The 71368-nt window shown below is 45.1% G+C and overlaps 3 protein-coding genes across 3 annotated transcripts; all 3 read right to left on the reverse strand.

The window, feature by feature from the left end:
• Positions 1-34142: 34142 nt before the first annotated feature.
• LOC309341260 (vitelline membrane outer layer protein 1-like) lies at positions 34143-42860 on the reverse strand. The gene is made up of 3 exons (XM_081860843.1): positions 42577-42860; positions 36600-36700; positions 34143-36221 (listed from the first exon to the last, which is right to left on the reverse strand). Exons 1-3 carry the CDS (start codon positions 42745-42747, stop codon positions 35930-35932), a joined length of 564 nt encoding a protein of 187 aa, XP_081716969.1. The 5' UTR covers positions 42748-42860; the 3' UTR covers positions 34143-35929.
• A 10379-nt stretch (positions 42861-53239) lies between these two features.
• LOC309341259 (vitelline membrane outer layer protein 1-like) lies at positions 53240-57672 on the reverse strand. The gene is made up of 3 exons (XM_081860842.1): positions 57006-57672; positions 55414-55508; positions 53240-53623 (listed from the first exon to the last, which is right to left on the reverse strand). The coding sequence occupies exons 1-3, from the start codon at positions 57177-57179 to the stop codon at positions 53329-53331; spliced, it is 564 nt and encodes a 187-aa protein (XP_081716968.1). The 5' UTR covers positions 57180-57672; the 3' UTR covers positions 53240-53328.
• Positions 57673-67008: 9336 nt separating this feature from the next.
• LOC309341257 (vitelline membrane outer layer protein 1-like) lies at positions 67009-70585 on the reverse strand. Its single transcript, XM_081860840.1, has 3 exons — positions 70412-70585; positions 68348-68451; positions 67009-67530 (listed from the first exon to the last, which is right to left on the reverse strand). The coding sequence occupies exons 1-3, from the start codon at positions 70580-70582 to the stop codon at positions 67236-67238; spliced, it is 570 nt and encodes a 189-aa protein (XP_081716966.1). The 5' UTR covers positions 70583-70585; the 3' UTR covers positions 67009-67235.
• Between the last annotated feature and the right edge of the window lie 783 nt (positions 70586-71368).

Here is a 71368-nt window from a genome sequence, read left to right on the forward strand (position 1 = left end):
GGCCACCAAAAGTCCCTGGCCACCAGTTCTATTGTCTTCTCCTTGCCGAAGTGTCCCGCACTGGGGGCGTCGTGCAACTGCTGCAGAACCCTCGCACGGAGCTCTTCGCCCGGTACGTAGAGGGCACCCTTGTGAGTTAACAGCCCGTCGCGTAATTGGAACTCATCGTCCCTCTGCGAACCCCTGCGCAGCGCCTCCATCTTGGATTGTGCAAATCGATCCACTTGCAACGCACGTCGCACCGCGTCCAGGTCGACTGCGATGGTAGCGCACGTCCACGCCTGCGGTGCGAAAATGTGCTTGGCTGCCACTGGCGTTGCTTCCTCGAGATATTGCGGTTTCCTGGAGAGCGCGTCGGCTATAACGTTGGAATCTCCCGGGATGTATTCTATCCTGAAGTCGAAATCCGCGAAGAATTCAGCCCAGCGCATGTGTCTTTGGCTCTGGAGCTTCGCCGTGCGCCAATACTCTAAGTTCTTGTGATCCGTACGGACCTGCACCGTGTGCTTGGCTCCTATGAGGAAGTGTCGCCACGCTTTGAAGGCAGCGTGAATGGCCAACAGCTCCCTGTCCCATATGGTGTAGTTTTGCTCTGCCTTGCTGAGCTTTCGGGAGTAAAAGGCACCGGGTCTCCAATTTCCTTGCGAATCTTCTTGCAGGAGCACGGCTCCCACCGCTCTGTCTGAGGCGTCGGTCTCTACTCGCATGGGTCTGCCCGGATTCACGTGCAGCAGCTGCTCCTCGGAAGCGAAGAGGCTTTTAAGCTTCCTAAAAGAGCGCTCCGCCTGTTCCGTCCAAGCGAACTTCTTCTTCTTGGAACTGAGAGTGTCCGTGATTGCTGCCGTCTCCTTTGCAAAACCCCTGATGAATTTGCGGTAGAAATTGGCGAACCCGACAAATCTCTGGACCTCCTTCCGATTGCGTGGGCTCTTCCAGTCCAACACGGCGCGGACCTTGACGCTGTCCATGGCCAGCCCCTTGTCAGACAGCTTGTAGCCGAGGAAATCCACCTCCGTCACATCAAACTGGCATTTCTCTAACTTGGCGTAGAGCCTGTGTTCTCGCAGTCTCTGCAGGACCTGCTTCACGTCCCTTTCATGAGCTTCCTGCGATTCCGAAAAGATCAGGATGTCGTCGAGGAAACACACACACTTCTTGTAGAGGAGCCCCGCCAGCACGTGATGCATAAAGGCTTGGAAGACGTGAGATCCATTTTGGAGACCAAACGGCATAACTCTGTATTCATACGTGCCCAGAGGCGTGAACATGGCCGTCTTTCACTCATCGCCCTCCCGGATACGGATGAGGTTATACGCTCCACGCAGATCCAACTTGGTGAAGATCTTCCCCTTCCGCACGGTCGCTAGGAGGTCATCAATCTTGGGCATGGGGAAGGCCTTGGGCTTGGTCATGGAATTTACGGCCCTGTAATCCACAATGAGTCTTTTCTGGGGCGTGTCCTTCTTCTTTACAAAAAACACAGGACTGCCCCCCACTGCTTTGGACTCCCGGATGAATCCACGCTTCAAATTAGGCTCTATGAACTCCCTGAGTTCTTGCATCTCGTCCTCAAACATGGAATACAGCTTCGCAGTCGGCAGCTGCGCCCCCGGCAACAGGTCGATCACGCAATCGTAAGGTCTGTGGGGCGGCAGCTGGTCAGCTTCCTTCTCGCAGAAAACCTCCAGAAAACTCTCGTACTTGCAAGGAACTGCCTGCGCCATGCCAAGTTGCAGCTGCTGCTCTGCCCCCTCCTCCTGGCTGGACTGGATACAATGTTGAGCACAGTACGATGAGCAAAAGGTGATCTGCCGTTGGTACCACGCTATCGCAGGACTGTGTCTCTCCAACCAACTCATGCCTAGTACTATAGGCGTGTCCGATAGGCGGGTGACATTGAAGCTGATGACTTCTCTATGATGTCCAATCCGCATCTCCATGGGAGGCGTCTGTTGCACAACTTGTCCTCCCAGCAATTTCCTGCCATCAACCGTGACTACGTTTAGAGGCGTTGTCGCGGGCAGAAGCGCTATGTGATGCTGCTTGACGAAATGCACCCCCACAAAGTCCGCGTTGCTCCCAGAATCGATCGTGATGGGGACTTCCAGGGTGGTTCCGTTCGGCAACTGGAGTGTTGCAGTGAGCTGCACCGTTGGCTTGGGTGGTAAAGGGTCTGTACGTTGCAAAGGCACTGGGGACTGCTCTACAGATTCACCTGGCTGAGCCCCAGCAGCTCTGCTTCCAGCCAGGCACTGTCGTTTCCCTGCAGTTGCTCTTCTTGCATCACTTCTGCTGCCACTGTTGCTAAGGCTGCAGTGTGCTTCTGGGGCCTCTGGGGGCACTCTTTCACCATGTGCTGTGCACTGTCACAGATGTAACATTTCCTGTTCCCTCTAGGAGGCTTCGCCTTTACTGCACCGGATGCTGGGACTCTGGCTGTTGCTTGAGCCTTAGCACCACCAATTTCCATCGGTTCCTCCCCCTGCCGCACCAGAGGCGAGGGATGTGCCTGACTGAAGTCTCTGGGGAGAAAAGGAGGCGTCCTTGCCGGTGCACGCGCCTGACGTCCCTCCTCATTGTGCCAAGGACGTTCTTCGTGCCGTACCTCAATCGCAAGAGCCCTCTGCACGACGTCCTCCAGGGTCTGAGGTCTGTCTCCCCTGGCAAGTTCATCTTTTATGGGGCCGCTGAGACCCTCCCAGAACAAATCTCTCACTGGTATGCAGTCCTTCTCCCAGCCTAATACAGTCAGTAAGGCGAAAAATCGTGAATGATACTGACGCACAGTGGCTCTGCCTTGCCGCAGCCCGTGCATTTCCCTGCGCGCAAGATCAAGATCCACGGTTGACTGGAAACAAGCATCCATCGCTTTAATAAATTCATCAGAATCGCGGCGGGCAGGGCCGTCTTCGCGCCACAAATTGCGCAACCAAGCTCTTGCCTCCCCATGCAAATGAGACACAATAAACCCCACTTTCTCCTCTTCATCTTTAAAGTCATTACGAAGCAAATGCAGTGCATACAAGACGTCTGCTCTGAAACTTGGGTAGTGCTTTAGGTTCCCATCGAAGTGGGTGACTAGACTGCCCCCCCGCCTTCCAAGTCCAATTCCCTCCGATCTGGACCCTGGGAACCCTTCCTTGCTTGCACACTCCCACCTTATTTGCAGGTCCTGGCAGCGCTTCTCCGCTTCATCACTCTTCTTCTGAGATGCAATGACTGCAGCGGTGAGTTCTGTAACTGCGTTGCGCAGCGTTGTTAGCTGCTCCTCCGCACTCATGGCCGCTACCGTTCGTGAGCTTTGCAAAAAAAAATTTTGCGTTCTGTGGGAGGGGACTTACTGTCAGAGTCACCCGTGGTCCCAGCTCACAAGAGACCAAAGTCCAGTCCGGCTTATGTACAAAAGTTTTTATTGAAGAACATTCTTAGCTTCACAGCCTAGCTCCGTGACTCTACGTCTGTTACGCTTAGACCGCTGAAGTCCCCTCTGAGTCAGTCCCGCCTCTACACCAGTTTAAGAGGCTTGTACTGGTCCACCTCTTCCTCTCTTTCCTTTTCCGCAGGGTCTTTCTGCCCCCCTGTGTTCTCTCCCTTCGGGACTCCCCAGAGGCTGAATCCTCTGGCGCCTCCTCCCCCCTCCTTCGGGCTTTGGGACCAGGCTCCTCCCCAGGACTCTCTTCATTTCCGCGCGCCTCCCATTCTGAACTTGGCGCGCGTACGTTGCTCCTGACCTTCCCTTCGACAGTTACACTGCCCTCGATACTACTTTCCTCCCCTTCCGGCAGGACGTTTTGCCCTGATCTCCTTCCCCTCTCTGCTTCCTGTTCTGCTCCTTCTGACACACTGGTCACTCCTCCCCCCTCACTCCGTTCCAGCGGAGCAGCCGGTCCCGATCTCCAACTCCCACTGGGGGTTCCCCCTTCGTTTCCCTGCTCCTGACTGCTTCCCCCTCTAGCTCCCCTTGGCTTGACCAGAGGGGCTCCCTTTTGGGAGTCCTCCGATTCACTGGACGGACTCATGGACAATCTTGGGTCATTGTCATCCTCTTCCTCGTCACTCTGGAATCCTTCCCCCTCACTCTCTGTCTCCTCCCTCATCTGCGCCTCTCTCCCTGAACCCCTGACACTAACCAATCTGAGGCTTGCGCCTGATGGAGATGTTCAAGCGCACCTGACGGAAATGAAATATCTGTGCCAACAGATGGTGGAACGCAATTTCCGTCTGCAGGAGGAAGTGTTTTGCTTCATGGTGATAAACAGCCTAAATCGGACTTACAAAACGGTTGCCAGTCAGCTTGGGTCCCTACCGGCGGCCCAGTTAACCGCGGAGAGGGTGTATGCCATAGTGCTGAATGAACATGACAGACTTGCTGCACTGGAGGTAAAGGACAGGGGGAGAGAGGAACGGAGTTCTAACACCCCCACTGCTGTTGCTACTGGAGAAAATGCTGTAGCTTTGAACGTTGTCCGATGTTACAATTGTGGACAGACTGGGCATCTTCAGCAGAACTGTAAGAAGCCACGTCAGCAGAAAGGAGCCAAGGGAAGCTCTACGAAGTCTGAGGCATCAGGCAAAAGTCATACCAAGTCACAGGCGAAGCCTGCAAAGGCTTTGATGTCACTAAAAGCCACACCAGAAGCAGGGAACTCTTTCGTTCTGAACACTAGAGCCACAGTCCATATGTGTCCACACAGACAGCTATTTTCGATGTTTAAGAAGCAAAGCGTCACTGTGCAACAGGCCAACGGTCAGGAGCTGGAAGCGACCGGGATTGGGACTGTGTATCTTGAATTCTGAACTTGACTATAAACAATGTTTACCTGGTTCCAGAGTTGAAGTACAATCTGCTAAGCGTTTCGCAGATTGCTAAGAAGGGACTAAAACTGTCCTATGATGTTGAGAGCTGCGAGATCTACAAAGATGGAGAGCTGTATCTTTCTGCCAAAGAGAAAGATGGACTGTATTTGTTGACTTTTGATCAATATGATTACATGAAATGTAATTCTAACATGATCTCTCTTACAGGTGTAACCAAGCAGGACGCCAAGCAGGTGACCTCGAGGGTCGACAAGGCATTTCAGCGGGTGTATGCTGATGTGATTGGTCCTCTAGCACCATCTAGAGGCAATGCAAAATATTACCTTGTGTGTGTGGATTCTTTTACAAATTTTGTCTGGATTTATGTTTTGGAGAAACCAAAAGAAGCCTTAGAAAGGTTTAAAGAGTTTTGTGACAAGGTTAAAAATATGCATGATGCTAACATTGCTTGTCTTTTCACAGATGAGAAGCCAATATTTCTTTTACAGGATTTCCAGGAGTTCCTGCAGAAGAAAGGGATAAGACACAAGATTGCTGCTTGCACAGAAGCATGGAAGAGATGTGTCTGTGTTAGGGTGAACAAAGAATTGCAAAAGGGAATGCAGGCGCAATTGCTTAGTTCACATCTGCCACATGAGTACTGGGCAGAGTCGCTATTGTCGTATACTTATACGTGGTTGAGAAAGTTTTCAAAAGAGTTGGGAAGTTCTCCTTTTGAGAAACTGTTCCATAGAAAACCTTCTGTTGCCCACTTCAAGGTTTTTGGGTCTCATGTGAGGACAGAAGCTCCAGGTGGAGTAAAGAATGCCAGAGGCATTTTTGTGGGTTATGAAAAGGGTCTCTACAGAGTAATTTTGTCTGAATCTGGTCAGGTGATTCTAACAAAGTTTCTAGAGATTGCTCCTGAACAGGAGAGAGTGATTGTTCACACATTTCCCACAGGGGATGATTCAGATGATGATGATGATTTTACTGATTACAGTGGTACTGATGGAGACAGTGATAGCTCAGACAGCTCTGTTGTCACAGTCATTGAGAGGAAATCTCACATAATGGCTAGACCCTCAGAGGTGGAGGATGAACCACTGATTACCCTTAGTACTGGTTTTCCAGAGAGTTCAGAGGCTGAACCAGAAAGCAGAGAAGATCAGCACCTCATACGTAGGTCTGAGAGAGCAACGAAGGGTGTACCACCCAAGAGGTATTCAAAAGAGTTTGCCAACTTGGCTATTGCATGTGTTGCTGTTGTAAACAACCGAGGACAGATTGAAGCCGTGTCTAAGTCAGAGACAAAGGCACAACAGAGAGTTGCTAACCAAGGTAATGCAGATGCACTCATTCCTTGGAAGTCACACAACCAGAGAGGTACATTGGTGAAACCAGTGGCGGGTAGTTCCAAGGGTGGAACTGAAACAACAGGGGAATGTTATATGTATAACAACTGTTTGTTTTCTTCTCTGGATCACACTTTGCTCGCAGCACGCACTGATTCTTTTGGGGGAGGATGTTACCAAAAAGGACCAATGCAGCAGCGAGCAGCAGCTTCGTCAGCTGCAGGTGGCTGGAAAGCCAGACAGGATGTTGATGTTTGTGACTGTTGCCATGGCAAGAAAGGGGCAGGCCATTCACCGTACTGAGCACCGGATGTTAGCTCAGTGTGTGTCATCTGTCCTGTACAGGATGTACATGGGTGGAGTTTTATTCTCTCTGCTGTTGATGTAAAGAGTGCAGACATGTTTAACTGTACGGCTGCAAAAGACAGAAATAAAAGCATGTAGATACATTTCTGTCTGTCTGTTTCCCCTCCCTGGGGATAGCAGGGAGGAGAGTGAAGCAGTGGTGTATTCTTCTCACATCTGGGAAGGTTCTGCGATTACAGACCTCGCCTGTTTGCCTGCCGGGAGTCGCAGAGGGAGGTCAACAAGGAATTCAGCCGGTGCCTGGAGCGTGGCACATTCCTCTGACCGAGGCAGGATTCCAACACAAAGTACAATAGAAATATTGCAACAAAGGACAGAGATTGAGGTGGTGGAAAAAGTTAAATACTTGGGATATGGTTAACTCCTAAGAATATTGACTTGTTTCAAAATAATTATATACCGGTTTGGAACGGAATAAAGAGGGACTTGGAAGTGTGGGGAAGAATGAAATTATCGTTTTGGGGTAGAATATCTATGATAAAAATGAGTGTCCTTCCAAAGATGTTATTCCTATTTCAAACTATCCCCATATTAAAGGGGGTAGCAATTTTTAGAGAGTGGCAAAGAGTGCTTTCAAGATATATCTGGCAGGGCAAGAAGCCGAGAATTAAATATAAATTATTAACAGACGCAAAGGAAAGAGGAGGCTTCACCCTGCCAGATTTGAAACTATACTATGAGGCTGCATGTCTTTGCTGGTTGAGAGACTGGATAAAATTAGAGAACAAAGAACTATTAGACTTGGAGGGTTTTGATAATAGATTTGGATGGCACGCGTACCTATGGGCCGAAAAGAGGAAAGTCCATAAAGGCTTTGGGGACCACATGTTCCGGAGTTCATTGATTGAAATATGGGATAGGTATTAAAAACCTACTAGAACCGAAAGTTCCACACTGGTTATCACCATTAGAGGTTATGAGTGTAAAGAGAGTAAATATGAGAGGTAAATGGATTACTTATGGTGAAATGATAATTAAAGGAGGAAAATGGAAACTAAAACCATACGAACAAGTTAACGAACACGTATATGATTGGTTCCACTACTTCCAGGCTAACGAAATGTTTAAAAAAGATATAAAAGAAAGGGGTTATATTGAAAAAGACTCAAAGTTCCAGACAGAGGTGATAAATAATAATTGTAAAATTTTGTCAAAAATGTATAAAATATTGTTGGAATGGAATACCAAAGATGAGGAAGTCAAATCGGTAATGATACAATGGGCCAGAGATTTTGGTTATAATATTCAGTTTGAGGACTGGGAAAAACTGTGGAAAGAGAATTTAAGATTTACTGCATGTACAGTACTTAAAGAAGACGTCATGAAAATGTTGTACAGATGGTATATTACACCGGTAAAATTATCAAAAATGTATAAGACGTGCAACAAATGTTGGAAATGTAAGGAAAAAGAAGGTACATTTTATCATATGTGGTGGGAATGTAAGAAAGTGAATGGTTTCTGGGAGATGATTTATAACGAAATGAAAAGGATGTTAAAATATACATTTGTAAAGAAACCAGAGATCTTTCTTTTAGGAATCACAGGGAATAAAATTAGAAGAAAAGACTGTAAATTTTTTCAATATGCAGCCACAGCAGCAAGACTTTTACTGGCCCAGAAATGGAAACAAGAGGAGATACCGACAATAGAAGATTGGAGACTGAAGCTGACTGACTATGCAGAGTTGGACAGATTAACTGGAAAAATTAGATATCTTCAAGACCAAAAGTTCATCGAGGACTGGGGGAAATTTGTTGAATATCTGAAAAGAACATGTGATGTGTACGTTTCCGAGCACAATTCAAAGTGTTGGTGCTGACCTTTAAAGCCCTAAATGGCCTCGGTCCAGTATATCTGAAGGAGCGTCTCCTCCCCCATCGTTCTGCCCGGACATTGAGGTCCAGCTCCGAGGGCCTTCTGGCGGTTCCCTCACTGCGAGAGGCTAAGTTACAGGGAACCAGGCAGAGGGCCTTCTCGGTAGTGGCGCCCGCCCTGTGGAATGCCCTCCCATCAGATGTCAAAGCGATAAACAACTACCTGACATTCAGAAGACATCTGAAGGTTCAGGGAAGTTTTTAATATGTGACATTTTAGTGTATTTTTCATCTCTGTTGGAAGCCGCCCAGAGTGGCTGGGGAAACCCAGCCAGATGGGCGGGGTACAAATAATAAATTATTATTATTATTATTATTATTATTATTATTATTATTATGTGCAAACAACACTGGTGGGATTTCAAGGTGCACTGTAAAAGTAGAGATATATTGTTAAAAACAAATAGGAGTGGCAGGGAGGTTTAATGGCAATATAAACAGAGGAATGTGTAAACTGAGAAGTAACTATGGATGATTGTCAGAGAAGTCGAAGGAAGTCTAAAAAGAATTTGTGAAAATTTGTGAAAATTTGACATAATTGTATATTTGTGTTGGAAAATAAAAATTATTTTAAAAAAAATCAAAGAGAGATTGATAGCAGAAATCGCACAGTGGCCGGAGTTATCAGTAGAGGAAGTTGGAAAAACAGTACAAAATTCATTCAGGATGAGAGTAAGATCAACAAAGGCAAGGAAATTTCCAGGTGATTGTTTAATTACGTTTAAAGATCGAGAGATGAGAAATTTGATATTACAAAAGATTAGAGAGAAAAGATTATACATAGATGGAAATTACATAATCATCTTTAAAGATATACTGATAAGGCTGCTGAAATGAAGAGACCCTTATAAGCCACTGGTACAGATTTTGAAGAAAAACAAGATTGACTTTAGATGGGAATATCCAGAAGGAATTTTCAAAGATGAAGAAGGAAGAATTATAGCAGTTCAGATCAAATGGCAAGGCAAAAATCTAATCTATGCAGGATCTGTGCACCTAATCGAAATAAGACTGATTTTTACAAAGTTTTGGAAGAAAAACTATTTGAACATATGGATCAGAAAATCATCATAATGTCTCAAGAAAATAAGACAATACTGAACTATAAAATAACAGAACAGGAGATTGAAGGTGCCATTCAGAACATGCAATTGGGCAAGTCTCCAGGAACGGCTTAACCTCCAAGTATTATAAGACTTTGAAAGACTATTTAATTCAACCATTAAAGGAGGTGTGCAATGAGATTTTGGAGGGGAAGAAGGCGCCGGAGTCGTGGAAAGAAGCTTTCATCACACTTATACCAAAATCTGAATCTGAAAAGACAAAACTCAAGAACTATCGTCCCATATCCCTTTTAAATGTGGATTACAAAAATTTTGCAGATATCTTAGCTAACAGATTAAAAAGAGTGTTAAATGAAGTGATACACAAAGATCAGGCAGGCTTTCTCCCAGGCAGACATTTGTCTGATAATACAAGGAACATTATTGACATTTTGGAGTTACTGCAAATGAACATTAATACAAAAGCAGTTTTAATTTTTATTGATGCGGAGAAGGCCTTTGATAATATTTCTTGGAATTTTATGAAGAAAAATCTTAAGGGAATGGGAGTGGGACGGGGGTTTGAAAATTGTATAGATGCAATTTATTCAGAACAAAAAGCAAAATTGATAGTCAATAATGTGGTGACAGAAGAGTTTAGAATAGAAAAAGGAACACAACAGGGCTGCCCTATCTCTCCATTGTTATTTATTTCGGTCCTGGAGGTGCTTTGGAATATGATCAGAAGGGACCGGCTGATCAAAGGAATTCAGGTCGGAGCTAAACAATATAAACTTAAGGCTTTTGCAGATGACTTGGTTTTGACATTACAGGAGCCAGAATCTAGTACGAAAAGGGTGTTAGAACTGATTCAAGAATTTGGTCATGTGGCAGGATTTAAATTAAACAAGCAAAAAACTAAGGTTTTAGAGAAAAATTTGACAACAATGGAAAAAGAAAGGTTTCAGAAGGAGACAGAGTTAATTGTGGTTAAGAAAGTGAAATACCTAGGGATTAATATGACGGCTAAAAATTTGAATTTATTTAAAGATAATTATGAGAAATGTTGGTCAGAAGTTAAGAAAGATTTAGAAATTTGGTCAAAATTGAAGCTTTCCTTGTTGGGTCAAATCGCTGTTATAAAGATGAATGTATTGCCAAAAATGTTGTTTTTGTTTCGAACTTTGTAGATTGTGGACAAGATGGACTGTTTCAAGAGGTGGCAAAGAGATATTTCTAAATTTGTCTGGCAGGGCAAAAAGCCCAGAATAAAATTTAAAATATTGACTGATGCTAAAGAAAGAGGGGGGTTTGCCCTGCCAGACATGAAGTTGTACTATGAATCAGCAGCATTCTGCTGGTTGAAAGACTGGCTACTTCTTGAGAACACTGACATTTTGGATTTGGAAGGGTTCAACAATGCTTTTGGGTGGCCTGCATATCTGTGGTACGACAAGGTTAAAGCTCATAGAGCATTCAAAAATCATATTGTCAGGAAAGCTGTGTTTAATGTCTGGACAAGATATAAAGACTTATTGGAAAGCAAGACCCCAAGGTGGTTACCACCTATGGAAGCTAAGGCTCTGAAAAAACTCAATATGGAGGCCAAGTGGCTGAAATATTGGGAGATATTAGAACAAGATGGAGACACATTGAGATTGCAGGGTTTTGAGAAACTAAAAGATAAAGTGTGAGATTGGTTACATTATCATCAAACTAGAGAGGCCTTTAATTTGGATAAAAAAATAGGCTTCCAGGTGGAAAAATCGAAATTAGAAACAGAATTGTTAGAAGCTAAAACTAAGATACTTTCGAGAATGTATAACTTGCTGTTAAAATGGAACACTCAGGATGAAACGGTCAAATCAGCTATGATTAAGTGGGCGCAAGATATTGGTCATAACATTATGTTTGCTGACTGGGAACAGTTATGGACCACTGGTGTGAAATTTACGGCATGTAATGCCTTAAAAGAAAATATTATGAAAATGATGTACAGGTGGTACATGACCCCAGTCAAGCTTGCAAAAGTATATCACTTGCCTGACAACAAATGCTGGAAATGTAAAGAAACTGACGGAACATTCTTTCACCTTTGGTGGACGTGCCCAAAGGTCAAGTCTTTCTGGGAAATGATCTATAATGAACTAAAATGTATTTAAATATACCTTTCCTAAGAAACCAGAGGCCTTCCTCCTGGGCATTGTCGGCCAATTGGTGCTAAAGAAAGACAGAACACTCTTTATGTATGCAACAACTGCAGCAAGAATACTCATCGCAAAGTATTGGAAGACACAAGATTTGCCCACTCTGGAAGAATGGTAGATGCAAGTGATAGACTATATGGAATTGGCAGAAATGACTGGCAGAATCCGAGACCTGGGAGAAGAGTTGGTGGAAGAGGACTGGAAAAAGTTCAAAGAATATCTCCAAAAACATTGTAAAATGTTTGAATGTTAAAATGATGTTGGATATAAAGATAATATGGCATCAGTGACATAGTTAAAAGGAATATGCAAAAATGTTTTAAAAGAAAAGGGTGAAAAGACCAGAGTAAAATTATGTCGAAATTAAACAAAATGATATAAGGGATTAAGTTATAAAGAACATGTAAAAATGGATTTAAAAGGAAAGGAAAAACCGAAGACATAATAGGTTGAAATGTATAATATTGAATAAGATTTGGAAGAGGGTAAGGAATTGCTGAATTTGATTGTGTAAAGGGGAACACAGAAAAGGGAGATGTGAGGAAGTCAGGAAAGAGGGTTATAAAGATAATAAGCAAAAAACTAGATTTTCTTTGCTTTTTGTTTTTTCTTATTTTTTTCTTATGTTTTTTATTGTGCTTTTTTGTCTTGTTGGATTGTGCTGTTTTTTTATTGTCTTTCTCTTTTGTTTTGTTTGATTGTGATACTTGTTTTATTATATAAAATCTTAATAAATATCTTTTTAAAAAGGGGGGGAGAAAATCATAATAATGGGAGATATGAATGGAGTGGTGTCATTGGAGATGGATAGACTAAGAGAAGGATCAAATAAAGAAGGGAAATTAGGACTTCCGGGTTAGCACCATTGGTAATGGCAGAATTCCTCTGATCAGGAGGAATTTGCTCTGTGGGAACCGGGTCTGGCCGCCACGGCGAAGTCGGAGACCCCATAAAAATCACAGGCGGGTGAAGCCTGTGAACGTGGGATTCGGTGGGCACCTTTTGCGCCTCCCCTACTCGCAGGGAAACCCAATTTTGGGGCTCCGGAGCGAAGTGGGGTGAGCAGCGTGGTGCTGTGAATCGACTGCTTTTTCCACGGAGTGAAGCCACACAGCCGTTGCCGGAGAGCGCTGACTTTTTCCTGAGGACAATTTGATTCTAAAAGTAACTACCCATGAGTAGAACAAATTGGAAACTTTTAAAGAAGAAAAAAGATTTAATTAGGTACTGTAGCGGGGAGGTATAAACAGGAAGTCTGCCTTCCGCTTTTGTAAATAGATCAAAGCAAAGAGGCTGCAAGCTAAAGCCTTGGAAAACCGATCGGAAAGGACTAATTTCTCAGCACCAAAAAATAGTAAATCCCCCCCCTTGGAAGCAGGAGAAGAGGGGGGGAGTTTTTGGACTATATATACCTGCAAGAGAGAGGGAAGAGAGCTAAAATTCCACTGCTCAGAACCTGGGAACGGGCTACCAATAGAACAACAGAACAATAAGACTGCTGTACTTTGAAATGCGCATCGTTTGTGATTAGATCATCTGCTGACAGCTAGCTGAGTAAGAGAGATACATTGTTATTAGCTGTCCCCTTCTGATCTTAAAAAGGAGGGAAAGTATCTGAAAATTGAAATTAACTTTCCTGTTTGAGCTGTGTTTTAAAAGGCGTTATTTTGGATTGATACAAGCACGGATTGTAACTGTTTCCCCCTAGAGGAAGTCTCTGAAACTGTTATAAGAGCAGGGGAATTTTCCACTTGTAAGATAAAATTGTGGGACTGTGGGACTGACCTTGTACTTTTTAAGTGTTATGGCAGATGGGAAAGAAAAAGTAGATTCGTCACTCCCAGATAAAACAACAAGATCTGGGAAGACTTGGCAGCGAAGAGCGTCAGCATCTGGTCTTTCTGCTTTGCCTGCAGCGGTACCAACACAATCCAAACCAAGAGGAATGACATCAGAAGAAGCGTTAGCGATTGCATTAGCTAAGATTAATGAATCTTTGGAGCAACTTAATAAGAAGGTTGATGTGACAACTGCGAAAGTGGACGCGACAAATGTGAAAGTGGATGTGACAAATGCGAAGGTGGATGCTTTAAATACTAAAATCAATTTAAATACAGAAAGTATAAATAATCTGGGACAAAAGGTGAATACCAACATAGAATCTATTCAGAAACTGATACAGGAATCTACTTTGACCCGACAGACCGCAGAGGAAGCCAGGGAAAAAGTTGCTGCCGTGGAAGACAAGGTAACACAATTGGAAACAAAGAGAGTCCCAGATCTACAGAGGCAACTTGAGGACCACAAGTTGATGCTCTCTATGTTTGAGCTTAAGGGAAAACAGACAAATTTGAGGATTAGAGCTGTACTGGAATTGGAGAAGGATAGTTTGATAGACTTTCTCACGCAGGAATTTGCAGAGTTTTGGAAGTTGGATTTGGAACAAGAAGAATTTAAAATCGTGAGTGCCTTTAGACTTGGAAAAGGAGGGAAGAAGAATAGAGTGAGAGATTGTTTGATTACACTCCGATCTAAAGAAGAGAGAGATAAAATTTTGGGTTGGCACTATCAGAAGACCCTGGTAATACTGCAGTCAAGAGTGGAAATATTCAAAGATATCCCGAAACATCTTTTGGACCTTAGGTCCAATTATGGAGATTTGGTTGCCCTGCTGAGAAGGAATAGAATGTTCTTTAGGTGGGAATTCCCCCAAGGCCTATCCTTCAGCTTCAAAGGAAGGAAAATAAAAATAAGATCAGTTGACCATAAAGAAAAGTTTTTGAGTAACCACAAAGAAAATCTGCAGAAGGAACTTGGAAAAGAGCCAGGAGCATTGGACAGAAAATCACCAGATAGAGGGCTAGAGCAAAAAGTATTGGATAGAAGATCACCAATAGTGGACATAGCAACACTATCCTATGGACTGGATTCCCCAGTGAAAGTGATACCAACACCACCGACAGAACAAGAGCAAGCATTGGGTGCAGTTGGAGCAAAATCAAAGTAACTACATCATGGCACTGCAAGCATTAAGCTGGAATGTGAATGGACTCAACTCCCTGGAAAAGAGGCGGAGAGTCTTTCATTTATTAAAAAAAGAACAATTGGACTTGATTTGTCTACAAGAAACACATGTGATAAGGCTACACAGGAAGGTATTGAGCAATAAAAGACTGGGACATGAATTTATTTCATCAGATAAAGTTAAGAAAAGAGGAGTAGTACTTTATGCAAAGGAGAGCCTATCACTACCAAAAACTTTTTTTGATATGACTCACAATATGGATTTAGTTGACATCTGGAGAATGAAGAACCCCTTGGGAAGAGAGGGAACTTTCTTCTCTGAGGCCAAAATGACATGGACAAGAATTGACCAAATTTGGGTAACTAAAGGGCTGGCTCCGAAGACTAGAAAGGTGGAAATTTGCCCTAAAACTTGCTCCGACCACAATGCTGTGAAGATGGAAATGAAACTAACACCAATTGGCTCCTTCAGATGGAGAATGAATGACACTTTGTTTAGGAACGAGGAAGTGACTAAAAAGGCCCAAAAAACCTTGAGAGACTATTTTGAGATAAATATGAATACCACTGTTGAAAAAAGAGTAATTTGGGACTCAAGCAAAGCGGTTATGAGAGGATTTTTGATAAAACAGAATGCAATTAAGAAGAGAGCTCAAAATGAGAAAAAAGACAAGATTTTGGAGAAAATAAAGGAAGGAGAGAAGAAATTGAGAGTGAATCCAAAGTTGCAGGAGATTCTGAAAGAGATAAAGTTATATCAAGTACAATATATGAAAATGATGAATCAGGAAATAGAATGGAAAATTAAACAGATGAGACAAAAGACGTTTGAATCAGCAAATAAATGCGGAAAACTGCTGGCTTGGCAAATGAAAAAAAGACAAAAACTTAATACTATTACAAACTTGGAAGTGGAAGGAAAGAATATACAGAATCTAGTGGAGATCAGAAAGTGCTTCCAGAGGTATTTTAAACAACTATATACACAGGAGACGCAGAAAGAATTGGACATTGATCGATTTTTGAAATTAAATGGATTACAAAAAAATTCTCAAGAAAATAAGCTAATGTTGAATTACAAAATAACGGAGCAGGAGGTAGAAGGGGCCATCCAGAACATGCAACTGGGCAAATCTCCAGGACCGGATGGTTTGACTTCAAGATATTATAGATCCTTGAAAGAATGGTTAGTACAACCCTTAAAGGAAGTCTGTAATGAAATATTGGAAGGGGAAAAGGCACCAGAGTCGTGGAAGGAAGCTTATATTACACTTATACCGAAAACAGAGTCTGAGAAGACACAGCTTAAGAACTACCCCCCCCCCATATCTTTGCTTAATGTGGATTTTAATTTTTTTGCAGATATTTTGGCTAAAAGACTAAAAAAGGTACTAGTAGAAGAAATCCATAAAGATCAAGCGGGCTTTCTCCCGGGGAGACACTTGTCTGACAATACGAGGAATATAATTAACATTTTAGAAAAACTACAAGTGAACATTAACACCAAAGCAGTTTTGATATTTGTGGACACGGAGAAAGCCTTTGACAATATTTCCAGGAGTTTCATGAAGAAGAATCTACAAGGGATGGGGGTTCGTCAAGGTTTTGGGAACGGTATAGGTGCAATTTACTCAGAACAAAAGGCTAAATTAATTGTGAATAATGTAGTGACGGAAGAATTTAAGATAGAGAAAGGAACACGACAAGGTTGCCCAATCTCTCCATTGCTTTTTATATCGGTTCTGGGGGTTCTTTTAAATATGATTAGAAGGGACCAATTGGTTAAAGGTATACAAGTCGGAGCTAAATATACCTTTCTGAAGAAACCAGAGGCCTTTCTCCTGGGCATGGTCGGCCAATTGGTGTCAAAGAAGGATAGAACTTTCTTTATGTATGCCACAACATCAGCAAGAATACTTATTGCAAAGTACTGGAAGACCCAAGATTTGGCAGATGAAGGTGATGGACTACATGGAACTGGCGGAAATGACTGGCAGAATCCGAGACCAGGGAGAAGAGTCGGTGGAGGAAGATTGGAAATAATTTAAAGACTATCTACAGAAACATTGTAAAATTAATGAATGTTAGAAGGATGTTGGAATGAAGTTATGTGGTTTTGGCAGAAATGTTATAAGGGTTTAGGAAAAAATAGACTGTTAATTGGTGAAAGGAGGGAAAGTAAAGTTACACTATATTAAGATAAATTACAGAACAAAAATTGGAAAAGATGGAAAGGATTTGCTGAAATAGTCAACCGAACTAGAATACAAAAAAGGGAGGTGTGAGGAGGTCAAGGAAACAAGCAAATGAAAGATAAGTTATGGGAAGATTTTTTCTTTCTTTCTTCTTCCTTATTGTGATGTGTTGCTTTGATTTTGTTCAATGTGGTGGGTTTTGTGTGTGTGTGTGTGTGTGTGTGTGTGTGTGTGTGTGTGTTTAATAGATATTAAATCTAATTTAATCATAGGTGATTTGACCGTTTCATCCTGTGTATTCCATTTTAACAGCAAGTTATACATCCTTGACAGTATCTTAGTTTTCGGTTCTAACAGTTCTGTTTCCAATTTTGATTTTTCCACCTGGAAGTGTAGGAATGAAAATCACGGGAGACGAGTAGTGGGTGTCACGAGAGGCGTCTGCCGGGGAAGCCCCGGGAACTCTCTTTTATTGAATATTACAAACATTGCCACAGGTGTGCTTGTGGCTGATTGGTTGATACAAACACAAAGAAACTTAATGCTGATTGGTTAACATACATACAAGGCGGGAATTACATGTGAGGGGTGGGAATTACATGTGAACATTAATCACCGGTAGATTAAAGGATGGGAAACTATAAATCCAATTTATAGGCCTCTCTAATTTGATAATAATGCAACCAATCTCGCACTTTATCTTTTAGTTTCTCAAAACTCTGCAATTTCAATGTATCTCCTTCTTGTTCTAATATCTCCCAATATTTCGGCCACTTGGCCTCCATATTGAGTCTTTTCAGAGCCTTAGCTTCCAAAGGTGACAACCACCTTGGGGTCTTGCTTTCCAATAAGTCTTTGTATCTTGTCCAGACATTAAACACCACTTTCCTGACAATATGATTTTTGAATGCTCTATGAGCTTTAACCTTGTCGTACCATAGATATGCATGACACCCAAAAGCGTTATTAAAACCTTCTAGATCCAAAATGTCAGTGTTCTCAAGAAGCAGCCAATCTTTCAACCAGCAGAATGCTGCTGATTCATAGTAAAGCTTAATGTCTGGCAGGGCAAACCCACCTCTTTCCTTTGCATCAGTTAATATTTTAAATTTTATTCTGGGCTTTTTGCCCTGCTAGACAAATTTAGAGATGTCTTTCTGCCACTTCTTGAAACAATCCATCTTGTCCACAATCTGCAAATTTTGAAACAAAAATAACATTTTTGGCAATACATTCATCTTTATAGCTGCAATTCGACCCAACAAGGAAAGCTTCAATTTTGACCAAATTTCTAAATCCTTTTTAACTTCTGACCAACATTTCTCATAGTTATCTTTAAATAAATTCAAGTTTTTTGCAGTCATATTAATCCCTAGGTATTTCACTTTCTTAGCCACAATTAAACCTGTCTCATTCTGAAACCCTTCTTTTTCCATTGATGTTAAGTTTTTCTCTAAAACCTTAGTTTTTACTTGTTTAATTTAAATCCTGCCACATGACCAAATTCTTGAATCAATTCTAAAACCCTTTTCGTACTAGATTCTGGCTCCTGTAATGTCAAAACCAGGTCATCTGCAAAGGCCTTCAATTTATATTGTTTGGCTCCGACCTGAATTCCTTTAATCAACCGATCCCTTCTAATCATGTTCAACAGCACCTCCAGGACCAAAATAAATAGTAATGGAGAGATAGGGGAGCCATGACATGTTCCTTTTTCTATCTTAAATTCTTCTGTCACCACATTATTGACTATCAATTTTGCTTTTTGTTCTGAATAGATTGCATCTATACCATTTTCAAACCCCTGTCCCACTCCCATTCCCTTAAGATTTTTCTTCATAAAGTTCCAAGAAATATTATCAAAGGCCTTCTCCACATCAATGAGAATCAATACTGCTTTTGTATTAATATTCATTTGCAGCAGCTCCAAAATATCAATTATGTTCCTTGTGTTATCAGACAAATGTCTACCTGGTAGAAAGCCTACCTGATCCTTATGTATCACTTCTGTTAACACTCTTTTTAATCTATTAGCTAGAATGTCTGCGAAAATTTTGTAATCCACATTTAAAAGGGATATGGGACGGTAGTTCTTGAGTTGTGTCTTTTCAGATTCTATTTTCGGTATAAGTGTGACGAAAGCTTCTTTCCACGACTCCAGCGCCTTCTTCCCCTCCAAAATCTCGTTGCACACCTCCTTTAATGGTTGAATTAAATAGTCTTTCAAAGTCCTATAGTACTTGGAGGTTAGCCCTTCTGGCCCTGGAGACTTGCCCAGTTGCATATTCTGAATGGCACCTTCAATCTCCTGTTCTGTAATTTTATAGTTCAACATTATCTTATTTTCTTGAGATATTTTTTGTAATCCATTAGTTCTTAAAAATTTGTCTATATCAGTCTCTTTCTGTGGCCCTTGAGTATAAAGTTGTTTGAAGTATCTCTGGAAGCACTTTCTAATCTCCACCGGATTCTGAATATTTTCCCCTTCGATCTCAAGATTTGTAATCGTATTTAACTTCTGTCTTTTTTTCAACTGCCACGCTAATAATTTTCCACATTTATTAGCTGACTCAAAAGTCTTTTGTCTCATTTGTTTAATTTTCCACTCTACTTCCTGATTTATCAGTTTCATATATTGTACTCGATATAACTTAATTTCTCTCAGAATCTCTTGTGACTTTGGTTTCGATCTTAATTTCTTCTCTCCTTCTTTTATTTTCTCCAAAATTTTGTCTTTTTTCTCATTTTGAGATCTCTTTTTTGTTGCATTCTGTTGTATCAAGAACCCTCTTTATTTTTTATTTTTGTAACCTCTAAAACTTTAATAAATATTATGGGGGGGGAAGAAGGGAAGAAGGGAAATTACCAAAGACTTTTTTTTTTTGCCGATGACTAAGAATTGTAATTTGGTTGATATCTGGAGACTTAGACACCCATTAGAGAAGCAATTTACTTATTACTCAGATCCGAATCAGTCAATGTCAAGAATTGATCAAATATGGGTCTCAAATGAACTGACTCCAAGAATCCAGCAAGTAGAAATACAGCCTAAAATAATTTCAGATCACGACAGAAAAACTTCGAGTTTGCTAACAAATCAGGAAAACTACTTGCATGGCAAATTAAAAAGAGAAAAGAACAGAACACGATTGTCAGGGAACTGACATCAGAGCGAGAGGTGGAGGCAGGGCTCCAGAGCAATGCCGGAGAGGGGACCAGCAGGGGGGAAGGAATTCAGCGTAACACCAGTAGAGAAGAGAGGGAGATGGAGAAATTGGTGACAGGGCTCCGAGACCCTTCACCAGAAACTAGTGGAGAGAGCACTGGCACGCCCCAGCCTTCCCTTACTTGCGCAGACGAGTTCCCCGCAGGGAACATAGGCGGAGACTTGGCGTCAAACAGCTTTTATGCTGGAAGAGGTTCAAGAAACGCCCACTGACGGATTCTGCAAGTGACTAACAGGTCACGGAGGGCAAGCTGTGAGCCTAAGCATGGTTGGGCAAGCAATCAAACTAAACCGAAGGCAATTTACGCACAAGTAACCCCCTTACAACCATTACAACGATCAACAAAATTATTGTAAATGGTGAAGAGATAGTTAATTCAAAAGAAATAAGAAAAGGAATCTTGGACTTCTATAGGCAATTATATAAAAATAAAGAGAGAAACAACTTAAAGAAAATAGAAAAATTTCTAAAACATAAAAAGGTGCAGATGATCCCGACAGAACAAAAAGACCAGCTGAATACTCCAATAGAAGTGGAAGAGATCAAAGAGGTGATAAAAGAATTGAAGAGGGGTAAAGTCCCAGGACCAGATGGATTTACTGCAGGATATTACAAAGAAATGAGAAATATTTTGCTATTTCCATTGAAAGAAGTTATGAACAATATTTTAAAAACAAGAGAAATCCCAGCAACGTGGAAGGAAGCATTTATTACTCTGATCCCGAAACAAGATTCTGATTTGACTCAAGTTAAAAATTACAGGCCTATCTCTTTATTGAATACGGATTACAAAATATTTGCAGGAATTTTGGTGAAGAGATTGAAAAAGATTCTGACAAATATTATCCACAAAGATCAGGCAGGGTTTTTGCCAGGCAGACAAATGAAAAATAATGTAAGGAATATAATTAATATTTTGGAATATTTGACTGCCAGAAATGAGAAACAAGCGATAATGATGATTGTGGATGCTGAAAAGGCCTTTGATAATATTGTATGGGATTTTATGTTGAAAAATTTAGAGTATATGGAAGTGGGGAAAGAGTTTTTCAATGGAATTAAGGCAATATATACAGAGCAGAAAGCTAAACTGATAGTTAACAATGTTGTTACAGAAGATATAAAAATATCTAAAGGAACAAGGCAGGGCTGTCCGCTCTCGCCATTGTTATTTATAATGGTCCTGGAGGTCTTGTTAAATACGATTAGACAAAATAAATTAAAGGGGTGACAGTAGGTCTGAATGAATATAAAGTAAAAGCCTTTGCTGATGATCTGGTTATAACAATGGAAGAACCAGGGGAGAGTGTCAAAAAAGTATTGGAGGAGATTGAACAATTTGGAAAAGTGGCCGGTTTTAGATTGAATAAGAAAAAAACTAAAATAATGGTGAAAAATATGGAGTATGATAAGATAGAAACAATGCAACAACAGACAGAGATAGAAGTGGTAAAGAAAGTAAAATATTTAGGAATTTGGTTAACGCCTAAAAATATTGACCTGTTCCAGAATAACTACGTTCAGGTGTGGAAAGGAATTAAGAATGACCTGGAGGTGTGGGGTAGAATGAAACTGTCCTTTTGGGGCAGAATATCTACGATAAAGATGAATGTGCTTCCAAAGATGTTATTTTTATTTCAGACTATCCCCATTGTTAAGGGGGTAGGGATTTTTAAAGATTGTTAAAGATTTTTAAAAATTTAAAATTTACTGCATGCATGGGGTTGAAGGAAAATGTAATGAAAATGTTTTATAGATGTTACATTACACCAGCAAAATTGGCAAAAATGTATAAAACATGTAATAAGTGTTGGAAATGTAAAGAAAAAGAGGGAATGTTTTACCATATGTGGTGGGAATGTAAGAAAGTAAAGAGTTTCTGGGAAGCAATATATAATGAATTGAAAAAGATGTTAAAATACACTTTTGTTAAGAAACCAGAAGCTTTTCTTTTAGGGATTACAGGAAAAGAAATAAGAAGAAAAGACTGTAAATTATTCCAGTATGCAGTTACGGCAGCAATAATTTTATTGGCCCAGAAATGGAAACAAGAGGAAATACCAACGATTCAAAAATGGAGAATGAAATTGACTGACTATGCAGAACTGGACAAATTGGGAAAATAAGATATGCCCGAAACCAAAAGTTCATCGAGGATTGGGGAAAATTTGTAGATTATCTGAAAAATATATGTGAGGTGCAAACAACGCTAGTGGGGTTTCAAGAAGCACTGTAAAATTTAAAGAGATATTGTTAAAAAGAAATAGAAAAGGGAGGGAAGACAAATGGCAATGCAATTAAAGGAATGTGTATTAATGGGTAAATATGGATGATTACCAGAAAATCTGAAGGAAGACCAAAAAGAGTATTTTGTTAAAATTTGTTAAAATTTGGATAAAATTGTATGATTATATTGGAAAATTAATAAAAATTTATTATATAAAAAAAAATCTTGTTTAAGTTATTTTTGAGTCCCTTTTTAATGCATGGTCTCCCCAGCAAGCTCTCTGCAGCGCTACCATACTGCAAATAGCCAACAATAGTACCCATGTAGAAAACAAAATGGAAAATAGATATTGTGTGTTTTACAAAAGGGGGGGTTGCTATTGTAGTTAACCAAACTGGGACTCTGACAACACTCACATTCAGACTGCATCTGCAGTCTGAATTTTCCAAAGTACTACCTTGCAACATGAATAAGCAGTTATCTGTTCATAATTACATGTCCCTAATTGTGTACAAGTATTACTGGTTCTGGATTGAGATTTACATTCTGAGCTGCATCAAAAGACAGTAGCTTTTTGGTGCAACCAGTCCAATGGGCCCCAAGTAAGCAAACTTAATAGGGAAAAATTGATCTTGCTAATGGCTGCCTAAGGCATCCTCAATCCCTCTCTTATGTCTTCATGTGCTACAGCAGGTTTCCTCCAGTTTGTGAAGTTAGGGTTGCCATATTATTTCAAGAAGCAAGAATCCAGACACAAAAAGTTGTTAAGCTGTCGGGGGGGGGGGAGTTGTTGAAATCCTGGACATGTCAGGGAAAATCTGGACGTATGGCAACCCACCTAGAAAACACCAGAACTTACCTGGGTTACTTCCACACTAACAGTGTAGTCTGTATTTTCCAGTTGGACGCTCACTTTTCAGGAAGATAAACCTGACCACAATATTGCCAGCTCACTGCACTCCAAACTTTTCTGTATCCTTGTCCCTTTTTTCCTCCACACCAGATTCATGGTTGTTTTCTTTTACGTAAAATGCAATTCACTCTAAGCCTCTCCAGGGTGGATTGACAAAGTGGCATGGAGACTTTTTAGAGCTATTAAATCTTTAAGCATGGCAGTCAACACTTCAAAGCACCTTGCAGACAGTAATATGCAGGCAATGGGTTCAGAAAGAAAGATGGAAAGCAACTTAAAATATATACAGTGGTGCCTCGCAAGACGAAATTAATCCGTTCCGTGATTTTCTTCGTCTAGCGGTTTTTTCGTCTTGCGATGCACGGTTTTCCATAGGAATGCATTGAAAATCAATTAATGCGTTCCTATGGAAACCGCCTTCCCCCGACCTCTTCTGGCGGGCATTTTAAAATCGCCCGGGACAGCGGAGGACTTCTCCGCTGTCCGGGGCGATTTAAAAGCCCCTGGGAAGGCAAGCAGGGGGGACAAAGACTTTTGCCCCCCCCGCCTGCCTTCAGAAGAGGTCCAGGACAGGCTTCGCGGACCTCTCCGCAAGCAGCGGGAGCGCTCCTTGCGGAGAGTTGCCAGCGCGCCCAGGCTTCGCGGCCCGCCGCCCGGCTTCGGGACATCGTTCCGATGCCGGGCGGCGGGGGGAGGCGTTCCCGCCTCGCTGCCCGGCATCGGGGCATCCTTCCGAAGCCCGGCGGCGGGGGGAGACTTTCCCGCCTCGCCGCCCGGCATCGGGGCATCCTTCCGAAGCCCGGCGGCGGGGGGAGACTTTCCCGCCTCGCCGCCCGGCATCGGGGCATCCTTCCGAAGCCCGGCGGCGGGGAAGGCGTTCCCGCCTCGCCGCCCGGCATCGGGGCATCCTTCCGAAGCCCGGCGGCGGGGGGAGACTTTCCCGCCTCGCCGCCCGGCATCGGGGCATCCTTCCGAAGCCCGGCGGCGGGGGGAGACTTTCCCGCCTCGCCGCCCGGCATCGGGGCATCCTTCCGAAGCCCGGCGGCGGGGGGAGACTTTCCCGCCTCGCCGCCCGGCATCGGGGCATCCTTCCGAAGCCCGGCGGCGGGGGGAGACTTTCCCGCCTCGCCGCCCGGCATCGGGGCATCCTTCCGAAGCCCGGCGGCGGGGGGAGACTTTCCCGCCTCGCCGCCCGGCATCGGGGCATCCTTCCGAAGCCCGGCGGCGGGGGGAGACTTTCCCGCCTCGCCGCCCGGCATCGGGGCATCCTTCCGAAGCCCGGCGGCGGGGGGAGACTTTCCCGCCTCGCCGCCGGGCATCGGGGCATCGTTCCGATGCCGGGCGGCGGGGGGAGACTTTCCCGCCTCGCCGCCGGGCATCGGGGCATCGTTCCGATGCCGGGCGGCGGGGGGAGGCGTTCCCGCCTCGCCGCCGGGCATCGGGGCATCGTTCCGATGCCGGGCGGCGGGGGGAGGCTTTCCCGCCTCGCCGCCGGGCATCGGGGCATCGTTCCGATGCCGGGCGGCGGGGGGAGGCGTTCCCGCCTCGCCGCCGGGCATCGGGGCATCGTTCCGATGCCGGGCGGCGGGGGGAGGCGTTCCCGCCTCGCCGCCGGGCATCGGGGCATCGTTCCGATGCCGGGCGGCGGGGGGAGACTTTCCCGCCTCGCCGCCGGACATCGGGGCATCGTTCCGATGCCGGGCGGCGGGGGGAGACTTTCCCGCCTTGCCGCCGGGCATCGGGGCATCGTTCCGATGCCGGGCGCCGGGGGGAGACTTTCCCGCCTCGCTGCCCGGCATCGGGGCATCCTTCCGAAGCCCGGCGGCGGGAGGAGGTGTCCCCGCCCCGCCGCCAGGCTTCGGAGGAGGTCCGAGGACAGCGGGGAAGACGCGCTGCGCTTCCCCACTGTCCCGGAGATTTCCCTATGGGCTGTCGTCTTGCGAAGCAAGCCCATAGGGAAATTCGTCTTGCGAAGCGCCTCCAAAACGGAAAACCCTTTCGTCTAGCGGGTTTCCGTCTTGCGAGGCGTTCGTCTTGCGGGGCACCACTGTATATTATATTATTGTGACTACTCGATTGGGATCAGGGTATCAAAAAGAAGATATAGATAAGCCTTTACCTTCAGTGAGAATCTGTATGCATGCCCTGAGGGACAGAATTCAATTTTTCCCCATTCTCCCCACTTCCCGCCATTGGCCACTGTGAGGACTGAATTATAGCTTCGATCTCCGGCCTCACAGAGATGGTAGGTGAGGAACAAGAAGACCACAGCACTGGTAGAGAGATCCATGGCAGGTGGACTGCACCAGATCAAGCTGCAAAAACTGAATGGAAGAATGACAGCCTTGAGAATTTATTCCCCAGAAAATGTGGTTCTCCCTCCTCTGCTCAAAATCTTCCTGAATCTTGTGTTTCCCCTGGGAGAGAAGTGTGATTACTTCAGCTTGGACTAAGTGCCTCCAACATCAGAGATACACAATTTAGCAGGGAATTCGCTCTAGGAACACAGGAAATTGCCTTATTCTAAGTCAGGCTTAGTTCTGTCCACACTAGAGCTACTCTCCAAAGTTTCAGACAGGGGACTTCCCAGCCCTACTAGGAGATGCTGGGGGATGCCTGGGACCTCCTGCAACACTGATCTACAAATTTTTACATGGAAAGGGCATAGCCTTGCAGCGCCCCTTAGGCCAACCTTCCCCACCCTGGTAAATTCCATATGCTCCAGACTGCAACTCCCATCATCCCCAGCCAGCAAACACGGTGGTGGTTCCAGCTGATGGGAATTGTAGTCCAGAACATCTAGAGATCACAAGGTCGGGGGATGCTGCCATAGATTTGCAACACTTCCAAAGGAATGCATGGTTAAATACCCTGAAATCTTTTGTGAAAAGCGGGGTACACTTTTCACAAAAAGTAGGGCCTAATACCACTAACAAGAATGCTTGACTGGATCCCCACTGGTTACTGGCTACTGATCAGGCTTCTGTAATTCTGGCCATGTTGCAACCTTGTCTTCCCTTACCAAACTTCTCAGAGCAGAGCAAGGTAACTTACTGTCTCTCAGCTGCCAGGCAGAATGAAAGCGTCCTGAAGCCGAGTGAGGAAATATGAATGTGAGCAGGGGATTTAAAGGGGGCAGGACCTTTAGGAAATGCCTCCACAACCAGAACCCATTTGCCTGTGGGAGTGGGGAGGGCTGTCAGAAGGGTGAGGACATCATGTCAGTGCCAAAGACCAGTACTGTGCACTGTGCTTTAGAACAGGATTCGGCAACTTGCTGCTCCATGATCCATTATCAAAAACAGGGAGTGATCTACCACCCAGGGATGGGTGCAGGGTGGGCCGGCACCTAGCTGTCTTCCCCCCCCCCAAGCCAGCCCTTTCTCTCTCTCCCTCCCTCCCCCAGCAGCTCTCTCTCTCCCCCCCTCAAACCAGTTGGGCTGCGGAGCTGTCCTGTGCGAAACCGCTCTGTTATGTACTGAGTTGAATAGGATCCAAACTGCATCAGTCCGATTGGTCCTAGAACAATAGGATCCAAAAGGCAGCAGTCTGATTGGTCCTAGAACAATAGGATTCAGAATGCAGCAGTCTGATTGGTCCTAGAACAATGCAGCAGTATGATTGGTTGGCAGGAACTACCCAATCATGCTCCAGATTGAAGTGAATCCACAACCTGATTGGCTTACAGTAGAATTCCGGAATTAGCCAATCATGTGCAGCCCATTGTGTAAATAATGTATATAAAGCAGATACTTTGAGGGGACTTTCATTCATTCCTCCTCACCACTATGAGCTGAATAAAGAGCATGAAATCACTTTGCGACTCTGAGTATATTTCACTGGCGACGAAGGTGGGATCCCGCTGAGCTGACTGCCACACACAGCACCGCAGCACCGCCACCTGCCGCACCGCTGCCTCGCACCGTGTATCCAGGCTTCAGCTCCGGGACACAAGGAACTCAGAATGGCAACCGACAGCAGCTTCTCGCCGTTCAACCCAGCATCTGGAGACTGGGAAGCATACGCCTCCTGTTTCACCTTCCTCCTAGAAGCCAAAGGGGTCACCGATGAAGAAGACGCCAAGAAGAGGGCAATATTCTTCAGCGTCTGCGGAGAGGAGACGTTTGAAATCGCCCGGGCTCTCCTTGCGCCTGAAGACGTCGCTACTGTTCCATACAAAACAATAATGCAACAGCTGAAGGGGCACTTTTCGCCACAGCCCTCAGTGGTGGCTCGTCGAAATGCCTTCTACGCAAAGCGGCAAGCCCCTGGGGAAACCATAACTAGGTTTGTGACCTCTCTCCGCCAAGCCGCCCGGTTCTGCAACTTCTCAGAGCTGAAGAACATGCTTCGTGACCGCCTCGTCGGTGGCCTGAAGGATGAGAAGCTGCAACGACGCCTCTACGCTAAGAAGGACCTAATGTTCCAGGTCGCTCTGGAGGAGGCCCTGGCAACGGAAGCTGCCGAGAGGTCGACGCAAGAGGCACGGCCGAGCCAGCCATCCCAACCGAGGGTCCACCACGAAGACCTCACCGACGACTCAGGATCCAACAGGGAGGAGGTGCACTGAGTACAGCAGCGCACTCAAGCAGCCCACACACCACAGCTGCCTCGACGAGAAGGAGGGCACTGCGCAAGCTGTGGAGAAAGTAACGAGAGGAGGACCTGCCGTTTCCGCAACGCAGCGTGCAGGCAGTGCAGAAAATCGGGACACATCACCTGGGTGTGTCGGGCTCGGCCCACCCGATGCCAGGCATCAGATGACCAATCCAAGAGCCCCAGGTCCCGGGTCCCAACGCACCAAGGCAACTCGACAGAGCTCACGGACTTCCAGGTATACCAGTTGCCCCACCCCAACGTAGAGAAAATTTATGTTGACGTACAGATAGAGGGGGCCCCATGCCGCATGGAGCTTGACACGGGTTCAACTCTATCCATAATCTCGGCAAGGACCTTAAGAAAACTGTGTCCTACTGGGGGTCCCAAACTCAGGCCGGCCCCATTCACCCTCCGGGACTTCCAGAAACGTAAGGTCCCCACCCCCATTGTGGGGTGGAATACCGAGGTGCAATACCGAGGGCGGACGCGGCAACTGGAATTGCTGGTGGTCAAGGGCCCTTACATTAGCTTACTGGGATTGGCATGGTTTGGACCACTGGGGCTAGCCGTCACCGGGGTGAACCACACTAGCTTACAAGTGGACGTGGACGCCATATGCAAGGAATTTCCGGGGGTTTTCGATGGGAAATTGGGATAGTATACGGGCCCCCCATTGACCCCGCAGTACGACCGGTCAGGCTCAAGGCCCGCCGGGTCCCGTTCGCCCTGAAACCCCGTATAGACGAGGAATTGGACCGGCTCGTGGAGCAAGGAGTGCTGGAGCCGGTGCCTAATGCCCCCTGGGAAACCCCAATCGTCACACCCGTCAAGCCTAATGGTTCGGTCCGCATCTGCGCAGACTACAAATGTACCATAAACAAGGCCCTCACGGCCCATGCATACCCAGTGCCAGTGGTCAGCCATGTTCTTGCCACCCTGGCTGGGTCAAAAATTTTTGGAAAGCTGGACTTGGCCCAAGCATATCAACAGCTGCCAGTAGATGAGGCCACAGCAGAGGCACAGACAATTGTGACGCACAAAGGAGCATTCAGGGTAAAGCGGCTGCAATTCGGTGTCAGCGTGGCACCAGGCATATTCCAGAATCTAATGGACTCTCTACTTAAAGGGATTCCTGGCGTCACCCCCTTCTTCGATGATGTGTTGATTGCCGGGCCCACACCAGAGGAGTTTGAGGACCGCCTCCGCACCGTTCTGCACCGTTTCCAGACGGCGGGTCTCAAGGTGAAGCGGGAAAAATGTCTACTAGGAGTGCCTCAGGTGGACTTTCTGGGATTTATGGTGGACGCAGAAGGGGTCCACCCGACTGGGGACAAGGTATGGGCCATTTGTGATGCCCCAGCGCCCAAGAACAAGACTGAACTTCAGGCCTTCTTGGGACTATTGAACTTTTACCATTCCTTCCTTCCCCACAAGGCGGAAGGCCCTACACAGCGGAGCCCCTACACAGACTCCTGGACAAGCGGGCCCCTTGGGTGTGGGGCCAGCGCCAGGAGGCCGCATTCCAGGCAGTCAAGGACTTGCTTGTCTCAAACTAGGTCTTGGCACACTTCGACGAGAGGCTGCCGGTGGTGCTAGCATGCGATGCCTCGCCCTATGGAATTGGCGCTGTCCTGGGACACCAACTACCGGATGGAAGAGAGGTACCAGTGGCATACTTTTCCCAGACACTCAACGCAACCAAGCGGAACTACTCGCAAATCGACAAGGAGGCTCTGGCAATCGTGAAGGGAGTAAAAAAATTCCATGATTTCTTGTACGGGCGGCCCTTCACCGTGGTGACTGACCACAAGCCGTTGCTTGGCTTGTTTGAACCTGAAAAGCAGACCCCCCAAGTGCTGTCTCCTCGCGTCCTCAGGTGGTCAATTTTCCTTGCCAGCTACCAGTATGCACTGATTCACCGTCCGGGGAAGGCGATGGGCCATGCGGACGCCCTCAGCAGGCTACCACTACCGGAAACAGGCCCCAACCCAGCACCTGCACAAGAGGTTATGAGCCTGGAGCTGCTTCCCGACCGCCCCATTCAGGCACAAGAAGTTGCACACCATTCCAAGAAAGATAGGGTCATCTCCCGGGTCCTGGACTGGGTGTGGAGGGGATGGCCCAGCAGCAGCCCCGGGCCAGAATTCGCCGGCTACACAACCCGCAAACATGAACTGTCGGCCCACAAGGGGTGCCTGTTATGGGGAAGCAGGGTCGTTGTTCCCCAGCCCCTCTGCAAAAGGGTCCTCACAGCCCTACACGAGACACACCCAGGGGTAGTAAGAATGAAGGCCCTTGCCAGGAGTTATGTGTGGTGGCCGGGGATCGACGGAGAGATAGAGGCCTGGGTCAAACACTGCCAGGCCTGCCAAGAATCCCGCCCAGATCCCCCAAGGGCCCCAGTCCAGTCCTGGGAGTCCGCCCGAGCACCATGGTCACGCCTGCATGTGGACTTCGCTGGCCCCTTTCAGGGGAAAACATTCTTCATAGTGGTGGACTCCTACACCAAATGGCTGGAAGTCGCACTGGTACCATCCACTTCTACGTCCGCAGCCATCCGGGTACTACGCAGGCTGTTTGCAACCCACGGGCTCCCTGACACTCTCATCTCAGACAACGGGACTGCATTTACGTCAGGAGAATTCCAAACCTTCACAGCGCAGAACGCCATCCGCCACATCCGTTCGGCGCCATTCCACCCTGCCACCAATGGCCAAGCAGAACGCATGGTGCGGACCACCAAGGACACCCTTCGCCGCATGACGCAAGGGGATTGGGAGTACCGCCTTGCTACATTCCTTCTAGCACAGCACAGCACCCCCAGCTCAACGACTGGTCGGAGCCCCGCTGAACTACTAATGGGTCGGCGCCTTGCAATCAGATTGGACCGCCTTCACCCTGATAGAGCTCAGGATGAGGCAGTGGTGGGGGAAGGCAAGAACCCCCGGACCTTCGAGGCTCAGGACCCAGTGTATGCAAAGAATTTTGGGGCAGGCCCAGCATGGGTACCCGCCACAGTCACCAGGGTCACTGGCCCCGTGTCGTATGAGGTGCTAACGGATGGGGGGCAATGCTGGCACCGCCACTGCGACCAGATACGGCGACGATTCCCGGGAGAAAACCAGGAGGAGGAAAGGGCAGAGGAGTCCTAAGGGAACAGAGGGGCAGTGAGGCCCATAGAGCACGAGGGGCCAGCAGGAGAGGCAGAATCAGTAAATACAGAGAGGACCTGTGAGGCCGAAAGGACACCGGAACCAGAACCACGACTGAGTGAGCCGGTTGTGCCAGACCAAACAGCCCCATCGCAGCCAGCATCCTTGGAACACGAGCCAGAACCTGAACCCCGGACCAGGGAACACCCCAGGCCGCAACGCACACGTAGGCCGCCGGCGTACCTCGAGGACTATGAATGCGACCTCCCGGGAGGACTGGAACTTAGAGGGGAGGGGTGTTATGTACTGAGTTGAATAGGATCCAAACTGCAACAGTCTGATTGGTCCTAGAACAATAGGATCCAAAAGGCAGCAGTCTGATTGGTCCTAGAACAATAGGATTCAGAATGCAGCAGTCTGATTGGTCCTAGAACAATGCAGCAGTATGATTGGTTGGCAGGAACTACCCAATCATGCTCCAGATTGAAGTGAATCCACAACCTGATTGGCTTACAGTAGAATTCCGGAATTAGCCAATCATGTGCAGCCCATTGTGTAAATAATGTATATAAAGCAGATACTTTGAGGGGACTTTCATTCATTCCTCCTCACCACTATGAGCTGAATAAAGATCATGAAATCACTTTGCGACTCTGAGTATATTTCATGCTCCTACCCTGAAATATACTTGGAGTCCTGCAGTGATTTTGTGCTCTTTATTGCTGCTTGTAAAGCAGTGATTGAATCCCCCCACCCAAAAAAAAACCTCGGGCCTTTATATACATTATTTAGACAATGAGTCCCGTCTGATTGGCTGATTCTGCTTCCCTCCTGGAGCCTGATGGGTCTTCTCCTGCAGGCCAATCAGTTGTTGCATTCTAGGATCCTACCTGCCTATTTTTCTATGATCCAAGCTTAGTACATAACATACCCCCACCCCCCAAACAGCATGCGATCTCTCTTCCCCCTTGTCAACAGGAGCCACGCAGCTGATGTGGATCCCGATAGCTCCTGCCCTCTCCCTCCCTCCTTCCCTCCCTGTCAAAGGGAGCTTTCCCACGTGGCTCCTCCTCGTGCCTCCCTCTGTCTCCAGCAGCCACCCCCTTCCCCATTTGGAAAACCACGCTAAGCCTGCCTCCTGCGCCTGCACTTCTGCATCTGATGTTGGGTTGTGGGTTTGAATCAGGGTTGTGGGTTTGAACCCTACATCATGCATTGCAGGGGATGGGACTAGATGACTCTTAGTCCTTTCCAACTCTATTACTCTATGATTCTATTATTATTTTCACTATTCCTAAATAACTTATTTTTTTTAAGGGAGGGTCATGGACATTATCAACTGGAGGTTGGAAGATATGAGGGCAAAAAGAGCAGTGCTGCCTTTTTAACCTGTGGAGGCAGGAACACGAAAACTCAGAGGGACCAAAAAACAATGGAAATGGTTGACAACACAGACACACACTCACTGACTGGGTCGTCATCTCCAAATACCTGACTGTGTGGACTAATGAGGGCAAATTCAAAACGATAAAACGTGGATTCCTAGTGAGTTACAGCTCAAATGAGGACAAGTCCCAAGACAGATTTTATTTTTACAAGAAACACTTGTTACAGTCCACAGACCTACATTTACTCCATAGGATGTGTAAGAGATAAACATATGCTTCAGTTTGTTTTATTTCTTTTTTAACAGTGAAAGAACAGAACAGGCGGACAACAAATGTATTATAGAAAGATGTCTCTCATGTGTTTTTCTGTATGAGAGAAATAATCAAAAGGAATTCTGTAAGAGGAAATAACATATATAGTTTCTGTTGTCACAAAATTTGGTATTCCAATGATTCATAAATGAACTTCATTCCATCTTTCAATAAATTTGTCTGGTGAATGTCTTTTTTATAATATTTTCACTGAGTTTTAATATAACAACAAAAAAGTGAACTGTAACAAAGTATCAAATGACGCAGAGAATTAACCAAACATTTTCCCCAAACGTAACATGAGGGTTAGCGTGTCTAATATTTTAAGACTTAATTGAAACAAGAGAATCACTTAGCTTTTTTAATGATCTGGTGCATGTCTACTTCATTATAAGTAAGCTTGTGTTGTTGTTGTTTTAAAAAAAAAACAGTCCACATATGCTTGTAGCAGTTGAAAATTGAAAGAGACCCCAGAGATTTCCAAAATCATGCTATATTCTGTCTAAATATTGCCTTATCTGATTCAGCGGGAGGGGAATCAGTGACCCTTCCAACAAATGAGTCACTGCTGCTTACAAGGAAAGACACTTCTAACTTGGTTCTTTTCAACCCTTCTTCCAAGCTTTGTGTCCTTTTAGTAACCTCCTTTATTTGTCCCTTCAATTCATTCACATCACTTCTATTTTTTAATCCATTTGTCCTATTTTTTTATCCACCTGTTCTAATTTGGATTCTATATTTTTTTCACTTTGTTCTATGTCCTTTTTAATTTCAGCAAACATTTTTGATATATTCCCTTTAAGTTCTGACTCCTGTCTTGAGCCCTTCCTTTCCCCTGGTGTCGCTCCCTCACTTGTTTTTTTCTGTGAGTGAGTTTTTTTCTTGCTGCTTCCATCCTTGAGCTAATAATATTCTTGCTGTGGTTGTTGCATATAAAAACAGTTTCTTGTCTATGTATTTCACTACCCACAATACCAATAAAGAAGGCTTCTGGGGGTTTTTTACACATGTTTATTTCAACATTTATTAAATTTCATTGTATATCATCTCCCAGAAAGCCTTTACCTCCTTAAAAGTCCACCACAGGAAGTACCTTCTTTTCCTTTACCTTTCGAACATTGGTTATTTATTTTATACATTTTTACTAACTTCACTGGTGTAATGTACCATGTACACATCATTTTCATTACATTTTCTTTAAGTGAACAGCAAGCTGTAAAGTTTATTCCTTCCTTCCATAAATTTTCCCAATCCTCAAGCTGTATATTATGGCCTATGTCTTTACCCCAGTGTATCATAACTGATTTAACCTCTTCGTCCTTGACATGCCATTCCAAAAGTAATTTATACATTTTTGATAATATTTTAACCTTATTATTTAACAACTGTAATTCAAATCTTGATTTTGTAGCTTCAAATCCATTTTTCTTTTTATCTTCTTTAAACATTTCAGGGCTGGAGGTAGACTTATGTCCATTATCCCTGATCTTCCTGCTAGATTAACTGCAGTGAGTTATAGGTAGGTTGACTTTGAAAAGAGTACAGAAAGTTCTGCATAGGGTATCAAGACTCTTAAAGGGCTTCTAGAAAATTTCACTATATTGCACTAGTGATTTATTGTCTACTCTGGCTTCCAGTCATTTCTGGTTCCAGTTCAAGGCACTGTTCTTGACCATTAAAGTCCTTAAATGACCTGGGAGCATCTTACCTCAAGGATCACCTCTTCCCAGGTCTACTTACCTGGACCCCAATATCATCATCAGAGGCTCTCTTCCAGTGCTCCTGGATACAGGGTCTTATAGGTGGTGTCAGCCTGGTTATGAAATGCCTTACCCTGGAAAGGCCCACCTGGTGCCATCTTTGTGGTCTTTATTGTCCTAAGTTTTAAAACTGAACCTTTGAATTCACAGGGTTTTAGATGTGTGCTGTGTATATTTTTTGTGATGTTGTGTATTCATCTTTATATTGTGTTATTGAAACTGTTGCTTTTTAAAGCTGGAGTGAGGGGGCTGCTTCTATTGAGATTTATTTTTTAATTAATTCAATGTGTTTGCCCAGAACAACACAAAGTGACTTACAACGAGCCATTAGTGCATTTTAGAGAGGGCATCGCCATATCCCAGTTCTCTTTTGGCAACATCTCTTCCCCCACCTCTTCATTTCACTTTAGGAAGCAGTTGTGCACACTTCCGGCTTTCTGCATTCTGAGGCCTTTTCCTCCTCTTAGCCAGGTGACCTCTGCATCTTCCTAGGGCTGAGCACTATGGGAAGCAGCTCCTCCTAACCCACTTCTGTCTGCCACGACCACAAGAGGTGAATGTCTCGCCTTGTCACCCCCTAGTTTGCTCGCACACACTCTGACACACATGCTGCCTGTATCTCCTCTTCCTGCTCCTCTCACAGCTGATAAGAAGGGACACACTTACTCTTCATTTCATTTCATTTTTATTGGTGAAAGAACAGAACAGGCAATCAATGATATTATAGAAAGATGTCTCTCCTGTACTTGCGTATGAGAGAAATAATAAAAAGGAATTCAGTAAGAGAAAATAACATATATAGTCTATGCTGTCAGAAAATTTAGTATTCCGGTGATTCATAAATGAACGTCATTCCAGCGTTCAATAAATTTGTCTGGTGAATGTCTTTTTTATTAATATTTTCAATGAGTTTTACTGTAACAGCAAAAGAGTGAACTACAACGAAATGTATCTCAAATGATACAGAGAATGAACCAAACATTTCCCCCAAACATAACATGACTGTTAGCGTGTGTAATATTTTAAGACTTAATTGAAATAAGAGAATCACTTAGCCGGTTTTTATGATCTGGTGCATGACTACTACATTATAAGCAAGCTTGATATTTTTTTTTAAGCAGCCTAAATATACTTGAAAGTTGAAAGAGACCCCAGAGATTTCCAAAATCATGCTATATTCTGTCTAAATACAATCCCTTTATCTCATTCAGAGGGTGGGGAATCGGTGACCCCTCCAACAGATGAGTCACTGCTGCTTACAAGGAAGGACAGAAAGAGAAGCAGTGGGCACAGTGCAAACACACCAGCAGGAGTACTGGATTGGCTCTGCCAGTGTGTTTGCACCACACCAAGCTTCACAATGACTTGCCCCTCTCCCTTCCAGCAAGCAGCAGCAGTTCAGCTGTCAGGAGGCCAGGTAAGCACCACCACTCCACCCTGTCATCCTCTGTTGCCAGTGGAAGAGGGCTGTGCAGCAGGGTGGTGGATCAGTCACAACAGAACATCTTCACGTCACGAAGTTCTACTTTACCAAGCATTTGATTCTCATTCGCCACCCTTGTTTGGATGCCACATATGAAGCCACTAGGGCAGCGCTTGCTCATTTTGCCCTCTTCCATCCGTTGAAAGATATCTTTCTTCACTTTAGCCCCACCACTGCAGAGGACCTCAAGGTTACTGACTGCATGAGGAACTAGTGGTTGTGGTAATTCAATAGTCAAAGAAAAGGACACCATGTTGCCTTGGGGGCATTTCTGAACCGCAACCCATTCCCCGAGCCTGTAAAGAAAAGGACAAGGATGGCAATGTCTAAATAGAAATTTAGATACCACAACTTTGTCAATGTATTTTTATTTTTAAAGTCTCTCCAGAGATATAATTCCAATTTAGAGCAAAAAGCTTTATTTCAGAAAGGATGTATAGAACAGATTCACCTTCAAATGTGAACCAATTTGAATTTTGCCTCCATCCCTAGAAGTAAGTTCCACATGACTTTGTACAAGCAGGTATATTTGGGGGCTGTTAAACTCAGAGTGGGTCCAGATTACCATTTGCCTTTAATCTAGCATGAAATTTTTCAATCTACCCCTCCCGCTCCTACCCCAAACTTCCAAGCAACAAGTTAATAAAGGAAGAGAAATTCAAAAAGCTACTCACTTTCCACTTTTAGACTCTACTGTTTTTCCGTCAGTGCAGTGGAGACGGATGCCCTTCAGAGTGAAATCTTTTCTAAAGGCTTCGTTTACATCTCTGCGAAACTGGTGGAGAACGGGGGGGGGGGGAGAGAGAGAGAGACTGGTGCTTCAATCTGCATCTGCAGTACTGGCAACATTTATTTGTGAGCAAAACAACATTTTTTCAGTGCAAATTTCTATGTGCAAGGGCTTGCAATGACCTAGCTAGATCAGCAATGAACACTACTAGCTCAAGTCATGTGCACACAATTGCCTGCAGGTACTGGACATAGATGAGGATTTACATTCACCTCAAAGAACAAAAACATTTCCATCAGTAGGATGGAGATGAAGAAATGTGGGGTGGGGAATCAGCCTTTCTATTCAGCAGTGGCAGACCTTGGGGTCTCAAATTTCAGTAGCGCCCTGTACAATGCCAAAATTTGGCACCCCTCCACTTCCTGACTTCCATTCTAAATAATAGTTGTGGCACACTCTGAGGCACCCCCAGAACTCTTCACGCAGTGCGACCCAACCAGCCACACTCCCCTAAATCTGTCCCTGCAAATTGCTGGCATGGACAACCTGCATCCACTTCTGTGCAATCCAGATGAGCAAACATTATGAGAAATGTAGCAGCTCTCAGAATGAAACCCACGCAGGCCTGTACTTACGTCTCTTTATTATTTAAGAGAAAGGAGAAAATCCGTCCCCTAGTTTTAGTATATCAGACCATTTGGTCTTCTAGACCATTTCTGTCAACTCTGACCAGGAACAGCTCAACAGGATCCCAAAGCAAACCCTTTCCCAGACTTCTAATATGGAAATCATTAGGTTTTAACCTGAGACCTTCCATATGAAAAGCATATACTCTGCCACTGAGATTTGGTCCCTTCTACCTACCCACTCCCCTCCTTTAACAACTCAAAGTTGTCATTGTTGCATGAGCTGTTTGGGTGCCAGGTGAGAAGATTCTCTGGAGGTCTAGAGCTGTTCTTTTCCTCTCCTGCTTCTGCCTCTTTTTCTGGTTCTTGGAATCTCCACAGTTTGCCCTTCCTTTCTTATGGTTGGCTCATCTGAAATCGGGTACTACCTGGAAGTTATTTACTGCAGGATAATTGCAAGCGGGTGTGAAATCATCCCCTCCACACACACAGCAACTGCACTTTGCAAAGAGGCTTAGGCATGTCTCAAGAATTCACGGTATAATTAACGTCCGGCACTCTTCTTAGCTGCGCCACTGCTGTCCGTGGCGGTAAAAACCTCCTCCAGCCTCTTTGGCCCTCTTAGCAGAGTTTACACAGTGGGGGAAAAACTGTTGCTTGTGTGGGAATAACTCAGACTGCAAAGCAGGCTTTTCTCTTATCTCCAATAGCCTTTAATGAGTAGAATAACATCGTAAATTCAGCCCGGCGAATTGGCTGGCATTCTCTCCGCTTCTCGGCAAAAGCGAAAGAAAAAAAGACACACAGAGAAACACTCCCCTCTGTGAATATAGCCACGCCTCAGAATGTGAGACGTCACTCAGAACTGTTTAACCCTGTAAGTTCTGATTCTCCTCACACCCCCTCTCGTCTCGCATCCTGAGGAAAATGTGAGGACACATCTACGGACCCCTTTGAGTTCAACTCCTTCCCCATTGCCTCTTGCCCCTTCCTGGCTTCTGTCTCAGGCAACTGTTGAACCTCCTCAAAACTCTCAGGTTCGCCCTGTGCGAAACCAATCCACGCGCTGCTGACCTGAAACCTCTCAGGTGGTACCCCCTTCGTGGTGCGTACGGACCGTCTGAGCACTGTCTCAGGTGCTCCTTCTGACCCACGGGGTCCAGCAAGTGTTTCACTGGCGCCAGAAGACTCCCCCTCTGACTTACTGCGTCTTCGGGCCTTCTGAACTTTGCTAACGGGAGACGAAGGCTCACTCTTGGGTTCTCTTTTAACAACCTGTGGAGATGCCCAATCATGTTCTTGACCCTGGTCAGAGACCTGGTCCTCATCAACAGGTTCAGCTTCTGCCTCTCCCTCCTCCTCAGAATCAGACAGACATTCTGAGAGAATGTCAGGATTCGCATGGATCCTTGACCAACCATTCTGCTCACAGAACTCAGCATTTCTGCTAACTAGAAGCCTGGACTGATCACCATCTGGATATGCAAACTTCCACCCCTTTGTCCCAGGCTCATACCCGCAAAAGATCATTTTCCGGGACCTCGGGTCACCTTCCTTTCGTTGAGCCTTTGGTACAAGCACCCAGGCTTGGGAACCAAACACATGGAAGAAATGCAGCTTCGGCTTCTTTCCGTGGAGTAAGAAATATGGGGTGTCACCTACCACTGAATTGTAGGACCTGTTCATCGTGAAATTGGCCGTCTTTAGCGCCTCCCCCCAAAAACTTTGAGGCAAACCAGAGTCAAACAGTAACGCGCCAGCTGCTTCAGCTAGTGCCTTGCTCTTGCGCTCCGCCACACCAACCTCCTGAGGAGAATTGGCACCCATCAACCAGTGACGTATTCCCTTCTGGCGGAAGAAACTCTGCAGAGCAGACCCAGTGACCTCTGCGCCTCGGTCACTTTGAAACCCTTGCACTTTGGTGGAAAACTGTAGTTCCACTGCCGCAACCCAATCTTTGATCAGTTGCGCTGCCTCGCTCTTGCGTTTCAGCGAGAAGACCCAGGCGTTCTGGGTAAAATCATCTGTCAGCGTCAGTGCAAATCTGGCCCCGCCCAGACTCTCTGGCATGGGCCCAAAAAGGTCTGTGTGCACAAGCTCAAAAGGCTTTGTGGTTACCCTCTCCAACCTGGGATAACTGCACCCTTTTACCTTTGCCCTTCTGCATGCCCTACAATCTAGGGATCGGTCACATGCTTTTATCCTGCACCCTACTGTGTACTGGGGCAACTTCTGGATATCTGAAGAAGTGTGCATGCACACGAAAGCTCATACCTAGAACTAACTTAGTTGGTCTTTAAGGTGCTACTGGAAGGAATTTTTTGTTTTCCCAACAGTCGTGTGACATTCTCTTGTGCCACAAATGAGCACATGAATCATGAGTGGGAACGTTTGCACACTTCGCCTGTGCTCCCTCAGCGTCCCTCTCACCCTCCAGAGGTGTCTCCAGAATAAAGAGATTGTTCTGACATGCAACACTGACGAGTTGCCTCCCACCCCTGGAAATAGAACAGACATTATTTTCAAAGCAAACCTTGTACCCCTCCTGTAAGAGACAAGATACAGATAAAAGAAAATGTTTCATCTCAGGCACAACGTAGACCTCCAGCTCCGCCTGCAAGAAAGAAACAAACACATTTCCAACAGTGGTTAAATGTCTCTGTGACCCATCAGCAAAAATGACTGTTTTCCCAGTTGAAACAGCCCTGCAGTTCCACATCTCTCCACCAGGTGGCATGAGATGATGACTCGCTCCAGAGTCTATGACCCAGCGCAGCACTCTCTCCTCACTGGAGTTGTCCTTTATCGTTGCCATAGAAGCAGCTAGGTGATAAGGACTGTCCTTCTCACTCTCTGTGTCACGTCCTCCCTGCGCATTCCCACGCTGGCCTCCTTTCCTGGACTGGCTGCCATGGAAACCTAGCTGACTGCCATGGGAAGCGACCTTGGAGACATCCTGCCCAGCCTCTCTGGCTCTCCGGGGGCAGGAACGACGCAGATGGTCAGCAGAATTGCAGATAAAGCAGTGACGAGTGGAAAAAGCCTGAACTATGCCTTCCACTGGCCTGGCCCCCCCTCTGCAACCGGATGGGCTCCCTATGCCAGCTCGGCCCTCTCTTAGACGGCGTTCCTGTTCGTCACACAAACGACCTGTCACATACGCCAGCGTAAGATCCGCAGGATTCATCGATTCCAAAGTTAGACACAAATTGTCATAACTTTTGTCCAAAGAGCTGAGCAAAATATAAACTTTCAGTTCCTCAGAAAAGTTGACTTGCAACAGCCTCAGCTGATTGAAAACAGAAAGCATCTCAGTCACATGCTGCCTGATGCTATCCCCAGGACGCAGCCTCATCTCAAACAAGCATTTGGTAGTGTGGATCTTTGCCCCAGCTGTGGTCCTGTGATGCACTCTCTCTAGTGCCTGGTAGGCCTCATGAGCAGTCTCCAGCCCCTCTACCAAAGGTAGCTGTGAGCCCTCCAAACTGAGCACGATAGCTCCCAGGGCTTTCTGATTTTTTCTTTGCGAAGCATGGGCAGCTGCGATATCTGCTGCCGAAGCATCGGTTTCAGCTTGCTGTGGAGGCCCTCGGACTGCTTCCCACAGACCCTTGGCTACCAGCCATGCCTTCCGCTTCCTGCTCCACTCCTCCCAATTCTTTCCATTTAATTTTTCAAAAGGGACGGAGTATGAATCCTGGCCGTCTGCCATCCTCTTCCCCGGGGCTCAGCGTACTCACGTAACGGCAGCTCCTGCACCCGATTCAGCAGCTCAGATCCTCCCCAGCGAGCTCCTCTCTGCCTCAAACGTTAGGCACAGCTCCAACTGGCTCCAGCTTCTCCTCAGCTGGCTTCCCCCACACACAGACACAACTCAGCAACAGCTTCAAGGCTTGGCTGACTTCCATAATCTATGGGGCCAAGATGGCGTCCGGCACTCTTCTTAGCTGCGCCACTGCTGTCCGTGGCGGTAAAAACCTCCTCCAGCCTCTTTGGCCCTCTTAGCAGAGTTTACACAGCGGGGAAAAAACTGTTGCTTGTGTGGGAATAACTCAGACTGCAAAGCAGGCTTTTCTCTTATCTCCAATAGCCTTTAATGAGTAGAATAACATCGTAAATTCAGCCCGGCGAATTGGCTGGCATTCTCTCCGCTTCTCGGCAAAAGCGAAAGAAAAAAAGACACACAGAGAAACACTCCCCTCTGTGAACATAGCCACGCCTCAGAATGTGAGACGTCACTCAGAACAGTTTAACCCTGTAAGTTCTGATTCTCCTCACAAATATGTCTATTCAGAAGTCTTTCTTTGTTTAATGGGGCTTACTCCCAAATACATGGATACAATATTGCAGCCCTTGCTTTGGTTTAGGGTTGGCCTTGAGGGAAAGTAGGGTTTTTGTGCCTTTCCCAGCTGTGTCAGAGGCAGAAATTCAGCAGGTTATTCCTTCTCTAGTATGGAAATACAATGATGGGGAAAAGCTTTACCTGTTTGTATTCTGTCTGTGAGAGTTTTTATTATATTTGTGGTTACTGATTTATTTTGGGGCACTCTACTCCACCCTCAAAAGAGGACAATATTTGCATACTACACAAAGCATATGCAAATTTAATGAAAAGCTGTCCTCAGAGGTGTCAGAGCCTTCGCTACGACCGAGCTGGAAAAGCTCATCCTCTGGAATCACCTCCGACGATGATTAACGACCTGAGCCTCTGATAAGGCTCCAGGCACGTTCCCTCATTACGCAGAGTATCCAGCAGCAGGGAAGGGAATGAGCTACATTGCAAAGAGTTTGATTTCTAGTTACACAGACAGAAAAGAAAATACATCCTCTCTCTGTGAAAGCAGAGAGCAACTGGAAAACAAAGGAACAGGAAACCAGTAACATCACATCCGTCTCCCATCTTCCGTGAGACTTCCAACCGTCTGGAATCCCTGGAATGTAAACAGAGTCCTGTGACTCCAAGCACTGCACAGTGGCAACACACAGAAACCTAACATGAGGACCCAGGCCATATACTGTGTGTTGGGCCCAGAAAATCCTGTTGGCATGCCTGGGATTCAGTAATTAGTAAACTGAACTGTATATTACATGCTACAGACTTGGCATCTTGGTGTTTCTGGGACCCTGCGTGGGTTCTGTGATAGAGGCTGCATTTTTCATTCTGTCTGCTGCTTTCCCTGCCCTTCTTTCTAAATAAAGGTGTTTGTTTGTTTGTGCTTTTCATACGCCTGTATAATATTGTGACCACGCCTTAGCATCAGGGTGTCAAAATTGAGACTATAGATAGGCATTTACCTTCATTTGGAATCCATTTGCATATCCCGTGGGACAGAATTCAGGTTTTCCCCATATACCATCCTTCCCTCCATTGGACACAGTGAGGACTGCATTATGTTTTCGGTCTTCTGCACCACAGAGATGGTAGGAGAAGAGGAGGAAGACCACAGCGCTGACAGGGAGCTCCATGGAAAGTGATCTGCACCAGATCTAGCGGCAAGAATTAATTGGATGAATAACAGCTTTGAGAATTTATTCCTTAGGAATAGTGGCTCTTTCCTCTGGTCCCAAATTTGCATTTTCCTCTGGAGGGAAGTGTGGTTACTTTTGGTCGATGGAGTAAAATCAGTTGATGGCTTTTCTGACTACACCTTTTGATTTCTAACTAACTAAAACGTGAATTTCTTACCCACCCTTCACCCTTGCCAAAATGTACAGCCATACCTTGGTTCTTGAACAGAATCCAATTCCGGAAGCCTGTTCAACTTCCAAAAATGTTAAATACCAAGACGTGGCTTCTGATTGGCTGCAGGAGCTTCTTGCAGTCAATAGGAAGCCACGGAAACCCCATCGGATGTTTGGGTTCCAAAGAACATTTGCAAACCAGAACACTCACTTCCAGGTTTGCGGCGTTCAGGAGCCAAAACATTCGAGTCGCAAGGCGTTCAACAACCAAGTTGTTGTATTTCCTATGTCTTGGCAATTTGGCCTTCCTATTAAAACTCCCCCTCCAATTTCTGTTTCTCTTTTTCTTAAGGAATTTCTCACACACACACACACACACAGTCTCAGGTGTAAGATAGAAGGGAGAAATTGTAACACCTAGGGATGGAAATACAAATTGTCATTTAACTTGAAATAAACACATACTTCCTATCAGCCCCAAATAGCTCAATAAAGTAAAACGATTTAGGGTGAAGACAGGTGTAACATTTAAATAGAATTGACAGGAGACTCCACTCAGCTACCTGCCATCATCACAATTTATTTGGCAGATACTCATACTAGCAAGTAGAAAGCATAAATAAATAAATAAATAAATAAATGGAGGAAAGTACTTCCGCTACATTTGTCTTTCTTGCTCCAGCCTGCTCTTGTTTTTCACCTCAAGGGGTGTCCCCTCAGTGCATTCCTGTAAGTGTAATTCTGCGTACCTGTGTGCACTGTAGCTGAGGTGCACAAATCAATCAGTGTACACTCTTTCACACAAGCACTAGTATAAGTGTAGAGAAAGGATACACCTCTGCCCAGTGTAATGTGTGCATAAGCCTAAGACCTGTGGCTAACTGAAGGTGGGTGAGTTTTCCTTTCTTCTGTCTCTGCCTAATGCCTTAGGCTCTTAGCAGAGCCAATCAATTTCCCTGTAGCCAACCCATCCTTAAGCATCTTGGAACTTATGGTAGCAAACTCACAGCATTATTAATTCCACACCAGAGCACCAGTTTGAAAAACAGTTGGAAACTGTCCCTAAGAGATGAACTGGTCCTCTTTCCCACAGCTTTGCAGGGGGCAGTGGGGAATACTGGTGAGCTTCTGCAGGCACCAGTATTCTGCTGGTCTTACTAAAGTCTGGTGTTAGTGGGAGAGGGATAGACAACACAGAGGGAGTAGATATATTTCTTCTGCAGAACTCTTTATAATAACCATTTTTAGCCTTATTCTAAGTCAGGCCATTGGTTATCTAGCTTAGTTCTGTTCACACTAGAGCTACTCTCCAAAGTTTCAGACAGGGGACTTCCCAGCCCTACTAGGAGATGCTGGGGGATGCCTGGGACCTCCTGCAACACTGATCTACAAATTTTTACATGGAAAGGGCATAGCCTTGCAGCGCCCCTTAGGCCAACCTTCCCCACCCTGGTAAATTCCATATGCTCCAGACTGCAACTCCCATCATCCCCAGCCAGCAAACACGGTGGTGGTTCCAGCTGATGGGAATTGTAGTCCAGAACATCTAGAGATCACAAGGTCGGGGGATGCTGCCATAGATTTGCAACACTTCCAAAGGAATGCATGGTTAAATACCCTGAAATCTTTTGTGAAAAGCGGGGTACACTTTTCACAAAAAGTAGGGCCTAATACCACTAACAAGAATGCTTGGCTGGATCCCCACTGGTTACTGGCTACTGATCAGGCTTCTGTAAATCTGGTCATGTTGCAACCCTTGTCTTCCCTTACCAAACTTCTTAGAGCAGAGCAAGGTAGTTCTACTTACTGTCTCTCAGCTGCCAGGCAGAATGAAAGCGTCCTTAAGCCGAGTGAGGAAATATGAATGTGAGCAGGGGATTTAAAGGGGGCAGGACCTTTAGGAAATGCCTCCACAACCAGAACCCATTTGCCTGTGGGAGTGGGGAGGGCTGTCAGAAGGGTGAGGACATCATGTCAGTGCCAAAGACTAGTACTGTGCACTGTGCTTTAGAACAGGATTCGGCAACTTGCTGCTCCATGATCCATTATCAAAAACAGGGAGTGATCTACCACCCAGGGATGGGTGCAGGGTGGGCCGGCACCTAGCTGTCTTCCCCCCCCCCAAGCCAGCCCTTTCTCTCTCTCCCTCCCTCCCCCAGCAGCTCTCTCTCTCCCCCCCTCAAACCAGTTGGGCTGCGGAGCTGTCCTGTGCGAAACCTCTCCTACCCTGAAATATACTTGGAGTCCTGCAGTGATTTTGTGCTCTTTATTGCTGCTTGTAAAACAGTGATTGAATCCCCCCCCCCAAAAAAAAAACCCCTTGAGCCTTTATATACATTATTTACACAATGAGTCCCGTCTGATTGGCTGATTCTGCTTCCCTCCTGGAGCCTGATGGGTCTTCTCCTGCAAGCCAATCAGCTGTTGCATTCTAGGATCCTACCTCCCTATTGTTCTAGGTTCCAAGCTTAGTATATAACATACCCCCACCCCCAAAACAGCATGCGATCTCTCTTCCCCCTTGTCAACAGGAGCCACGCAGCTGATGTGGATCCCGATAGCGCCTGCCCTCTCCCTCCCTCCTTCCCTCCCTGTCAAAGGGAGCTTTCCCACGTGGCTCCTCCTCGTGCCTCCCTCTGTCTCCAGCAGCCACCCCCTTCCCCATTTGGAAAACCACGCTAAGCCTGCCTCCTGCGCCTGCACTTCTGCATCTGATGTTGCAGAGAAAGGCCCTGCGACTGACCACAAACAACCCCACGGTTGACTGGGAGTCTCATGATTGACATGTTGTACATGCCTGGCTTAGAGGGTAGCATGAGACTCTTAATCCCAGGGTTGTGGGTTTGAACCCTACATCATGCATTGCAGGGGATGGGACTAGATGACTCTCATAGTTCTTTCCAACTCTATTACTCTATGATTCTATTATTATTTTCACTATTCCTAAATAACTTATGTGCACAAATATGTTCAGGAATTTATTTATTTTGGGGGGGGGGTCATGGACATTCTCAGCTGGAGGTTGGAAGATATGAGGGGGAAAAGAGCAGTGCTGCCTTTTTAACCTGTGGAGGCAGGAACACGAAAACTCAGAGGGACCAAAAAACAATGGAAATGGTTGACAACACAGACACACATTCACTGACTGGGTCCTCAACTCCAATTACCTGACTGTGTGGACTAATGAGGGCAAATTCAAAGCGATAAAATGTGGATTCCTAGTGAGTTACAGCTCAAATGTGGACAAGTCCCAAGACAAATTTTATTTTTACAAGAAACACTTGTTACCGTCCACAAACCTACATTTACTCCATAGGATGTGCTACAAGACAGACCCAAAAAAGAAAATAACAGAACACCTCTAGTCATCACATACAGCTCCCAAGTTAAAACAGTACAATGCATCATCAGAGATCTACAACCTCTCCTGGACAATGACAGTTCTCTTTCTCAAGCTCTGGGAGGAAGACCTTTCATTGCCTACAGACAGCCACCCAGTCTTAAACAACTCCTAACCCACAATAATACTACAACCAGACCTAACACGGACACTGGCACCAGAGCCTGCAATAAACCCAGATGCCAACTTTGCTGCCACATACACCCGGACAACACCATTACTGGCCCCAACAACATCACACATACCATCTCGGGACTATTTAATTGCTCATCGTCTAACATTGTGTATGCCATAAAATGCCAACAGTGTCCTTCAGCTCTCTATATTGGACAAACAGGCCAGACCTTACGCCAAAGAATAAACGGACATAAATCGGACATCAGGAATCACAAGACAGAGAAACCAGTAGGAGAACACTTCAATCTCCCAGGACATTCTATACAAGATCTCAAAGTAGCTGTTTTACTACAAAGGAATTTCAGAAATAGACTGGAAAGAGAAGCTGCTGAATTACAACTTATCACCAAACTTAAAACCATGGAGAAACCTGGTCTGAACAAAGACCTTGGATTCTTATCTCATTATACATGACAAAGCCATTTTTCACCTTTTCACCCCTTGCTTTTTCCTGTAAGACCTATTGCAGTCGTTAAGAGTCGTCAACAGGCTCATCACAGCTATCTGCCAATCACCCAATCCCACCACCCTTCTGAGTAATACCCCTCCCCACCTTCTCACTATATAGAAGGGTCTGGAAACTTCTGTTTCAGTGTATCTGAAGAAGTGTGCATGCACTTCCGGGTTGGCGCCAGCGCCGAATGGCGGACTCCCTCCGAGCTCCGGAGGGAGTCTGCTCGGCAGGGGCTGGGTCCTACCGCACCGGCGATGCGGGGACCCTTAAAAACCACGGCCAGAGGAGGCCGTGGACATGGAGACTCGGCTGGCACCGTTAGCGCCCTCCCGACTCGTGAAGGAGCCTTTTTAAAGGCTCCGGATCGGGTGCCGGGGAGAAGCGTGGTGCTTGAGTTCTCTGCTATCCCTGCCGAGCGCAGCCGCATGCCATCCGGCGGAGAGCGCTGACTTCTTCTATTGAAAATTTGGATCTAAAAGAAGAACCCGTGAGTAATTGGAATATGGACAAAAAAAAAGGGGACAAATTTTTAAAATTTGGAGCGAACGGGGGAGGTGGAAAAAAGGAAGTCATCCCCCCCCGAAATTGTAGAAGAGCCAAAACAAAGGAATGGATAACTAAGATCGAGAGTAACCTTATTTCACCGAATTAGCAACTTCGCGAGGGAAATTTATAAGATTGAGCCGGAGGAGAAAAGTGGAATTTGTATTAAAAAGCAACACCCCCCCCCCCCGGAATCCCTGGAGCGATTCGTGAAAATGCCTGGAGAAGAGTAACGGAGGTTTTGACAGGTTTTGACAGCTGTCAAGGAGCTGTCAAAACGGAAGAATGTAACAGAGACTTGGTTATGGACTTTGCCGGTTACATTTGATATAAGTTGGGTATAAATTGTTTCAAATTGTTCAAATAAGGATAAATAAGCTATTTGGACTGGTGGATGGGCTTTGGAAGGGAACTTTGTTACGGGAATCCACCTAGAGGAGCTGAGGGATATTGCATGTGTTTTTGACAGGAAACATGTGCAGTTGAATAGAACTTTTAATCTCCTGGGAAACTGCAGAAATGGAACACTATTTTGTCTACAGAGGTCTACATACTATAGGAAACAATGGAACTATCTGTTGGAAAATGAAAGGATCATGATGTAATGTTTTGTTCCTGAACAACAAGCCTCTGCAGGGATATTAGAAACTTTTGGAGAAAGAACATTTCTGTGGGAGAACAGAGAAACAAAAAGGAGGAGAATGGCCGACAAGAACAAGGAAATAACAAGAACTGGACAGAAATGGGAAAGGGGATATTTGGGATATCCAGATTTGACAAGCTTGTGGATTTAAAATTGGAGTTTTTACTCCTGGATATAAAAATCTGGATAGAAGAAATGGACCCTCTTCTCGTTAGACTTCTTTTAGGATTGGACATTCGTAATTTAATGATTGGACATTTGCAATTAATAAGACTGGCAAAGAATCAGAGGGATGTGGGTTTAACGCAATGTGGGAACTCCAGGAAGATATTAGAGATGGAGGGTTAGGAGGAACGTAACAGGGAAAAGGGGGAGGGAAAGTTGGAATCCAAAGGTTGTAAAATTATTATTTAATTCTATGTTTTGTTTTGTTTTTTGTATTATGTTTGAAAGGGGGAAACTCGTGGAAGGGAATAGATCGATCTTAGGGGGATGGGAATTACGCTAAACTGGGTAATGGAGGATGATTGCAATTTGGGGATAAGAATTTGTTGAACCTAATTGTTTATTTGGAAGATTTGGAATACATGAGGGGGTGGGGAGGGGAAGTCCTAGTTATTGGAAAAAGTTTATAAATTGGATTTAATTTGTTTTAATTTGGAAAACCTTAATAAAAATTATTTTAAAAAAAAAAAGAAGTGTGCATGCACACAAAAGCTCATACCAAGAACTGACTTAGTTGGTCTTTAAGGTGCTACTGGAAGGAATTTGTTTTGTTTTGACTATGGCAGACCAACACGGCTACCTATCTGTAACTGATCCATAGGATGTGTAAGAGATAAACATATGCTTCAGCTTATTTTATTTCTTTTTTAACAGTGAAAGAACAGAACAGGCGGTCAACGAATGTATTATAGAAAGATGTCTCTCATGTGTTTTTCTGTATGAGAGAAATAATCAAAAGGAATTCTGTAAGAGGAAATAACATATATAGTTTCTGTTGTCACAAAATTTGGTATTCCAATGATTCATAAATGAACTTCATTCCATCTTTCAATAAATTTGTCTGGTGAATGTCTTTTTTATAATATTTTCACTGAGTTTTAATATAACAACAAAAAAGTGAACTGTAACAAAGTATCAAATGATGCAGAGAATTAACCAAACATTTTCCCCAAATGTAACACGAGGGTTAGCGTGTCTAATATTTTAAGACTTAATTGAAACAAGAGAATCGCTTAGCTTTTTTAATGATCTGGTGCATGACTACTTCATTATAAGTAAGCTTGTGTTGTTGTTGTTGTTGTTGTTGTTGTTGTTGTTGTTGTTGTTGATTTTAAAAAAGCAGTCCACATATGCTTGTAGCAGTTGAAAATTGAAAGAGACCCCAGAGATTTCCAAAATCATGCTATATTCTGTCTAAATACAATCGCCTTATCTGATTCAGGGGGAGGGGAATCAGTGACCCTTCCAACAGATGAGTCACTGCTGCTTACAAGGAAGGACAGAAAGAGAAGCAGTCGGCACAATGCAAACACACCAGCAGGAGTACTGGATTGGCTCTGCCAATGTGTTTGCACCACACCAAGCTCCCCAATGCCTTGCCCCTCTCCCTTCCAGCAAGCAGCAGCAGTTCAGCTTTCAGGAGGTCAGGTAAGCACCACCACTGCACACTGTCATCCTCTGCTGCCAGCGGACGAGGGCTGTGCAGCAGGGTGGCAGATCAGTCACAACAGAACATCCGCACATAATTAAGTCCTGTCATATCAGAACTGTTTTGGTTATCTTCCACCTTTGTTTGGATGCCACATATGAAGCCCGTAGTGCAGTTGCTGCTCCAGGGGCCAAATTTCGCCCAGGATGGAGACTTGCCCTTCAGTGTAGACCCATCATCACACATGAAATGAATGTTATTGGCTGCTGTATCATCAAATATCCCTTGTGCTGGTTCCACACTCATAGAAAAAGACACCAGGTTGCCTCTTTTGCATTTCTCAATCTCTCTCCATGATCCAAGCCTGTAAAAAGAAAAGACAACGACGGCAATATCCAAATTAAAGTTCATACACTGCCCTTTGTCAGAAACATAAACTTACAGATCTGTCTTCTGAAGAAATGATTCCAAATTAGAGCAAAATTCATAGCCTACCCAGTTATTATAACATTCCCCTGCATGCATGCACAATATTCTCCTCCTGTGGCCTTCTGGGGGTGAGGAGTTACTTCTGGGATTAGAACAGACTTAAGTCTGAAATAGTGAGAAACTGGTATGGACAGGTTCACCTTTCACTATCCATAGCTGAGCAGAGAGCAGAGGAACGACTATAGAGTTTCTATGACTTGCCCATCCCCAAAACTGGTTTCCTTGAGTATGTGCCTCCAAAACCAATTAGCCTTAGAGTGTACTTTGGCGCTCTACCCTTTCCCTTTTCATTCTTTTGTACGTAATGCAATTGGTTATTTCCCTCTTGCTATCCATCCAGTGACTTGATTGGCCTATGGATTTCTGGCACATGTGTCTGCAAGAAACATAAATAAGTATAGACTGTAATAATCAACAATGTGTTCAAGCAACAGTCACCCTTTGAATGAATTCACGAGTCTTGTGAAGGAAAAGCACACATTTCCCTTTTCTCATTTGCTTCCTTTGGAAGGAAAGAAGATAAGCCACTCAAAAGAAAGGTACACCTTGGTATTTAAGAAGGAACATCTTGTGATATATTTAAAATCCAAAACCAGAGCAGCCTTGTGCTACTTAATGAATGATAAATTACTGAGGTACTTGCAGTAGGGTACAGTACCTTGTATATCCCTGAGGAGAGAATCTCCTGTCCTTCAATTTGCCTGAATTTGGCTCTGAGCCTGTTGTAACCAGTGGAATACAACCAGTCCCTTTGAGGAAGCATGAATGTATGTGTTTCTTTATCCTACTGACAACATTCATATATTGTTCAATAATTATCAGAAACAAATAATCGCAGTTAGAAATCACAGCAGCAAACCATACCAAGCAGCCCAAAATCACTGAACTATGTTAAAAACATAAAACACCTGGAAAAATGAAAAGATCTTCACTTAATGCCAAAAGGATTACAGTATTGGGGCCACCCAGATAAGCTTAGCTGGGCAAGGCATTAAATAACCAGGATGCCACTACCAAAAAGACTCTTTCCACCCATCACACTTTACTTGGTGGGGGACCCAAAGAAGGAACCTTAAAGCAGGTGTGTCAATAAAAAGATATTTAAGGTAAAGGTAAAGGTACCCCTGACCATTAGGTTCAGTCGTGACCGACTCTGGGGCTGCAGCGCTCATCTCGCTTTATTGGCCGAGGGAGCCGTCGTACAGCTTCCGGGTCATGTGGCCAGCATGACTAAGCCGCTTCTGGCAAACCAGAAATGCCGTGTCCCTTCCCATCGGAGTGGTACCTATTTATCTACTTGCACTTTGACGTGCTTTCAAACTGCTAGGTTGGCAGGAGCAGGGACCGAGCAACAGGAGCTCACCTCGTTGTGGGGATTCGAACCACCAACCTTCTGATCGGCAAGCCCTAGGCTCTGTGGTTTAACCCACAGCGCCACCTAGTGCCAAAAGGACTACATGTGGGACAGCAGGCGAGCTTAGAACTCACATGGTAAATCACAACCAACCAGGTTTCTAATTTACATAAGCTGCATTCTGTGCAGTACCAAAGGTTTATTTGTGTCGACCTCCCACCACCACCTGTAACACTTCATGAAAAGATTGGGGTTTTTTGGTTTTGGGGTTGTTGTTTTTTGTAAAATGTCTGTATGTCAATCAGAACTTGGAGAAGCTGTGCTTGTGACAAACTTCTGTCCCTGCAACCAGCAACCACAGTCATATTATTTATCAGTGGGTTTTTTTTTTCACAACATGTTGATGGGAAGGCAAACATTATGGAAAGTACCTTATTGGAGATCTTCCAGAAAACCTAAAGTTTAAAAACATATAAAGATGGTGAGAACCTCTCTGCATTTCCAGATTTCAGGAGAATGGAAAGGATAGGAAGCTGGTAAGGGCACAATCCAAAATCCTTGTACCAACACATAGTCAACTACAAATTTCCTCTGCCTAAGCATATCCATCAACTGCCTGGGGGGGGGGGGGAATGGGACATCCTTTTTAAAGAGAGGACAGAGGCCAAAATGGCCGCTGCAATCTTGTGAGATTTCAGACTACACTTTTTTCAGGCACAGTGCCCGAAAGCACACAAGATCGTTGCCCGTGTTGTGTTGGAAGGTAAGCTTAAGAATTGTTGGGATTAAAGTAACAATGCTTGCAATAAATTACCTTGAACCAGTATGGGGCGATAGAAAGGGCAGGCGATTGTCTCCTGTTCAGAGGCTTCCATTTGGACAATGAAACATTAACGCTAAGGTGTGTTGATTGGGTGATTTTAAAAATGTATACAGACACACTCTCTCTCTCTCTCTCACACACACACACACACACACACGTACACCTGGAAGGAAGGAAGACCCAAGTTAAAAATAGCATGAACGTCTGCCTTTGCTGCTCCCTCTTGGTTGTAAAATATAAAAGTTGCTGCTCAATCACACAGCTATTTGGGACAGTGGTCACTTCAGCAGGAAGTACACTGATGTTCACGCACAACTGGGAAGTCCTTTCTGCAGGCAGTTGTTGTGTTTCCCCCATAGTTTATTACAGGCATAGGCAAACATGGCCCTCCAGATGTTTTGAGACTACAATTCCCATCATCCCTGACCACTGGTCCTGTTAGCTAGGGATGATGGCAATTGTAGTCCCAAAACATCTGGAGGGCCGAGTTTGCCTATGCCTGGTTTATTACCTTTGTGACTTGCACTTCTCCACACACCCCACCCCACCCCACATATTGGTTGAAAATACAGAATGTTGGTAGCAGGCTGGTTTCTTACTAAGCAAATTGACAGAACAGTGCCTCCAACACTATCAACACCTGCATAGCTGTGCCCCTTGTTTAATATTTTTCATTGCCTCTCATTGGGAAGTGATAGGTGCAGAGTTAAGTAATTCGGTTCCAAATAGACACACACCATTCTCAAGCTGATATTTAATTGTGGTTAACATCCATGACAACTGAAAAGTAGCAGAGAAACATTGTATGATAAGGAGACACCATAGCGTTCAGCGGCAGCAGAAGAGCTCCACATCATTAAGTGCTGTGTCATCGCGCTCGCCTTGGTAACCCTGCACCTTTGTCTGGATCCCACAGACAGAACCAGAATAGCAGCGACTGCTCCAAGAGCCAAATCTACCCCAGGCAAGTCCCTGGCCTGTCAGTGCAGTTCCGCCTTGGCAGGTGAACTGGACGTTGTTGGCTGCTGTATCATCGCCTTGGCCTTGGTGTTCTTCCACTCTCAGAGAGAAAGAGACCAGATTGCCTTGGGGACAGTATTTAATTTCTTTCCAGGATCCCCACCTGTCAAAGAAGATACTAATGTTAATTAGAAATGCACAAGGATCCCTCTGCTTGCTCCAAATGGGACCAAGCACTTGTAAGCATTCCAAAAGGATGCTCCAAAAGCCTCAAAGGCCTTTCCACTGCTGTCTTCAAATGTCCACAACGTACCTGCCTCTGCCCCTCCTTCCTACCCCAACACTCTCCCCTCCCAGTGAAGGCAGTAGTCCATGGCCAGGAACCCAGAGTTAGGTAGACTTAGTAAGTCTATGAAACTGTTTGATATCATTTTGATGTTTCATTTACAATAAATCTTGCTTGGTAGAATGATCTAGCAAAATTATATATTTACTGGAAAAGGAGAGAGATGACAGGGCACATAGATCAGTTCACTAGGGCTCGACTTCTTTTAAGTTAGAGAACTCTCCTGAAGCAAAACAACCAGTATATTTCAGAGGATGTAATGTGGGATATAGGATTATGATCCTCCATCCCTGCTGTCAAGAAGAAAACACCAACAACTAGGGTATCATATGCCTGGGTACAGGGGTAGGCTTTAGATAGTTTAAAATTGGTTTCAAATGTTTTGAATATGTTTTGTTTTAACAGTACTTTTAAAATAAAGTACTTCTTTGGGAGGAAATGTGGGCTAGTACTTTAATAATTAGTGGTCCTGTAAGGAAAAACAATAACTGACTTGGGCTGCAATCCTACAAACACTTTGTTGTTGTTTAGTCGTTTAGTCGTGTCCGACTCTTCGTGACCCCATGGACCAGAGCATGCCAGGCACTCCTGTCTTCCACTGCCTCCCGCAGTTTGGTCAGACTCATGTTTGTAGCTTCGAGAACACTGTCCAACCATCTCGTCCTCTGTCGTCCCCTTCTCCTTGTGCCCTCCATCTTTCCCAACATCAGGGTCTTTTCCAGGGAGTCTTTTCTTCTCATGAGGTGGCCAAAGTATTGGAGCCTCAGCTTCACGATCTGTCCTTCCAGTGACAAACACTTTACCTAGAAGTAAGTCTCACTGAACTCAATGCAACTCCCAAACAAATAACTTCACTTGTAGTCCTTCCAGTTATCTAATTCCTGACAGTAATATGGTGTTTTCTAAGAACATCCTGGTTCTCTTGAATAGAATTGGAGTCTGTCTCTATTCGTTTCTTGGCTTCCATGAGGCAGAGCCAGGTCCAGATTTGGCCTTGAGTAAGATCCCCTTAATACAGAGCTTTCTGAATTTTTCATGAAGGAGTGTGGGGAGAGTTCACGCGACACACCTACACACTGCAGCTGACACACAAATGTGTTGTGACACACAGTTTGGAAAGCTCTGCCTTAATGTTTCCTTCCTTAAGTGCCACCACTGCCCCTTCATTTGCCTTCTTCTCTGAGTCCAACACATATGGCAAAAGAGGAGGGCAGGAAGAGCAGAATCTGCTCGTCCTCCTTCCTCCTTGCACTACCCACTTGCTCAGAGAGGTTAAGTGAACATGCAAGGAGGAGGAGGAGCTAAGCAAGGAAGAGCCAGAGGTTGGTACAGGGTCCCCTACTGGAGTACAGGCCTCAGCAAGTGTCCAGCAGTGCCAGCCCCTCAGGCTGGATTTGCCATGAATTCTGTGGTCTTGCAAAGTAGTGTTCGAAACCAGGAAAATGCTAGAGTTGATACCACTTGAGAGTTTTGAACAGGCAGTATGAATCCTGATGTTCACCTTTTGGTGGTGCTGATTTAACCCAGCGTAAGTAATTTCCTGTCAGCCCCTCCCGTCTTCCAAACAATTACACCAAAGAATAAATGAAAGCAAGAAAGCTACTTACGGTCCAACTGAAGACTCAATTATTGATCCATCAGTGCAGTGGAGACGGACTCCATTCAGGGCTGTATCATCCCCAAGGCCTTGAACTGGCTCTACCTATTGGGAAAAATATGCCAAGCTAGCTTCCTCATGAGGTGATTATCTGGGTGATGGCCCATTCAGAGAACAAAGAAAAAAGGGCTCTGTGCCAGACACCAAATGGGTGGGACCCCTCCTTCAACTCTTAGATAGTTAGAAAGACAAGCCTGGGTTTTAGAGCAGAGTTTTTGGTGATGTGAGGTAAAAGAAAAGCAGCAAGCAGAGGGCCAGAGAATAATGTTTGATTTCTGTTTGTATCCAAGGCTACGAGAGAAGCAAAACCCTTTTGTAGGTAATGCTGTAAACCTCTCCATTGTGGGCTCAGGTTGTATGTATGTGCAAATTAAACCATAGGTCATAAAGACACCACAGTCTCCACTGTGCCTTATTCTAAAAGGAAACCCGAACCCTGGGTAAGCACTTGGAACTCCTGGAATCTCTCACCACTTGGAAATTGGGCTGGTATGCAACAGTGGTGTCAGAAGGTGAGATTTGTGTTTCCTGGAGGTGGACCTGTGAGGAAGGTGTGCCCATGCCAAAATGAAGGGAGGAACAGCAACTTCCCTGGAGTAGATCAGGTAGATGCTCCAGCAGCAGTTAGTGCAGCAGTGAGACCAGCTACCTGAGGAGCTGATGATGACTGATTTCTCTACCCCCTGGGAGCCTGATGTGGAAAATGGGGTGCAGGAGAAAAGTGCCTCAGTGGAGGACAAACTGCAGGATGGAGATGAAGAGCAGCTGCTAATAGATCTCTTTACTCCATGTGTGCCAGCGGAGCAGGAGGAGCAGCCTCACTCTAAAGAAAACATGAACCCCAGCTAAATGCCTGGAAACTCTGGAATCTTGCACCACTGGGGTGGCATTCAATAATATCACGGAGTCCCATTCTAACCACATAGCACAGAAGGAAAACAATTTTACCATTGAGGAAAAATCTCTTATTCCCTGCACAGATCACTGGGGGTGAGGGGTGGGGGAAATAGGGATGGTATTCAACTAAGCTTTACACAGATTTGTCCCATTAATGAACACTACTAAAGTCTATTAATTGCATCAGGCTTCTCTGAGTAAAGCTGAGCCAAATACAGTACCTCCAAAAGATATTGCCCTGTGAGACAATTGGAAGGGCTTCATTTTGGATGCAACCACTTACATACAGCCTGTGGCATTGAGGGGGACTTGCACCCCTAAAGACACACACACACATGGAAACAAACCATGCTAGAATATTTTCCCAGTAAAGAAATGAATTTAACAGAATCTCTCCTGATCAACCTCAGGGTAGGGGAAGAGGAAACCAGCCCATCACCTGGCTGCTGATATCTGGTTCATCGTTCCTTAACACTTCTCCACCTTTTAGACAAAGGGGAAGAATAATAGACTTAAGAGGACAGCCATTGCCTGTGCCCCCTCCTCCTCACGGAGGTCTAAAACTATGTTCTGGGAAAGGAAAGAAAGGAGGGGAAGAACTTTAGAGAGAGCTGGATGTGACAACATCTCAGGAGCAAACCTTACCTTCAGTGAGAAGCCATGAGCATAAGATCCTGCTGGACAAAACTGGATTGCACCCCAAATACCCCACGGTCCTCCATTTGACACTGTGAGGATAGAATTATAGTTTCGGGCTTCTGCAGGCGCAAGGAAGCAGGAGAGGGTCAAGAAGACCACAGCCAGGACGGTAAAATCCATGGAAAGTAATTTGCTCTGAATCAAGGAGCAGAAAGTTAAAGAAAACTGGGAATTTATAGCCCAGGACTTTGAGCTGTGCTGCTATTTCCAGAACTCAGTAAGAAGTCAGGCAATACCACCAGAAGACAGAGTTGCATTAAATGCACATCATGTCAAAAAGTGGCCAGGAAGTTTACAAAAGAGTTGGATTCCCCAAACCCTCTCAGAGTTGCTGGAACTCATCCAAGGTGAAATAATCCTGCAAAAATTTAACCTCTTCTCTATCTTTGCAATGTCCCTCAACCCACTCGGGTATTATATCCACATCCTTGGAACTGCAACAATGAAAATTCAGGAGATGTGAAAGAAGGGAGAAACGTCACTAAATGCTGAGTCTAGGTTTGTGAATCATACATGCTGGGGTGCAAACTGGCCCCATAATGAGCCATTCTGACCTACAGTTCGCAGGCTGCAGATCATGGAAAAAACCACTACCAGAAGGAAAGAAAATTCCAGTGGAATGAGGGGTAACATATAAGTTGTTGTTCGAGGACCCGACCCCCGCAATGTGAAATGAATACACAAGGACACATGATTTAAGGTTAATGGGCAAGGAAAGGCCACAACTTTATTGATTACAGCAGTGAAAAGGTATTGGCTTAGGCATTGGATCTCTAAAACAAGTGGGTTTATTCACCAGTAGGTGGAGCCTGTTGATGCTAGTCCAACTATAGGCTCTCCCCTGATGTCACCGAGGGTCGTGCCATGGCCTCCCGCCAAGCAGGCATCGGACAGAATACACAACCGCCAGATTCCTTTAACGGAATACCCAAAAATTGAAGGCATAGGCGATGGCCACACCTAGCCCTTCGACACACCACAACACATTATTCCAATGCCTAACCTACCCACCAATACCACAAAAGTTGTGACGATTGCTACGAGGTAGGCGAAAAAACCAAAAAGCCTAATGCCAAATGGAAAAACTCCTACCAGGCCCCCTGGGCAACCAGGGCGACCAACCTAAGGTCGATAGCAAGGCCAAGGAACTAAGACCTAACTCAAAGGACGACAGTGAAGAATGAGGCCGGGGAGAGGCTGGCGCTGCAGCAAAAGGCTGCTGAACACGCCCCCTCTGAGGCATTAACCTCGGGTTAAGAACTTTGCTTCAGGATGAGAACAGAAATCGTGCTCTGGCGGTGCGGCAACGGCAGGAGGCCCCATTAGCTAAAGTGGTGCTTCAGGTTAAGAACAGTTTCAGGTTAAGAACTGAACTCTGGAACGAATTAAGTACTTAACCCGAGGTACCACTGTATAAGAAACATCCCTGGACATCACAAGATAGTTGCCTAGTGAGAGAATTTCACAAGTATGTGGATCCTAAATAGAGAGAGACACACACACACACCCTTTGGGGCTGGATAATCAAATAGATATGAATGACAGATGCATCTGCAGGGCTTCAGAATCTAAACTCAAGGCCCGGGCATATAAATTTCGGTGCAGGGGGTGCATAATGTTGTACTGTGCATAATGTTGTACTGTTTTAGTGTTGTTAGCCGCCCTGAGCCCGGCTTCGGCTGGGGAGGGCGGGATATAAATAAAATTTATTATTATTATTATTATTCAGATAACCTGGCCCCAAACCACTTGCCGCTTTACAGGTAATCTGCAGCATTTTATACTGAGTCCAGAAATGAACAGGTAAGCAATGGCACTGATAAAGCATAGATATTATGTGCTCTGATCTTTTAACATAAGAAGAGTCTTGCTGGATCTGACCATCCTGTTCTCACAGTGGCCAACCAAATGCCAATAGAAAATAAAAAACCAGTGCTTTCCCCATTGGTGATTCACAGCAAGTGTTCTTCAGAGGCATATTGCCTCCAACAGTCAGTATGGCTACTCCTGCCCACCACCAGCAACTAAGCAGATGCACTCTGTACCAGCTGACACCTTTAAAAGCAGCCCCACAGGCACTTTTACTTTCTAAATTTGGATTTAAACATGTTTCCCCACCCACCAAAATAATTTCAGTTCTAGGCTGGAAACGCCAGGGTGTGCTATGTTTGATTTCAGGACCAGCAAGATGAATTCAGACTGTGACTCAGCACAATATCTGTACGTTGGTTAACCAACACCTGCACAGTTGTGCCCCTTATTTATTTATTTCATTTCATTTCATTTCATTATTTCATTTCATTTCCTCTCATTCAGAAGGGAAATGTACAGAGTTACACAATTCGGATCAACACACACCATTTTCCAGCTGATATTTAATGATAGTTAACATCCACGACTACTGAAAAGTAGTAGAGAAACATGGTAAGATGTGGAGACGCAGAAGGCTCAGAAACAGCAGTAGAGGTGTACATCATTAAGTGCTGTGTCATCACTCAGGCCTTGTTTATCCTCCACCTTTGTCTGTATCCCACAGATAGAACCGGTGCAACGACGACTCGGTGAGCCAAAACGACCCCTGTTAAGTCCATGACCCTTCAGCACCCGGCCTTCTTCCACTTTCAGAGAGAAAGAGACCAGATCTTCCACTTTCAGAGAGAAAGAGACCAGATTGCCTCTGGAACAATATTGGGCCTGTGTCCAGGATCCCCACCTGTCAAAGATGACATCAATGCTAATTATAAATGCACAAGCATCCCTCTGCTTGCTCAAAACAGGATGAAGCCTTTGTGAGCATTACAAAAGTCTCATTCATGCGTTCACACTGTACCTGCCTCTGCCTTTCCCTACACTCTCTCCTCCCAGTGAAGGTAGTGGCCCTTGGCCAGGAGCACAGAATTAGGTATCATTGGTACTTGACTACTGTAATTTGCTCTACACAGGGCTGCCCTTGAAGCTGTCCCAGAAACTCCAGCGGGTGCAGAATGCTGCAGCGAGGCTCCTCATGGGGTCTCTGCCATGGGAGCATATTCACCCAGTGCTTCTCCAGCTGCACTGGCTCCCGGTGGAGTACAGGGTCAGATTTAAGGGGCTGGTTTTGACCTTTAAAGTCCTTCACAGCCTAGGACCCTCGTACCTATGGGACCGCCTCTCCCGGTATGCCCCACAGAGAGCCTCAAGGTCCATAAATAGCAACACCCTAGAGGTCACGGGCCCTAAAGAAGTTAAATTAGCCTCAACCAGAGCCAGGGCCTTTTCAACACTGGCTCTGGCCTGGTGGAACGCTCTGTCTCATGAGACCAGGGCCCTGCGGGATCTGATTTCTTTCCACAGGGCCTGTAAGACAGAGTTGTTCCACCTGGCCTTTGGCTTAGAATCAATTTGACTCCCTCCCCCTCTTTTTTCCTTTTTCATTTCTTCTCCTGTGATGAGGCTGCATTTTAATGTTTTGATGTTTTAATCTTGTTTTTAAGTTGTATTTCAATCAACTTATTATTAGTAGTTACCCTCCCTGAGCCTGGTCTTGGCTGGGGAGGGCGGGGTATAAATAAAATTATTATTATTATTATTATTATTATTATTATTATTATTATTATTACATGGGTATATCAAACTGTAAAATATTGCTTTGGTATTTCATTCGCAATATTTATTAGATGGTTAAACTACAGCAAAATTGTAGAGTTAATACCCTTTGAGAGCTTAGAAGAAGCAAGATGAATCCCGACTTTTACCTTTTCCTGCTGCTTATCTAACCCAGCATAAATAATTTCATCACAGTCTTTCCCACCACCACCACCTTCCAAACAATTACACCCAAAAGAAAGCTACTCACGGTCCAACTTTAGACTCAATGGTTGAACCATCAGTGCAGTGTAAGCGTATTCCATTCAGGGCTGTTTGATCACCAGGAACTTCGTCTGACTCCACTTAGTGAGAGAAGACAGAAAGAGATTTAATAAACATGAAGATAAAGCTAGGATTGTAGTACTGCTCATATAAATAATGGCTAAGGGACACAGGGTTGAATCCACACGAAGTTGGTTATGCTTAGTCTCGTTGAAATCAGTGTCCCGTTGAAATCAGAGTCAAACAGATCTCATTGAACTCATGGTTAACGAATGCAATTAACATGGTGTGGATCCAACAGTTTTCAGCTGGAATTATCCATGCCCTGTCTTCTAGCTCAGACCACTAGCAGCGGGGGGTGCTGAAAATAGGGGGTGTTATTCAGATAAGCTTTACACTGATGTTAAAGAACTCTGCTAATGAATATTAATTTCAATAAGGCTGCTCTGAGTCAAACTGAGGCTGCTGGAAGGACATTGGCCATATTTGGCCCAAAGGTCATTGGTGCCAATGGCTCAGGACCTCCCTACCTAACACACAGGTTCCATTTACTGTATTTATTTTTCCCAATTTGAACTATAAAATGGTTATTTTCTTGAGTCAAAATGAGAGTACCCCTAAACTTTTTTAGAGAAAAAACACTGGGTCTAGAACTATGTTCTGTGGAGTGATCAGAAAGAAAAGAGAGAACTAAATTTAGATAGAGCTAGATGTGACAACAACTCAGGAGCAAACCTTACCTTCAGTGAGAAGCCATTAGCAAAATATCCTTGTGGACAAAATTTCAGCGGCCCCCAGGTACCCCACTTTCCTCCATTTGACACAGTGAGAAGAGAAGCAGCGAACTGGGCTTCTGCAGGTGCAAGGCAGCAGAAGAGGGTCAAGAAGACCACAGCAGGGATGGTGATATCCATGGAAAATAATCTGCTCCAAATCAAGATGCAGAAGGCTGGCTGAAGAATAGCAGCCTTGACAATATATAGCCCAGAAATTTCAGCTGTGTCACTTATTTCAGAACACAGTAAGAGATTAGGCAATACCACTAGAAGACAGAGTTTCGTTAAAACCACATCATTTCAACAGTGGCCAGGAACTTTGTGAAACAGATGGATTCTACTGAACTCCCCAGAGTTACTGCGAATCTGAGCTTGAACTCAACCAAGGGGAATTAATCCTGCAAAAATTAATCTCCTCTGCCTCCACTGTGTACAGCTACACACTTGGGTATTCTGTTGTTGTCATTTAGTTGTCTAGTTATGTCCAACTCTTTGTGACCCCATGGACCAGAGCACACCAGGCACTCTTGTGTTCCACTGCCTCCCGCAGTTTGGTCAAACTAAGGAGATAGTACAAGAATTCTTGGCTAGTTTAGATGTATTCAAGTCTCCAGGGCAAGATGAACTGCATCCAAGAGTATTAAAAGAACTGGCAAATGTGATCTCAGAACCACTGGCAGTCATCTCTGAGAATTCCTGGAGAACAGGCGAAGTCCCGGCAGACTGGAGGAGGGCAAATGTTGTCCCTATTTTCAAAAAGGGGGAAAGAGAGGACCCAAATAATTACCGCCCAGTCAGTCTGACATCAATACCAGGGAAGATTCTGGAGCAGATCATTAAGCAAACAGTCTGTGAGCACCTAGAAAGGAATACTGTGATCACCAATAGTCAGCATGGATTTCTGAAAAATAAGTCATGTCAGACTAACCTGATCTTGTTTTTTGACAGAATTACAAGCCTGGTAGATGAAGGGAACACAGTGTATGTAGCCTACCTTGATTTCAGCAAGGCATTTGACAAGGTGCCCCATGATATTCTTGTAAAGAAGCTGGTAAAATGCGGACTTGACTATGCTACCACTCAGTGGATTTGTAACTGGCTGACTGACCGAACCCAAAGGGTCCTCATCAATGGTTCCTCTTCATCCTGGAGAAAAGTGACTAGTGGGGTGCCACAGGGTTCTGTCTTGGGCCCGGTCTTATTCAACATCTTTATCAACGACTTGGAAGATGGACTCAAGGGCATCCTGATCAAATTTGCAGATGACACCAAACTGGGAGGGGTGGCTAACACCCCAGAGGACAGGATCAAACTTCAAAACGACCTTGACAGATTAGAGAACTGGACCCAAACAAACAAGATGAATTTTAACAGGGAAAAATGTAAAGTATTGCACTTGGGCAAAAAAAATGAGAGGCACAAATACAAGATGGGTGACACCTGGCTTGAGAGCAGTACATGTGAAAAGGATCTAGGAGTCTTGGTTGACCACAAACTTGACATGAGCCAACAGTGTGACGCGGCAGCTAAAAAAGCCAATGCAATTCTGGGCTGCATCAATAGGAGTATTGCATCTAGATCAAGGGAAGTAATAGTGCCACTGTATTCTGCTCTGGTCAGACCTCACCTTGAGTACTGTGTCCAGTTCTGGGCACCACAGTTCAAGAAGGACACGGACAAACTGGAACGTGTCCAGAGGAGGGCAACCAAAATGGTCAAAGGCCTGGAAACGATGTCTTATGAGGAACGGCTAAGGGAGCTGGGCATGTTTAGCCTGGAGAAGAGGAGGTTAAGGGGTGATATGATAGCCATGTTCAAATATATAAAAGGATGTCACATAGAGGAGGGAGAAAGGTTGTTTTCTGCTGCTCCAGAGAAGCAGACACGGAGCAATGGTTCCAAACTACAAGAAAAAAGATTCCACCTAAACATTAGGAAGAACTTCCTGACAGTAAGAGCTGTTCGACAGTGGAATTTGCTGCCAAGGAGTGTGGTGGAGTCTCCTTCTTTGGAGGTCTTTAAGCAGAGGCTTGACAACCATATGTCAGGAGTGCTCTGATGGTGTTTCCTGCTTGGCAGGGGGTTGGACTCGATGGCCCTTGTGGTCTCTTCCAACTCTATGATTCTATGATTCTATGTTGGTAGCTTCAAGAACACTGTCCAACCATCTCGTCCTCTGTCGTCCCCTTCTCCTTGTGGTCTCCATCTTTCCCAACATCAGGGTCTTTTCCAGGCAGTCTTCTCTTCTCATGAGGTGGCCAAAGTATTGGAGCCTCAGCTTCAGGATCTGTCCTTCCAGTGAGCACCCTAACAGATACAATAAGAATTCAGGAAAGGTGAAAGACAAGAGAAAGTGCCACTATATGAAGGCACCACCTGTAGATAGATTTGCATTAAATACCTATTGTGTGTCAGTATTGGCTAGGGGGTTAAGGAAATAGTTTGATTCTGATAAGCTTCTCAGAGTAGCAGGGTATTTGAGTTGGACCTCTTCAAGCCAAAATAAACCTGCCAAAAGAAGAAATGATTTAGTTATACCATATCTAGATTCCAAAGAGAAATAATAGAAAAGAATGGTAAATTATTAAAGTAAACTTATAGTTTATTGTTAGAATGGGAGACAAAAGATGAGGAGGTAAAATCAGTAATGATTAAATGGGCACAAGATATAGGACATAATATACAAATGGAAGATTAGGGAAAGTTATGGCAAAGTAATTTAAAATTTACGGACTGCATACTGTTGAAAGAGAATTATATGGAAATGATGTATAGATGGTATATTACACTGGTGAAAATGGCCAAAATGTATAGAACAAGCTCCAACAAATGTGGTGGAATTGTAAAATAATTAGAAGCTATTGGGATATGATTTATAATGAATTGAAAAAAAATGTTCAAGATAACCTTTGTTAAAGACCAGAAGCCTTTTTATTAGGTATTGTAGGTCAAGATTTACCAAAAGACAAGAAGACTTTATTTATGTATGCAACAACAGCAGCCAGAATTCTACTAGCTCAAAGACGGAAAAGCGATGAAATACCAACGAAAGAACAATGGCAAGAAAAGTTGATGGAATACACTGAAATGGCGAAACTGAGGGACTTAAAGATAAAGGCAATACGGACTTTTTAAAAAGATTGCCGGGACCCCCATAAAAACCCTTAAGCCATCACAGCTTTTCATTAAGTCATGCAGGGTCAGGGCCACATTAAGAACGTTAGAAGCCCTAAAGGAGAGCTTTCCAAACTTTGTGCCATGATGCATTAGTTTGTCAGCTGCAGTGTGTAGGTGTGTCACTCAAATGCTTCCCACGCTCCTCGGTGGGGAGCCTTGGTGGACCAAGTAGCATTTCACCAGTTAGTCTAATTTTGTTGTATTGATGTATATCATTAATCTCTATTATTACTATTTTATTATTGTTTATTATTATTTACTGTTGTGGTGGTGGTATATATGCCTGTAATTCTTCCATTTGTTGTGGTAGCCTTTTCCCCTCAGCTGCAATATATGGTCCATGGTAAATCTGGCAAAGGAAAATTTCTGTGGTGCCCCCCTTTTCTTGATAAGCGTGTACTTATTTTGCCTAATAATAATAATAATAATGATAATTTATTATTTATACCCCACCCATCTGGCTGAGTTTCCCCAGCCACTCTGGGCGGCTCCAATCGAGTGTTAAAAACAACACAGCATTAAATATTTAAAACTTCCCTAAAGAGGGCTGCCTTCAAATGTCTTTTAAAGATAAGATAGCTGCTTATTTCCTTCACATCTGTAGGGAGGGCGTTCCACAGGGCGTGCACCACTACTGAAAAGGCCCTCTGCCTGGTTCCCTGTAAAGGAGAAAGCTTAATCCAGCCTTGTGCAGAGTCCCAAATTCTACAAGCAGGGAAAGGGAGTGGGGAAGGGCGAGTGTGTGGGAAGGAGATGGCCCAACCCCACACAGTGATGCACTGGGACCTGCAGGGAGGAGAGGGGGTTGGGCACCAGCTGCTATTGTTGCTGCTCCACTTCTCAGTTCCACCAGTTGGTACCACTCACCGCATCTGACCAGGGTGATGGTAGTGGCAGGAGCAGCCAAAGGTGCCTGGCACAGATGCACAGGGGTCATAGCCGTTGACCATAGAGACTATGTTGCTGGCACAGAAGTGCTGCCTTGAAATATCTGGTGCAGGAGCCTCTCCTGACACCCAAGGCTGGTTCATGGAAGCCTTGTGGTTTTACCATATATCATCAAAGGCTGCTGCATATAACCAAGACATTTACCAGTACAGTATTGTGACATACACCTCTTGGTAACAGCTGTTTGGGCAACTCAGCCAGCCCTGCTCTTTCCCCATATTCCAATGGGGGGGGTGAAGGGGGAGGTAATCCACTGGAGCAGTCAAGTACAAGATTACCTGTTTGGCTAGAGTGGACATGCAGGGGAATGTTGGTCCAGCCAGTTTAAACTTCCTGTTATACCTGGCTGGGGCATCCTTTCCTTTGCATGTGACCAGTAGGTGGGCGTGACCTTTCCAGACCTGGTAAAAGGCCAAGTCATGTAGCCACCTCCCTTCTTTTTTGTCCTGCCTGCTTCCTGCTTCACCTGGACTGCACTGCTGGCTCTCTCAGCCAGCAGTCCCTGGGTTATCTCCCATATGGGGTAAACCTATTTCTATGTATCTGTAATTTTAAGCCTAAAGCCTGCTTCCAGGCATCACATTGTGCTCTGCCTGATCATGAGTAAACTTCTTTTTGTTACTTATGAATAAGACTGTTGTGTCTTTATTCTTTTAGGAGGGATTAAAGGGGTCTTACCAGGAACATATCCCAATCTGGGCAAGCCAGATTGAATTGCTTATTATTTTAAGAGATTCTAACGAGTCTGCAACCAACTTCCTGCTGTGTGATATGGGAATGTACTCTGCTATATGAAGAAATTTGCTAGTGCAAGTTAGGAAGGATAATATTAATCAATCTATCCTCTTCTGTTGCCCACAACTTTCCCACAGGCAGGTGCATTCTGCCAGCTGACATTTCTAAGCCACCTTTAAAAACATTCTCTCACAGGTGATTTTCAAATCTGAAGCTGAGGCGTTGTGATTCCCTGCTTCCCACTCCCACACACACACAAAAAAACACAAGTTCAGTTCTAGGCCAAAAAAGAACCCAAAAATGTCAGTGTGGGGCTAAGGAAGCCCTCTTGGTGCCAACGTTGTCTGTTTTTAGCCCCAGACAAAAGCATTTTTATTTACCCAGGTTTTGGCCCTTGACTTGGAGGGTAACCAGTTATGTCTGTGGCCTCTTTTTGAGTCAAGTCTCGGGACCAAATGGAAAGGATTCAGACTGTGATTCAGCACACTGTGTCTTTGTTTGTTAATCAACACCTGCATAGTTGTGCCCCTTCTTTAGTATTTTTCATTGCTTCTCATCCAGAAGTGATAGGTGCAGAATTCTGTTCAAAAGAGTCAAACACAATTCTCAAGACAATATTTAATTGTCGTTAACCTTCATGACTACCAAAAAGTAGCAGATATACACTGTAAAGGGTGCAGGTACATAGAGTTCAGTCACAGCAGAAGAACTTCACATCATTAAGTGTTGTATCATCGTCCTTGCCTTGGAGACCCTCCACCTTTGTCTGGATCCCACAGATATAACCAGAGGAGCAGCGATTGCTCCATGCACCAAAATTACCCCAGGTAAGTCCCTGGCCCATCAGCCCAGTTCCATCTTGACAGGTGAACTGGATGTTGTTGGCGGCCGTATCATCACCTTTGCCCCGGGGTGCTTCCACTCTCAGAGAGAAAGAGATCAGGTTGCTTTGGGGGCAGTAGTGAATCCCTGTCCAGGTTCCCCACCTGTCAAAAAAGACATTGGTGTTAATTAGTAACACATGAGGAGCCTTCTGCTTACACCTAAATGGATCAGGTCCATGTGAATATTCCAAGAGGATGCTCCCAATGTCTCAAGGGCTTTGTATTGTTGCATTCAAAGGTTCACAAAGCAATTGCCTCTGCCCTTCCTTTCTGCCCCAACACTCCCTTCTCCCAGTGAGGGCAGAAGCAGTTCTCCAGGAACCCAGAAGCAGGTATTGTAGCTGTCTGAGTCTGTGAAACAGTTAATTATCACTTTAATGTATCATTTCCCATAAATATTGCTCAACACAACCTAAGATCATCTGGGCCTGAGATGTTTGCCTCCTTAAATCTCATCACTGCCCTCTCACTTGCCTTCTTCTCGGAGGCCAACACCCATAGCAAACCAAGAGGGAGAGGGCAAGATAACCAGAGGCTGCTGCTCCCAGTCCTTCCTCCTGTCCCTTGCTCAGAGAGATCCAGTGAACTTGTAAAGATAGCAAGAAAGAGTTGCAGCTAAATAAGAAAGCTCAAGGAGTCCGTACTGGGTCCCCTATTGGGATACAGGGATTGGCAAGTGACCAACAGTGCCAACCTCTAAAACCAGGCCTGCTATCAATTTTGGGGTCCTGCAAAGTTGAGTTGGAAGCCAACAAAAGGCTAGAGTTGGTGCCCTTTGAGAGGTCAGGAAAAAAAGGTGAATCCTATGGTTTCTTTGTGCTGGTCTAACCTAGCATAACAAATTTCAGTTCAGCCCCTCCCACCAACACCTTCCCAAAAATTGCAACAAAATGGAAATGAAATCAAGAGAGATGCTCACGGTCCACTTGCAGACTCAATTACTGAACTGTCAGTGCAGTGCAGGCGAATTCCATTTAGGGCTGTATCATCATCCTTGACACCACCACCTTGGTTTGGCTCTACCTGGTGGGAAGAGACAAAGAGACTGGGTTAAATCTGAAGATAAACCAAGGAGTGCAAAAATCAAAGTCAAAGTAAATCTGTCAGGGACTGGACTGAGGAGGAATGGTGGGAGGCCCCCCCCCCCATTTATCTGTCCACCCCCCCAAGGGCAGGAGGACAGTATTGATTTAGAACAGTGGTTTGCAGAGGGGCAGTGGTTTGCAGAGGGGCGGTGGTTTGCAGAGGGGCATAGCCCAGAGGGGGAAAGCTTGGAAATACTGGGTGAGGAACAGCTAGAATAGGAAACACCAGGAAAGAGACAGCTGGCAGATTCAGTGTCCTTGAACAGCATTACTGACCCTACTTCGCCTAAAGTTTGGAAAGTGATAAAAAAGAAAGTGCAACAGCAAGATTACTCAATGTAGGAGTGGTGTAGATTAATGCTGACGGAGGGGGTGAACCTTTACTGGGAGCAAAGCCAATATTTAGAGAGATATACAGCCCTTTGCTTCTCAGTGTGATTATTTGGTAAGAACTTATTTGGTAGGAACGCTCCTTTCGTTTGATCTGCTTATTTACTGCCACCAGGGGAGGGATCCGATTCCCCAAAGCCTGACAAAATCATGAGTTCTATGAGATCTAAGTTCAATTAACTTGACATGGATGCAACAGTTTTCAGCTGGAATTATCCATGCCCTTAAGTCTGCAGCCTCACCTGGATACTATTACCATGACCAGGGTAGATTTTCCATGCCTGAGATAGGAATGCAGCCCCTTTCTAACCATGCAGTAATAGAGATAAAGCTCTTTCCCTGGGCAGATGACTAAGAGGGAGAGCGTAGGCTTAAAATAAAGGGTAGTATTCCATTAAAATTTGTACAGAGCAGTCCTATTGATAGTAATAACACGACTCAGGTGTGTTAATTTCAAGAATTCTACACCAAGTAAAACCTGATTACTGTGTTCCGTTCATAGTTTTTTTAAAGAATCAGAGTTGGAAGGGAAAATAAGGGTCATCTAGTCCAACTCCCTGCAATGCAGGAATTATTGCCCAACATAGGGCTTGAACCCACAACCCTGAGATTAAGAGTCTCATGCTCTACCAACTGAGCTATCACACCAGCCATTCTTTGTGGGTGGGTGATGAAACACACTTCGTACTGCCATAATTATCAACCTTGAGTGATTAAAAAAAAATAGAGTTTGGCAATCACTTCCCATACTGCAGGCTTCCCAACTTTGATCCCTCTCAGATCTTTTAGATGATAACACCCATCATCCCAGACCATTTGTCATGCTGGCTGGGGTTGATGGGAGATGGAGTTCAACATATCTGGAGATATGTTGGAAAACATCCTACATGTAAGCAGTCCCACCAAACAGAGTCAGCCCAGTCATTAGGCAGGGTTAGGCTGCTGCTTCGGGTGCCAGAAGCCCCCCCAGGTGGCATGCCCATGGGTGCCCCATCGGCCTGGCCACCTCCACCATCAGCAGAGAAGCACCTCCACCACTGGCACTGATTTTGGGCAAGGTAGGTGGTTGAGGTAGTGGTGGCAGCAGTAGGGCAAAGTGGATCTTCTCTTTTTGCCTCAAGCAGTGAAACAGGATGCACTGCCCCCCCCCCCACCAAATAATCTGCCTGCATATCAGGCCTTTTTTATTCCAGCCAGAACTCGCCAGAACTCAGTTCCGGCAGCTCTCAAGTGGGCACTATTGCCATTCTAAGAGAACAAGACACCTCTTTTTCTAGGAAAATAGCACCGCTGCATAAGTTGCTAATATATTTCACTCAGTGGCCCAAATGACCATCTGGCTCCTCAACCTCTTATTGTCCATGATTTAGATAAAGCAGGGGACCAATAAACTTAAGAGTCCATCAGTTCCCTATTCTTTCCTCTTCTTCAGAAGGTATTCAGAAAGAAAGGAAGGGAGGAACTTCAAAGTGAGCCGATAGTGACAGCAACCCTGGAGGAAACCTTACCTTCAGTGAGAAGCCATGAGCATATCCCTGAGGGCAAAACTGGATTACCCCCCAGCTACCCCAAGGTCCTCCATTTGTCACAGAAAGGACGGAATTAAAGTCTCGGGCTTCCACAAGCCCAAGGCAGCAGCAGAGGATCAAGAAGAACGCAGGTGAGGCAGTGGGATCCATGATATCTCTGCTCTGAAGCTACCGGTAGTTGAAAAAAAGCAGCCTTGGGAATTTATAGCCCAGAGGTCTGAGCCGGGTCATACCCTGAGACAAGGAAATACTTTCAAAACTTGCGAAAGGTAAAAGAAGACCACCAGTAGGTTTATTTGCATTGAATGTGCTTTACGTGTCAATAGTGACTACGGCATTAAGGAAGCAGTTTGATTCTGCTAAACCTCTTGGAGCTGCAAGGGGTTTTTTTGGCTGGAACTGGTCTGAGGCAAAGTAAACCAGAAGAAAATGACCTCTTGGTGACATTGTGTTGCTCACTTGGGCATTATTATTCCTTAGGACAGCTATAATAAGTGAAAGGAGGATGAAACTGTCACTAAAAGCTGAGGACACGATGTGTGAACCTCAAGTAGTGACTGCCGGACCTGGCCCTGTCGTGAACCATACTGACCTACACTTCTTCGATTGCAGATGGTGAGGGATGGTGAATCTCACACGGCCACCACCCCATCTGCTGCTCTTAGAGCCGCCCTGTTCCATCTCCACTGCCTTGACCCTGACGGACTAAGCAGCCATATGACCACATAGACTGTTCCTGGCCCAGTGTGCCTTCAGAATCTCCTGCCCGCAGTATGACTGCACATCAGGCTCACTGATTCTAGGGGGCTGAGGTTTCTTTGGCCCTCTCAATATTTTTTGGGAGGGGGCCTGGCCCCCTTAGTGTCAGGAGACACCGCAGGTTTTGTGGTGTCACACACATCTCCCAACACCACGCAGGCCAGTGCAGCCTTCCAC

Source organism: Podarcis erhardii, assembly GCF_964252035.2.
Source record: "Podarcis erhardii genome assembly, chromosome: 4".
Taxonomy (NCBI): Eukaryota; Metazoa; Chordata; class Lepidosauria; order Squamata; family Lacertidae; genus Podarcis; species Podarcis erhardii.

Coding starts and splice junctions, on each gene's coding strand:
- LOC309341260 (XM_081860843.1), bottom strand. CDS start 42,747: ATGGAGCTCCCTGTCAGCGCTGTGGTCTTCCTCCTCTTCTCCTACCAT. Junction 36,701..42,576: donor CAAATGGATTCCAAATGAAG/GTAAATGCCTAT, acceptor GTTCTCCACCAG/TTTCGCAGAGATGTAAACGA. Junction 36,222..36,599: donor GTAGAGTCTAAAAGTGGAAA/GTGAGTAGCTTT, acceptor TTTTCTTTACAG/GCTCGGGGAATGGGTTGCGG.
- LOC309341259 (XM_081860842.1), bottom strand. CDS start 57,179: ATGGATTTTACCGTCCTGGCTGTGGTCTTCTTGACCCTCTCCTGCTTC. Junction 55,509..57,005: donor CTCATGGCTTCTCACTGAAG/GTAAGGTTTGCT, acceptor TTTTCCCAATAG/GTAGAGCCAGTTCAAGGCCT. Junction 53,624..55,413: donor ATTGAGTCTTCAGTTGGACC/GTAAGTAGCTTT, acceptor CTTCTTTGACAG/GTGGGGATCCTGGAAAGAAA.
- LOC309341257 (XM_081860840.1), bottom strand. CDS start 70,582: ATGGATCCCACTGCCTCACCTGCGTTCTTCTTGATCCTCTGCTGCTGC. Junction 68,452..70,411: donor CTCATGGCTTCTCACTGAAG/GTAAGGTTTCCT, acceptor TCTTCCCACCAG/GTAGAGCCAAACCAAGGTGG. Junction 67,531..68,347: donor ATTGAGTCTGCAAGTGGACC/GTGAGCATCTCT, acceptor CTTTTTTGACAG/GTGGGGAACCTGGACAGGGA.